This window comes from Vicia villosa, unplaced genomic scaffold, assembly GCF_029867415.1.
Source record: "Vicia villosa cultivar HV-30 ecotype Madison, WI unplaced genomic scaffold, Vvil1.0 ctg.000025F_1_1, whole genome shotgun sequence".
Classification (NCBI taxonomy): Eukaryota; Viridiplantae; Streptophyta; class Magnoliopsida; order Fabales; family Fabaceae; genus Vicia; species Vicia villosa.
The window spans coordinates 547625-619713 of record NW_026704957.1 but is presented as its reverse complement, the minus strand read 5'-3'; the positions used below and the strand labels follow the sequence as shown (position 1 = coordinate 619713).

At 32.4% G+C, this 72089-nt stretch overlaps 3 protein-coding genes across 4 annotated transcripts; 1 reads left to right on the top strand and 2 right to left on the bottom strand.

Moving 5' to 3' along the window:
* The first annotated feature begins 3558 nt into the window (after positions 1-3558).
* LOC131622150 (transcription factor bHLH106-like) lies at positions 3559-5446 on the top strand. Its single transcript, XM_058893182.1, has 2 exons — positions 3559-4120; positions 4774-5446. Exons 1-2 carry the CDS (start codon positions 3812-3814, stop codon positions 5206-5208), a joined length of 744 nt encoding a protein of 247 aa, XP_058749165.1. The 5' UTR covers positions 3559-3811; the 3' UTR covers positions 5209-5446.
* A 26759-nt stretch (positions 5447-32205) lies between these two features.
* On the bottom strand, positions 32206-37180 carry LOC131622206 (general transcription factor IIH subunit 2). Its single transcript, XM_058893234.1, has 5 exons — positions 36954-37180; positions 35524-35846; positions 34559-35020; positions 34019-34394; positions 32206-32782 (listed from the first exon to the last, which is right to left on the bottom strand). Exons 2-5 carry the CDS (start codon positions 35797-35799, stop codon positions 32637-32639), a joined length of 1260 nt encoding a protein of 419 aa, XP_058749217.1. The 5' UTR covers positions 35800-35846; positions 36954-37180; the 3' UTR covers positions 32206-32636.
* Positions 37181-40984: 3804 nt separating this feature from the next.
* On the bottom strand, positions 40985-45255 carry LOC131622205 (protein ARV 2-like). 2 transcript variants are annotated; one of them, XM_058893232.1, is made up of 10 exons: positions 45043-45255; positions 44721-44909; positions 44580-44627; positions 44403-44492; positions 44267-44312; positions 44076-44158; positions 43877-43971; positions 41654-41720; positions 41408-41483; positions 40985-41249 (listed from the first exon to the last, which is right to left on the bottom strand). In XM_058893232.1, exons 2-10 carry the CDS (start codon positions 44805-44807, stop codon positions 41086-41088), a joined length of 756 nt encoding a protein of 251 aa, XP_058749215.1. In that variant the 5' UTR covers positions 44808-44909; positions 45043-45255; the 3' UTR covers positions 40985-41085. The 2 variants fall into 2 exon arrangements, with proteins under 2 accessions (XP_058749215.1, XP_058749216.1); XM_058893233.1 differs by having other exon boundaries at positions 44721-44852.
* Between the last annotated feature and the right edge of the window lie 26834 nt (positions 45256-72089).

The window sequence follows — 72089 nt, the reverse complement described above, 5'->3', positions numbered from 1 at the left end:
TGTCCCTGTAGTATTTTTGGGTATCGCTTGGGAACTGCCTGTGGGTCCAGATCCTGTCGAAACCGGTATATCTTGTGCCTCTTGAGTAGAAATCGAAACGTGCGTGGAATTTGCCGCTACTAATCCTGACCCTTGTGGGGGATCTTGATCTCCCCTTCCACTGGCTGCATTGACCATTTTCTTGTTGTACCTTTGTTTAGGAATCAGTTGTGCACTGTTGGTTAATTTACCGTTCCTAAGATTCATACAAGGTCTTGATATTTATCTAGACAAAACAAAACAATCAATTAATAACAATCTGTTTGACACGGTCCCACTGGGCGTGCCAATTTCCGGTAAACAACCGCTAGTTCTCCAAACTATAAAATATACTTTGGTTACTCGCAGGATCGACTAGATTGATCCTAGGACATAGTCAAACAATTGTCTTTCGATATAATTTGATTCATGCTTGTTTGTTCTGACTTCAAGAAAACTTGTGTGTGACGTGATCGAATGAATATTCACTAAATCAAAACAACACTTGTTATACACGTAAGTATGACTTTCGACAAAGAAGTATAAATAAAGCGTATAAACTGCAGAAATGTAAAGTGTAAGAATGTAAAGTGAAAGAATGTTAAATGCAGGAATGTAAAATGTTTCGAGATAAAAGTTAAACGAAATAAAAGAAGTACAGGAATGTAAATAATAGAAAGTAAATGAAAGCAGTAATAATGAAAAGATACTTGAATAAGGAAAGATACAAATGTATTAAACTGGTGTTGGTGTCATACGTACATTTCTCAGCGAACTCGTTCTCTAAACACTTGATACTTGAGTGGTTTGTGAGTGATTTGTACAAAATGAACACACGGAATCCTAACATTAAGACCCTTATTTATACTAATTTCGACCCTAACGGTCCTACACTAATCTGATGCCACGTTACCCACGAGAATCCCTGGGATGCCATCTGTCCTTGTGCAGTTACACAAACTACTTCGAAATTCAAATCCTCCCGCCTGAATCCTCTTTCGACGCGTGGCAACATGATCTGAACCGAAAAGGCCACGAAAACACGTTAAGCTTCAGTACTTTACGTATTTCGCAAAAAACGTTTAAGTCTCAGAGATGATTCTCTTCGAACTAGCTCCATTCCTCACTATCTTCATTTCAACTTAAACAATCATTCTCGAAACATGGCCATCAGTAGCCATTTTTAAACTCAGAAATGGTCATCAGTAACCATAACTCAAAAATGGTCATCAGTAACCATCTTCCTTCGAATTCTAACTCTTCAAAGGATATTCTTTCTAAACAAAATCTTCAGCTAACAATGCCAAGTTATGTATTTTGGTGGAATATTTCCTAATTAAGTCCTAGTTATGTATAATGCTAGTGAACTTCAATATTTTGGTTATGTCCTTTGTTTATGGTACAATGATTATGTATTTTGGTACAATGTTGGTACAATGTTATGTATTTTGTCTGTTAAGTAATTTTATGGTACAATGGTTATGTGAATGCTAAATGTATTTTGTCCAAAAGGAGAATGTCCTGCTCAACTGATATGCTACATTATCAACCAAACTTTTCAACAAATTATAAGACTTTAATGAATCATACTAAATGACAGTAATTGAACAACAAAAACACATTACATTGCATATAACTTTACATTACATCTTTTGTCTCAAATATGAATTCATTACATATATGTATACCTTACACCAAACAAAAACTAAGACATCAACAATGCCACTTTCAGTTGGGAAATGCTTCTCTTCAAAACAGCCTACTTCAACTTGGTTTTTTCCAGAATTCCTTCCATCAACTTAACCTTCATATTTGCCAATTCACAGTCCTTGCATAAATGTTCCGAACGACTGATTTCATCATCCCAAATAAAAAACTCACAACTATTCTCCATCTGCAATTACAATACAGCAAACTTAATCCCAGCTTTCAGTAAACATATTTAACAAAAAATGAAATAACTAAAAACTTACTCCTGCATTCTTGCACTTCCAGAATTTCCGTCCGCGATTCTTGAACGTCTTAGCTACCCACATCTTCATAGGACGACTGCATCCACATGTAGGGACCTTCAAATTCACGTTGGAGATGTAGGAATTGCAGCTATCGATACTTTTACTGGATTCCATTTCCACGGGTGAGGTTATGAAAGAAGAAAGGGTGACGCAACTGAAAACACAAATAAGAGATTGTTTAACCCTAAAATTTGGGAATAAACCCACGTTGAAGGTGAAGAAATTGAAAGAGCAACAATGGATTTCAGATTGAATACCATCGTGAACCCTAAATCCCAAATTATATAAAGAGACCTTGCCACCGTGTCACACACATCCACATAAGCAAGAAGATTCATTACACGTAGGCAAGTCTGATGGAATCTCCCTCAATAAGGTTTCCCTTTGGAGAATCTTTTTTTGTTAAGGGACAAAGGCTAATTTTTTTTAATAAGGGGAGAAAACCGAAACTCGCTACTTTAGCTGGGGGTAAATGGTATTTAACCCTAAAAAATATGATACAAATAATATCTCATCAATTAATAAAATAAATAAGAGACAAAAATTATCTTTAATACATAAATAATGACATGACATATATGTTTTAGATAGTATAGAAAAATGAATTTTATACATATCGTTAACACATAAAAAGATATTTTATTTATATATACACAAATATTTATTAAAAAATATATCAAATTAAGTAGTTTTTTTTTGCTTTTTTCAATTTAATATCATAAAACTTATTTTAAAAATAGATTATCAAAAGTAATTTTGTTATTTAAAAAAAAACAGTTTTTAAAAATTATATTGTCAAACAAGTTTTCCTATTTTCTCTACTATAAAACAGTTTTCAAGAATTAGATTGCCAAACAATTTTTTTTCTATTTTTTTTTCAAAAATAATTTTTAAAAGAGAATTTTCAAAACTAAAAACTAAAAACTAAAACTAATTCAAACAGAATATTTTCGAAATCGTCTTATTGTTACGTTTATTAATGAATCTTCTTCTTTTGTCCTTGGATTCTTCTTCGTTCGTCCATTTGCATTCGTCACCTCGTTTATTTCCTGCACTTCGTTTGTTTATGGCTTTTAAGTCTCCTAATCCATTTATGAGTTTTGTTTTATTTAGTTTAGATTTAATTAATAAATTAACAATGTAAAAATGAGTTAATTAGATGCTTGAATAGACTAATTTGGAACTCAAATAAAAAATGAGACACAAACATATTTTTGCCTAAAAAACTAAGGACAATATGTCTAAGGGAAGTGTGAATGAAATAAGGACATAACGTAGTTAATTTGTCTACTCCTTTATCTCATTTTCTTCCCTACGTTTTCTCTCTCCACCGAAGGCTAAAGTCACCAAAAACATAAGTTTTTAAATTTTGTTTTTGAGTCAAAGATACTTACTTTATTCCATCATATATAGTAGAGACACCCCAATAAGTTTTCAATGTTAGAAAAACTAGATAGGTACTAATAATGAGAAAAATATTAGACCTATATTATTTTATGTCAATTAGTACTAGTTAAACTAAAAATGAAAATCTATCATTATATTTTAAAGGGCACCGAAAGGGAAATAATGTGGTTTAAAAAGTTGAAAAAATTCCACAAGGGCAGCATGAATAGTGAAACCCTTAAGTTTAGTCAAAAAGTGCAATCATAAGCATCATTTCTTTCTTCACGTTCATATCACACCACCACATGTCTACACTCAAAAACTCTACCACTCACTTTCTTCTTATTAGCTTTCTATTGTTATAGCTATCTACACCCCGTCTCTTTCACAATATGCTTCACCAAAATATTGCAATGGAAAACAACTCTGAACTCTTTCAATTCATTGTTGCTAACAACCCTTCATTCTTTGACTATTCAAGTACTCCTATGATGCAACAAAGTTTATGTAGCTCTTCTGATAACAACAACAATAGCTATTATCACCCTTTTGAAGTTTCTGAAATTACTGATACACCCTCCTCCCAACAAGATAGAGCTCTTGCTGCTTTGAAGAATCATAAGGAAGCTGAGAAGAGAAGGAGAGAGAGAATCAATTCTCACCTTGATCATCTTCGTACTCTTCTCCCTTGCAATTCAAAGGTTATTATTTTTATATATTATATTCTATAGTACATAATTTGGCTTGGAGAAATTGTGTTAAAGTATATTCTTTAGAATTTTCTTTTTGCTTCTTTAGGTCTCAAAGTTTGTACACTTTTTGACCAATAAAGGTAACTGTGTTTGTTTTAGTTGACTACATGATTATACTTTACTCACTTTAGGAATTAAATTTCCATGAAACGTGTAGCACTTTTTAATAATAGAGTGAAAATGAAAATATCAAATGAATTAGGTCTTTAATTAGTTTTTAGAAGACTCATAAAATCACAAGTTATTTACACCTATAATTATAAATAAAGATTTCATTTTCAATTTTGTCAAGTAACTTATGTATCTGGTCTAGGTTTTAAAAAACAGTCGTAATGTTGTTGTATCAATACTTTATTAATTTTGATTGGTGCAGATGTTGTAACACTTAATACGGTTGTTGCATTGTGAATTAACTGTAATTTAATCTCTAACATAAAAATGGTGAATGATAGTATCGCTATATCATCTGCACGGACCATTTTGTCGCGGCTGTTTTCGTGGACGTGGATATTTTTAAAACTTTAGGTCCAACTATAACTATATCAGATATACTAATTATTCAATAAATTTATAGTAACCCTACAATGTTTGGTTGATTTCAGACGGACAAAGCTTCACTTCTAGCAAAAGTTGTGGAGAGAGTGAAAGAGTTAAAGCAGCAAACATCTCAGATCACAGAACTCGAAACAGTTCCATCCGAAACCGACGAAATAACGGTAATCTCCGCAGGCGGCGACTTCACCGGAGACGGAAGACTAATATTCAAAGCATCATTATGCTGCGAGGATCGGTCAGACTTAATCCCGGAGCTAATAGAAATCCTGAAATCTCTGCGGCTAAAAACAGTGAAAGCTGAAATTTGCACACTGGGAGGAAGAACTCGGAACGTTCTTGTTGTTGCTGGTGATAAAGAAGATAGTAGCATTGAATCGATACATTTTCTTCAGAACTCGCTTAGGTCATTGTTGGATAGGTCAAGTAGTTGTAATGATAGGTCGAAACGGCGTCGTGGGATGGATAGAAGAATGATGCCTTAACCTAATGTAGTGTGATGATGATGATGATGACATGGTTTTCATTTCCTAGTATTTCTGTTTTTTTGTTTGTTTTTGTTGGTTTTGGTTTCTAGGACCTTGGAAAGAACAAGGTTATGATTAGTGTCATGTGATTTTCAAATACTAGCATGTTTCTTACACCAATACTTAGGTGAATTGTCTACTACTAATACTTAAAATTAGCTTATATTAAGATTTTAAGATATTTCCTAAGAGTGACATGTTGATAAATATTTTAATACTTTGTCAAACAAAAGAATATTATTTGAATTAATTAAAATTTTAAATTCTCTAAAATTTTACAATACCTAATCAAAACGCACCATGTATTATAAAAACGAGTTACCTAACATATAATATTTTTATTTTTGTAAACCCTTACAAATTCAAATAAAATTTGTTAAATTTTCAATTTTACAACTAGTTTACAAATTGATACTGATATAACCTTAAAAAGTAAAATTTGTACAATATTTTGAATATTTGGTTTAGTTATGTATTTTAATGATATTAGTTTTAAAATTTAAATTCACAAGTTTAATATTAATTTGAAGGACAGCTTTTATACTTCAATATGATTGTTATATTTTTGCAATTTCCTTTATTTAAGATTTGTATTTTTTTATTTTGCTTTTTTTTAAATAAATTTTTTATTTAATAAAACTTGCAACATTGTATTGATAATTTAAAGAAAGAATAGAGAAATGATAAAGAATAAAAAAAATGATAAATGTATCCTAAAAGTATTTTTTAAAAAACTTAAGTGATAAATATTTATGGAATTTTATGAATTCAAGATTGAAAATTAAAATGCTCTATTTTCTTAATTTTTTTATTTAAAACCCTTAAAATGTGTCATTAAAATGCTAGTTAATAAGATCCTAAAACATATTTATTCCTGTAAGAATTATTCTTGATATATAATTAATTATAGTGTAGTTATATATTCCCTCCTTCTCATATGACAAGCAAATTTCACTTTTTCAGATTTATTGAATGGTTAATGTATTTGGTCTATATATAAGTCAAATAAATTAATTATTCAACGAATCTAAAAAAGTCAAATTTGCTTAAAATATGAGACAGATAGAGAGTATCTAGGGTTTATGTGATGTTTGGAATTTTTAGTACTTAATCCAACATTTTTTTCGGGAACATGTATTAATCCAACTTTATCTTGCATGTAAAGTAGAAAAACAAGAGGTTAATTAATGAAAGAGATTAAGAATGTGTGTACTTGTACTAGTTTAATTAAACAACGTGATGGTGTGCAAGTTGTAATGACACTTATGATAGCGAAGGAAAGGAGTCTGTGTGTATCTGCAAAAGCAATGCTTCTGTGAGTTTCCAAGCTACAAAAAATGGCATATTCGTTTTCTCTTTCAAATCATAGCCTGTTGCATTTTAGTACTTTGTTTTATCTTTTTACTAAGTTTACACTGATTCTAAAGAAACAATTTGGGAGAGAAAATGATGGAAGGGTTGTTGGGAAGTGGAATTAGGGTTTGGATTCTAGCTCAGCTCAGGTTTGATGCTGTTATAATATACTGAAAGAATTTAGTTTCAGTTGTGTTGTGTTGGTGCTTTTGCTTATATGTTTGAATGTGACAGTGAAATGACAAAAAGGGTAATGGAAATTGGGAGTGAAAGAATGTGTTTGTGGAATGTGTTGCTTTTGGAGATTAAGAAAAAGAAAAAGTGTAATGACCAGTGAGAGAAAGAGAGTGCATTACAAGAATCTGAATGTTAAAGAGGTGGAGCATATCTCTGAGATTTGCATAAATGTTAAAGCCTTTTGAATCTGAATCCACAATATCTCTGATGAATTATGCTTGTGGATGATGACAAGAAAACAACAAATTTGTGCTAGGATAAGGAAGAAGCTTTGCTCATGGCTCCACATGTCAGCACAGATATATATAGGAATGTGAATTCAAGTCTCAAAATTAATTATTGTATTCTATACAACTCATTACCTAGTCTCTTATATCATTAATAAAAAAATGTTGAATTCATTCGTGTGTATCGATAAATTTTTGGAAATTAGAAAAAGACAACCATCTTAGGTTAAAGTATGAACAATCTCATTAGTTTGTCGTCACTAGTGCAGAAAGTACTTTTTACATCAGACAAAAGTACTTTTTACATCGGGTCTGGGTCCGATGTAAAGTCAGGCGATGTAATAAGTCAGAGACATTTTACATCGGGCCAAGGCCCGATGTCAAAAATTAACATACCACATCGGTTGAATTCAGACGTCTGATGTGAAAAATAATGCAATTTTTTAATAAAAAAATATATATGTCATATTTTACATCGGTTTTCCTGACCGCCTGATATAATAGACAGTTTTTATATCGGTTTTCCACTTTGCCCGATGTAATAGATAGGTTTTTACATCGGTTTTCAATTTTTCCCGATGTAATATGTTTTCTGATGTAATAGAGGCCTCTAACAAATTTAACATGTGTGTTCATAAAATGAAGTGCTAACAAGGATAATAGTATTTAAATTTGAGTAATTAGTTGTTGCTAATCGTTCATACTATCTGCTACTTATTCGAAATCGAGCTTAAAGTACACTTCATTGAGACCGACATTGTGTACCCATTTTACGGATGATAGAAGACCTAAGGTCTCCCTTGTATCAACATTGGCAATAGGATAAAACCACTTGATTCAAACTAATACAAATTGCCCTTCCTCGTCTCGGATAAAGGCTTCAATCCTACCTTATTATGAGCCGATGGAAAATATGCGTCAACATTACAATTGGAATATTTTGTAGAAGGTTATGTCCAAAATGTTTTGCGGTATTTAGGTAGAACATATTGTAGCGGTTGTGCCAACAAAAATCATAGTGTAGTGAGTAAAATTATCTAATTCTCAAGAAATGAGAAATATAATGTATTTGCAATGGTTACAATTCTAAGTATGATAAGGGTTTTTAAATTTTGAAAAAGTTCCTTGATTCATAAAAATAAAATAAAATATAGTAGTAGAAACAACACTAATCAGAGTGTTGGAGTTAGGATTTGCAATTATTATTGTAATTTCATGCATATAAAATAATCGATTATGTTCATTTTAACCTTTAATACATATTATCACTTATTGCTCAACAATGTCAACCATGGTTAAAATAACATCGTGAAATCATTCATAATGACAATCTGATATTCTAATACGAAAGCATTATACTTCAACAGTATATGTGAATAGCACGTCTATAGATCTATCTATAGACTCTAGCTCAAGATAGATGATTCCTTCGGTATAAGTCCAACAATATCTCTCGACATCATTTTGTAAGTATGGAATGCACCTAAGAGGGGGTGAATTAGGTACTATAAATTTTTTTGGTTCTTAGAGATAAGTGTTATTATTTTTCTGGTTTATGGTTAAGTTGTGAAAACATCTAGTCCTCTTACAACATGTAAGAGGTTTCAATAGTGTTAGAACCTTGTACAAGCCTAATCCTAGTAGTCTCTATACACAAGTCACTAACCAAATCACTAAGGCAAATCACCTTATGATTCAACCAAGTAGAAAAGAGAACAATTTTCTCCTTTTCCACTCTCTTGCTTCCAACAATTCTGGACAACAAGCTGTACAAACACAATTCTGGATTTTTTTACCAGAAGTTTGAATATATAAGATATATATCAATTTCTAGAATTGATTTTCCCTTTCAAATATCCAATACACAATATGGTATACAAGTACTCAGAAATCATAGTGATGAAACTTTCAGAGGTGCAATGAAAATGTATGCAGTAAGTTTCACACAAAGATTTTATGACATAGAACACTTTGTCCTTTTTCAGATGGATTATCTTTGTTGACTAAGGACATTGTCCAATCCAATTTGTATTTTTTTCATATCTTTCAAGAACTCTTTTCAATTGGACAATTTGAAAGGAAAGTTAATCACATTATTTGCATGTAAAATTTTGTTTTTCTTTGTTAACATAATGTTGTTTTTCAACTTCAAAATCTTTTTGCATGGTGTCAATCTTTTCTTCAAGAGATAAAATTTGTTTATTTTGTGTTGATACCATTTTATACAGAATTTTACATTCATTAAGTAATTCATATAGAACCTTGGGCATCATCTTTATAAGAAGATATTTCGTTATTAACATATTCTTCTTCATCATCGGAATAGTGTGATACCATCAATATAAGATTTACACATTCTTCGCTTTTTGAATCGGATGTTGAACTAACTTTATTGTCATCCCATGTAATATAGGCTCTTTTAGGCTTTGACTCATTTCTTCTTTTGAAACTGCTTTTCTTTGCAAGTTTTAGACAATATGTCTTTATGTGTCCTTGTTTCCCACTTTCATAGCAACTCACATTTTGTGTTGATGTGGAGGCTTCTTTCTTGTTAAAGAACTTCTTTTTAACAAAGTTATAATTATCATTATTACCAGAGAATTTACTTAACCTTTTTACAAGGAGCATGAAGTTCTCATCTTCTTCCGAAGAGTCTTCCTTTTCTAATTTTTTGAATCAACCTTCAAAGCAATACTTTTGGATTTCTTCTCTTAATTCTCATGTTTTTCTAGTATTCCAAGTTTCAATTCGCCTCAAATTCTTGAAGTTTTCTAAATAATATTGCGGAAGTCATTATGGATAAACTCTTGTTTTTAGATATCGCCATCACTTTTGGTTGTCATTCCCTAGTTAAAGATCAAAGCACTTTAAGATTAAGTTCATCTTTTTTCAAAGGCACGAATATTTTCTGTAAGTCAAAGATTGATTATCCGGGATGCATACTGAATAACTCGTACTCTGGACTCAAGGTATTTAATTTGGATCTTTTAACTTCAATTATTCCTTTATGATTTTACACCAAATGTATCTCATATTTTCTTTGTCTTTGTGCATGTTGAAATACGAAAGAAATCATCCATACTATGTGCTCCTTGAAGCAAGGTTATCACTTTCTTTTCATAGAAAACCTCTTTCTTACCGTCTTCATCCCATGAAATTTTATTTTTGGGTGCGCCTACACCATTTACAACACTTGTAGGAAAAAAATAGGCCTTTGACTACAACTTTCCATATTTCATCTTATTATGCCTCTAGATAGCATTCATTCGGATTTTCCAAAAATCAAAGTATTCACCACAGAACAAAGGAGGCTTGTTATTGTTGCCACCTCCTCTAAAAACTGAATTTGCATTTGTGGAAGCCAATCTGGATCTTTAGGAACAAGTTACCTATAACTGGCTCTAATGTCAATTGTAATTATGGAATGCACCTAAGAATGGGTGAATTAGGTACTTTAAAAATTTCTAGTTTAAGAGATAAGTGTTATTTTTTTATGATTAAGTTGTGAAAATGAAAAAGGCAAAAAAAATAAAGAACACAGAGGGACTATACTAGTTCCTCTCACAGTTTGAGAGTATGTCTAGTTCTCTTACAACATGTAAGAGATTTCAATAGTGTTAGAACCTTGTACATGCCTAATCCTAGTCTTTATGCACAAGTTACTAACCAAATCACTAAGGCAAACCACATTATGATTTAACCAAGTAGAAAAGAGAACAATCCTCTCCTTTTCCACTCTCTTGCTTCCAACAATTTTGGACAGTAAGGTGTACAAACACAATTCTAAATGTTTTACAAGAAGTTTTAGTATATAAGATGTATATCAATCTCTAGAATTGATCTTCCCTTTCAAGTATCCAATTCACAATATGGTATACACTTCTTAGAAATTATAGTGATGAAGCTTTCAGAGATGCAATGAAAATGTCTGTAGTAGGTTTAACACAAAGGTTTTATGACAAAGAATAAATGTTTGAGATTTTGAAATTAAATGATTATGAATTGGATTAAAATAGGTGAGTTTTTGAAATCTGAAACATATGGTATTTATTAGTGCATCATACCATTTTGAATGTGTTATATGATGATTTAATGCAATGATTGATGGTGAGAAAATAAAATATATTTGAATCAGATTCTTTATGAAAAAGTGTCATTGCTTCAGTGGTAACCGGTTAAAACATTATCGTAACCAGTTACAGCTGAAGCGTTTCCTGAATAATTCAAAATTGCATATGTGTAACTGGTTAACCAAAAGGTGTAATTGGTTACACCTGACCCAAATATAACTTTTTGCATACATGTGTTTGATTTTTCAGATATGTGTAACCGGTTACACCTAATATAAAAAAGAAAAACACTTAAAATACCAATTTGTATGTAAGGCCATGGTGTGTCAGCATAAGTTATGCATATGTATGCAATTGACTAAGTATTTCTGAGCACTTATAGTATAGCATAACTAGAATTGCAACTTGTACCTAAAAAATGAAGATCAAGCTCCAAGGAGGTCTAAGTTCATCTTTAACAATGTTGCTTATGATACAAGTCTTGATCCCATAACCTTTGCTTAGGATGCTTTTGCTCATCCTTTTGATATATGTACATGGTAGTTCTTTTCATCAAAACATAATGTTGGAAAGGCCTTTCTTTACAAATTTAAATCCACATATCATATTATAAACTATCATGGTCTTCAAGGCATAACCACGAGTTACCCTTAGTCTAGACCTATGAGACCCTCTTGGAACCTCATAGATCACAATCATATACAAATATAATAATGATCAAATATGTTTGAGAGATTGATCATGGCACAACGTCGTGATTAAATCTAGTACATAAAATGCATAATAATGTAAAAAATCTAAACCCCGACAAGAGATAACTTAGCTACACATGACGATGGGAGCTGAAAAAGAATTAGGAATATGAACTTCCCTTTCGGATATCTCTAGGTAAGTTCCTTCAATGGAACTTCAGTATTATAACAACTTTATCTCTCTATCTCTCTCTCTCTCACACACACATACCGAGCTTTTAATAAACTAAATGCTAACTATTATTATGTTAGAAAACTTAGACATCAAATGAACTGTTAAGTTCCCCTATTAATAGAATTTTTGGATCAGGTCTCATTCATTGGTCGAGCAATAAATTCGCCTAATGAATTCTTCTTTTTCCTTATTTAGCTCTGAAGTCTTCTTAACCATCGTTATTTTTTTGCCTTAAATTCACTATGCGGTCTCTAGTTTCACCCAACAAATTTGTTATTTTTACCCCCCTTGGTTATGTCTCAAATTCGTTGGTTGAGCCAAAATTCATCTGCAAATTTTGGTTTAGCTTTGCCTTCTAGGTGTTGGATCAGATGATCTTGTTTGGCTCGATAGTTGATCCTTTTTTCTTTGATTTTTCATTTTCCAACCTAAAAAGGTATAAAAAATATCAATGCTTATTTATTAGGAAAATTATCAATTAAGCATAAATTTAGGGTTTTCAGTATTACTTTGGGTCTAAGTCAGCTAATAAGTGTGATAAAACAATAGTGTCAAATAGGTAAATCACACACTTATCAAGGTCTTGTACTTTTGTAGCATGAGACGACCGAATGTGTTGTGCTCTTCCCCATTCCATCGAACATTATCCTCCTTTGCATTGACCTTTTTTTAGGGTTGTTGTCCCTGACTCTTTATAGTTGTTTAAGGGAGCTTTATTTGGTTGTTTTATTGGAAATCTTTCGAATATGTGTCTGACTAAGAGTTTTCTCTTCTTCCCTGTCCCCCAAGTGAAAACATGGATTGAAGTTGATGTGTAGTGAGTCATCGCTCTGTCCTTATAGTGGATAGCTACCAGAGGCCATGAGTCGTGTGCATCACCTACACGTCTGAGGTTTATGGTGCCTTTGTTCATGCATCACCTTCACATTTGAGGTTTGGTGTATTTGGATTTTCTTCTTACTAAGACATTTCTTTCGTGTTCGAGTATTAGTGTCACCATGAAGGGTTTAAGCTTCACCCTGTCATTCACACAATACAACAACAACAACAACAATAACTAAGTCTTATCCCACTAGGTGGGGTCGACTACATGGATCAAATTTCACTATAATGATCTATCAAGGACCATATTTATATCTAAATGATTTATCTCGAGATATTTCTTAATAACTTCTCTTATATTCTTCCTGGGTCTTCCTCTTCCTCAAATTGTGTTCTTTCTCTCCATCTGGTTTACTCTTCTTATTGCAGAATCTACATGTCTTCTCTCTACATGCAAAAACCACATAAGTTTATTTTCTACCATATTGTCTACTATAGGCGCTACCCTGAAACTCTCTCTAATATTTTTATTTCTAATTTTATCTTGTCGAGTCTTACCACATACCCACCACAACATACTCATCTCTGCTACACTTATTTTATTCTCGTGTTGATTCTTAAGATTGATGTTGATTGGTTCTTTGATGTTATAGCCATCCCTAAGAACAAGCAAGTTAAGATGGTGGCTATCAGGTTGAAAAGTATTGATGTTGTCTGGTGGGATAAACATGTTGTTCAGAGGCAGTGGTAAAATAAAGGGTCGGTCAAATCTTGGTGAAGATTGAAACAATTGATGCTGGTGCGATTTTTTTCAGAGGATTATGAGAAGATTCTTTATAAGATGTATATTGAATATGTTCAGGTAAAGATAATTGTAACATAATACACAATTGAGTTCCTGTATTTTTCTGAGCACAATGAATTGGGAGAGTTAGAAATCTAGAAAGTTGCTCAATACATTAGTGGCCGGGAGAAGATGGGTTTGTAGACTGGATAGACCTTAGTTGAGGCATCTAGTATAGCTTTGAAGGCATACTTAATGGAGAAATCCCCGCAAATTTTCTCACCTTTTAGGTATTCACCCCAAAATAACTTTGAATCAGCTGACGATAAGGAAAATATTGCAGCAACCAGATATTCCAACCTTTAGAGTACATGGAATAGCAGTCCTAGCGGTGTCCAGTAGGGTAGAGCACTTGTCCAAAGGCAGAATAATTCATATTTTAAACTCATGTCATCATTGTAATGAAAGAGGTCGCGGATTAAATATTTGTCCAACAATGAGAGTCGTTGTTATTGCAGAAAAAAGGGAAGATAGAGAGGAAAAAGTAGGACATACAATTGAGAATGATGAATATACATCGGTTGAGTTTGTAGAGGAAGAATATGATTAGAGGGTAAATTTTATGCTGCAGAGAATTTTACTAGCATCCCAAGATGAAGCACATCACAAGAATTTGCTTAAAACATAATGTTCTATCAAGAACAATGTGTGTAATCTGATTGTGGATAGTGGAAGCATGGAGAATCTGGTGTCGTGAAAATTGATAGATTATTTGAAGTTGTCCACAGAACTCCATGAGAAGCCATACACTCTCGGTTGGTAAGTAAGGGCTCCCAGGTTTGAGTAACACTAGCTTGCAGAGTTCATATCTCCATCGAAAAACATTATAGAGAATAGGTACTTTGTGATGTTCTTGATATGGATGTTTGTCATATTTTACTTAGTAGACCTTGGAAGTTTGATAATGATATCACTTATCGAGGACGAGATAACGTGATAATGTTGCACACATATATTTGTTATGGCTCCTATTTTGCACTTTGATAAGAATTCAGGAGGATAGAAGTATAGTTTCTTGATTATGACATGATCGGAAAAATAGCAAGTGTACTATTTTGCCTCTGTAGTAATAAAGGGAAAATTCCCCGAATATCGATCTCAAGGACTGCGTGAGATTATAGAGTTAGTCGCACTTCAATTAAACAAAAAGCCTTGGGGTTTTGGTTTTTGTGATTACAAATTAAATTGCAAATAAACTTAAAAAGGATGATTTAGCCAAATATGAGTAACATGCCAGGGTCGGTGTGTGTATTAACATATGTAACAACTCTGAATCCTTATTCCAATAACAAAATCCAACATATCAATTACCGGTTCTTAAGGGTACTTGCTCCTAAGTCCTTAGTGGGCAAACCTTTGAACATTCAATCCTAATCCCAAAGTCCTCTGAAATTATTGATGAAATCAAGTATTATAATTATCAAGAATAATCCGGTTACTATAGGGTATCCCTAGTCCTAGGTGATATCTACTATAGTATAATGGGATAAAAACCCTAACAATGGAGGTCAATCCTAATTGCCAGTCATAAATCAATCCAGTTGGTCCGACGAGGAAAGCAGTAAAAACATTATACCATTAAATTGAACATGAAAGGAAAATACGTTATTGAAATTCGGAATTCAAAATCATTACAAATGTTAATCAGGGACACCCCCCTAGCATTGGGGGGTTTAGCTACTCATATCATCCAAAGAAATTACAAAGATATTAAATAAAGACATTACAATAGGGATGATGAACTTTGATCTTCAATGGCTTCCGCTCATGAGAGTTCTCCGTTCTTCTCCAATTGCATAGGCTTCTTCTCTCAATCCTCAAAATCCTCGTGTGGCCAAAAAAAGATCCCTAATTCATCTTCAAAATCCTCCTAAATAGTGCAGACTCACTTAAGTTGGTTGGAAATTCCAAAAACACCCCTGCAGGCCATCCACTAAACTAAATAATAAAAATCAGCAAAATCAGCGTCATCACCCAACACGGGCCGTGTTGTGCAACACGGGCACCCGTGTTGGTCCCCTGGAATATTTATTTTTTTCACTTGGTCCCAGACTTAGCAACACGGGCCGTGTTGAGCAACACGGGTACCCGTGTTGCACCACTGTTTTCCTCTCTTCTCAAACTTTGCTCCTAGCGCTCTTCCTGACACGACCCGTGTTGAGCAACACGGCCACCCGTGTCAGGCCTCCTGTAGCATGTTTTTGAAATTCCTTCAAAACTTCCGAGTTTCGCACTGATTTACTCCGGTTTCTCCATATGAACCTGAAAACATTAAAACATACAACCAAAGCATAAAATGACGAATAAAGAAATAAAACACTTAATAACAAAACTTAAACATACTTAAAAACAACGATAAAAATATGTGTGAAAACCACTGATCAAACTCCCCCAAACTTAAACCGTTGCTTGACCTCAAGCGACAATTACAAAAGTTAATGGCCTTCAAAGCACACGGTGTTCATACGTGAGATATCTGTCTGTATTGATCAAGAAACAGTGATTTGGCATTCACATGACGCGACGAGTTTTGTTACCACATTAATCCTCAAGCTCCCGTTTCGGATACCTCTCCAACTATGCTTTGCACTTAAGTCTCTTTCCGATTTTCCTCCTCTTTCATTCGGACAATCATATTAAGGCACTGTATTTCTTAAAATAATCATCACCTGCATGAGACGGATCAAGGCTTCTTATCATTATTTTTTTTCCTGGCACCAAACTAGCAGCATTGGCTACTTTTTATTACCGATGAAATTTTCAAACTTTGCAGTTATATATTGTCCTTTTGGACGACGTTTGGGGATCAATCTCCTTTGGGCTGAATAACCGGGTGAGGGTTACCCAACTTAGCGAGCCGATTGCCTTTTACCGCCTTTTCATCATTTGGTGCCAATCTTTATATCTCTTTTTTTTTTTCAACCAGCCACCATGCAAGTGAATCCGAGTTATGCCAGACTGTATCAATAAACTACTCGAGAAGTACTTCTCAGGAGACAAGTACTATGGTGCAAATCTACACGTTAGACTCGTATCTCTTTCAGGGAACCAAGGGTGCTTAAACAAACCTCTTGTCACATTATTCCGCACTTCCTGTCCTCAAACAATCCTCGCTTCATCTCTATATACTATTCCCGATCGCTCTTTAGGATCAAAACTTCTTCAACAAAAATTTAAAATTTCGGTAAAAAGTTGGGCAGAATTCACTTTATGGTTTCACATCATACCAGTAACATAAAACTAAAATAAAATGCACAGAGAAGAGCCTCCCCCAAACTTGAACTAAACATTGACCTCAATGTTTCAGAACGAGTTCGAGAGAGGTGACTCACAGAGGGTAATGCACTCTCATGATCACTTCCAAGCTTTCACCAGAGACGTCCTCTTTTATTTCCTGAAAATAAAGTAAACAAACAAAGAAATTAATTATTAAAACCGTGGGTTGCCTCCCACGAAGCGCTTCGTTTAACGTCGCATGGCTCGACGGTCCATTACCCTTTATTATGGAGGGTATTTTCTTTTCCAAACCTTGTTGCTTGTCACTTTCGCAACCACTAACTCATGAAGACGAAAAGCATTCACCGCTTTTCTCCTTAATTTACTTCCCACATTCTTCTTCTTTCCTTGATCTTTCTCCTCCACCTTCTTCCTGACTTCCTTAGCTTTCTTAAGATTTTTGACAACTACATAAGATGGTTCCACCCGGGAGGCTATGCTTGACACTTTTTCTTGGAGCTGTTTAGACTTCTTGTTCTTTTCCTCACTTTCTGTCATACCATCAGAAGTTTGATCATTCACAACCGCCCTCTGTCTTTTGACTCCTAACATCTTCAACGTTACTTCTTCCTCAAAAGATTTCAGCGTCAGCGTTCCTTTTTCAATGTCGAGGTTGCAGCGGCCTGTCGACAAAAATGGCCTCCCAAGAAGGATAGGAGTTTCTTCGTCTTCCGGAATGTCCATGATGTGGAAGTCAACCGGGAATACAAATTTATCAACTTCCACTAGTACATCTTCAGCTACCCCATATGATTTCTTAACGGTGTGATCGGCAAACCTTAACTGGGTCTTACTTTCACTAATCTTTTCCAACTCAAGCTTTTTGAAAATGGACAAAGGCATTAAACTCACACTAGACCCAGAATCGAGGAGTACCTTTTTAAATGCTATATTCTTGATGGTGCATGGTATCGCCACCGCCCCAGGGTCTTTCCTCTTTATTGGGATCTTTCTTGCTGTCGAGACTATACCACACTTCTCGGTTGCAATTTTTGGCTCTCCTCCTAGTGATCTCTTTTTCGCCAACACCTCCTTCATAAATTTTTTATACAAGGGCATGTGTTCAAGTGCTTCAAAGAATGGTAGATTTACCTCTAACTTTTTGAACAATTTTGTAAACTTTTCAAAGTCTTTCTCTCTTGAAACCTTCTTTGTCACTCTGGAGGGGAAAGGTAGTTTTATCACCGGTTCAACGTCTTTCTTATTTTTTTCTTCAATTGGTTTAACCGGTGGTACCACAACTTCTGGCTCTTTTGGATTCTCTCTTATTTCCAGATCCACCTCTATTACCATGGGGTCATCTATTTCCTCTTTCTCTTTTTCTTTTTCAGATTCTGCTACTCTCCTACTTCTTGTAGTAACAGCATTAATCTTCTCCTGGTCTTTCGGATTTTTCACAGTTGAGCTCGGAAGGGTACCTTGTGCCTGTAGAGTGAGATGTTGTGCTATCTGCCCCACTTGAACTTCCAGATTTTTAATTGAAGCCGAAGTGTTTCTGTGGTTGTTTCTTGTTTCTTCTTGGAACTGAGAACACTGCCCAGCTAATCTTTCAATTGCCACTTCCCACTCTGCCTTCTGGGTACCTTGTTGTTGTTGATCTTTCCAAGCAAAATTTGGATGATTCTTCCACCCTGGATTATAGGTGTTAGAATACGGGTTGTTTTGCCTTAGGAATTTGATTTCTTCAATCTGCTTGGGAGTAGCGAAACAGTACACCGTTTGGTGTGGGCCATTACAGATTTCACAGCTGACAGGTTGAGCTTGTTGAACTTGAGCCACCTGTTGTTTACCTATATTCATAGCCTTCAATTTCTTTTCAACTTCTGCGGCTATCGCATCTTCAACCCGAGTTTTAGAAGTCTCCAGCTTGAGATCAATGATTCCTTCCGGTTTGCTAGCACACCTGTCATACAATTCCAAATGCTCATTTGCAGCTATTGCTTCAATGATTTTGATGATTCCTGAGGCTGTTGTGAAATTTGTCGAGCCTCCAGCTGCTGTATCAATTAACTGCTTTGTTTTGATTCTGAGCCCATTGACAAATACTTGCATCTGTTCAGTCTTGTCCATGTTGTGAGTGGGACATGCCACTAGAATTCTTTTGAATCTTTTGTAGGCATCTCCTAAGGGCTCACCCTCCTGCTGCTTGAAATTTAGAATGTCATACCTCTTCCTTATAAATACCGAAGCGGGAAAATACTCATTTAAGAAAGCTTTTTCCATCTCTTCCCATGATGTAATGCTGCCCGCTGGAAGGGAATAAAACCACTCTTCTGCTTCTTCTGCCAAGGTGAATGGAAACATTCTCAGCTTCTTGGCCTCTTCTGTATGACCTTCGATTTTTAAAGTTGTACTCATGGTCAGAAACCTCTGTAAGTGCTTGTTTGCATCTTCATTAACCTTTCCGGTGAAAGGCTTTCTTTCGAGCTGAGTGATGGTGCTTGGGTGCAATTGAAAATTAGGGACATTCACCGGTTGGTTGATAATTGTTTGTCTTCCCCCTGGTGTATTTGCAACTCCATAGTCTCCGAGGAGTCTCTCCGGTGGTGGTACCTCGCCCATGACTTCTTCTTCACTTTCAGAACCTGAATGAACTGTCACAACTTCTTCTTCGGATTCCAGTTTAGCTTGATGAGCTTGTCTGCGCCTGGCGTGAAAAGTCCTTTCAATTTCTGCGTCAAAAAGAAATTCTGCTGAGGCCTTGCCTCGCATAAACAGATTAGACAATTATTAGAATGAGGAAACAAATAATATAAAATTTTTTTATTTTTTTTTATATTTTTTTTTTTTTTTTTAAAAATAAAATTTTAGTCGCAGAGCAACAAAATTCTAATTGAAATAAAACTAAAACTCTACAATTTTCGGCAGTCCCCGGCAACGGCGCCAAAAACTTGATCGGAAAAATAGCAAGTGTACTATTTTGCCTCTGTAGTAATAAAGGGAAAATTCCCCGAATATCGATCTCAAGGACTGCGTGAGATTATAGAGTTAGTCGCACTTCAATTAAACAAAAAGCCTTGGGGTTTTGGTTTTTGTGATTACAAATTAAATTGCAAATAAACTTAAAAAGGATGATTTAGCCAAATATGAGTAACATGCCAGGGTCGGTGTGTGTATTAACATATGTAACAACTCTGAATCCTTATTCCAATAACAAAATCCAACTTATCAATTACCGGTTCTTAAGGGTACTTGCTCCTAAGTCCTTAGTGGGCAAACCTTTGAACATTCAATCCTAATCCCAAAGTCCTCTGAAATTATTGATGAAATCAAGTATTATAATTATCAAGAATAATCCGGTTACTATAGGGTATCCCTAGTCCTAGGTGATATCTACTATAGTATAATGGGATAAAAACCCTAACAATGGAGGTCAATCCTAATTGCCAGTCATAAATCAATCCAGTTGGTCCGACGAGGAAAGCAGTAAAAACATTATACCATTAAATTGAACATGAAAGGAAAATACGTTATTGAAATTCGGAATTCAAAATCATTACAAATGTTAATCAGGGACACCCCCCTAGCATTGGGGGGTTTAGCTACTCATATCATCCAAAGAAATTACAAAGATATTAAATAAAGACATTACAATAGGGATGATGAACTTTGATCTTCAATGGCTTCCGCTCATGAGAGTTCTCCGTTCTTCTCCAATTGCATAGGCTTCTTCTCTCAATCCTCAAAATCCTCGTGTGGCCAAAAAAAGATCCCTAATTCATCTTCAAAATCCTCCTAAATAGTGCAGACTCACTTAAGTTGGTTGGAAATTCCAAAAACACCCCTGCAGGCCATCCACTAAACTAAATAATAAAAATCAGCAAAATCAGCGTCATCACCCAACACGGGCCGTGTTGTGCAACACGGGCACCCGTGTTGGTCCCCTGGAATATTTATTTTTTTCACTTGGTCCCAGACTTAGCAACACGGGCCGTGTTGAGCAACACGGGTACCCGTGTTGCACCACTGTTTTCCTCTCTTCTCAAACTTTGCTCCTAGCGCTCTTCCTGACACGACCCGTGTTGAGCAACACGGCCACCCGTGTCAGGCCTCCTGTAGCATGTTTTTGAAATTCCTTCAAAACTTCCGAGTTTCGCACTGATTTACTCCGGTTTCTCCATATGAACCTGAAAACATTAAAACATACAACCAAAGCATAAAATGACGAATAAAGAAATAAAACACTTAATAACAAAACTTAAACATACTTAAAAACAACGATAAAAATATGTGTGAAAACCACTGATCATGACACAAAGTGAAAAGGAGCTTGATGAGCATGTTAAAAAAACTAGATTTTTCTGTCAAGTGGTGAGTAAAAGGTTGATGAGTGTTGTAAAGGAGGAAACATTAATTTGAGAAGAAATTTTAGAGATCATTGAGAATTTCATCAAGGAATTGACCGTAGATGAGCTACCAAATGATTTTCCTCTTATGTGAATTAAATGCCAGAAAGTTAAATCTATTAATATGGGAGACGGAAGCAGATGAGGCTCTTTATTAAGAAGAGAACTCGGGGTCGACTTCTTTAAAGGTGGAGGAGACTGGTGTGGGAAGGTTTTTTAAGTCATCCAACTCTGTTTCAGACTCAAATTCAACATTTTACTATTTTCACATTTTATTTTATTTGTTTTGTTTTGTTTTGAAATTAAAGTCTATTTGGGAAAAAATTATTTTATTTATGTTTTGGATTAAAAGACTATTAGGGTTTCTTTATTTTATGTATTTAAAGATCTTTGTCATGAGCATCATAATTATTTTTCATTATAATAAAATTTGGAGTAATAAAATTTGACAATTTTTTTATATACCTCCTTACCTTCTTAGGAACCCGCGGCGAAATTCCATAAATGCCCCTATATTTCGGAAGTGCATCTCCGAAGACATAAAAAAGGGTGATTTCGGATATGCATCTCCGAAATATTTTTTTTATTTAAAAAAAGGTGTTTTCGGAGATGCATCTCCGAAATCACTCTTTCGGAGATGCATCTCCGAAAACACCTGCGTTTTGCTGTTAATTCAAAACAGCCTCCATCTCTTTTCATTCTACCAAAAACACAAACTTTTCAACACAACACTCAATTCTTCCTACTACTACACAAATGAAACTTGCTCTACAACTCATTCCAACTATTGACAAGCATTCAAAGTCTCATTCAACATCAACTCCAATCATCAACAAATTGGAAGTTCTCTTATTTTGATTTCTAGGTTGTTTACGTTGTTAGGGCACTTATAAATTAGCAAAATGTTATAGGGTTAAGTTATTATATGTTAATGATTGTGTTTAGATAGGAAAAAATGGATTTTGAAGCATTTAGTGCAAGAAATGGGTTTCTGCAGAAATGGAGGATTGCAGGTGTTTTCAGAAGTGCATTTCCGAAATCAAGTCTGACCAGTTTCGGAAATGCACTTCCAAAATGGAGGTTGAATTATTATTTTTTTCTAAATTGTTTCAATGTCTTACCGGTTTCAATTTTTTCAGGAAAATGTCAAGAAACCAGACACTACTTAGACAGGGTAGGGAGACCCATACGGCATCAGCTCGACGCGAGCGGGCTTCACAGCTAGCAGCGACACGGGGATAGGTCCGAGTACGAGTACCCTTCCAAATGGATGAGGTGCCTGCAGGTTCCTCATCTGGATAGAGGGGTTGGCTAGCTCGGGCGTCTTCTTCCAGTGAGGATAAGATACATGAGGATGAGGAGGAGGTGGGAGTTGAGGAGGTGGAGGAGATACCCGATGTTCACCCTGAGTACACCGAGGATGATACGGGGGAGGAGGGCTACCCGGGAGAGCCTGTAGACACATTTGTGTTGATTTACTACCATGACCACGTTGCTCGACGTGTTTGGAAGGGAGAGGTAGTTTTTTTAATTACACTTTATAACCGTTTTTATTTAGGTTTTTATTCCACTTTTTTCTAACGGTCTAACTAACAATGTTTTTTGTTTTTGTTTTTGTTGTGACAGGAACGGGCGATCATATAATACGTGAACCATGCGCGGAAAATATTTGATATGTTTAAACCACGGGCTTTGTGGTTTAATGACGTTGTAGCTGGGAGCGGGCTTGGCGGGTTATGCATGACCGGATATAGTACCATCATCCACGACATGCAGGGGGCTTTGGTCGAACGGTGGCACAAGGAGACGTCTTCTTTCCACTTTCATGTTGGGGAGTTGACAATCACCCTACACAACGTGACTTGTCTGCTCCACCTGCCGATCAGAGGGAGTTACTGGACCATTCTAGGATACAGAGTGTTAAGGCCATAGAGTGGATGGTGTACTATCTGGGTATGGACCCAAACATGGCGGATTATGAGTGCAGAGCGACGAGTGGGGCGCATATCCGGTTCTCCAACTTGAAAGAGCTTTATGAGAACCACTTGGTGGCGGCAGCGGAGTCCGAGGTGACGGGTGACAGGCTTTTTGTTGAGTATCATCGCGGTTCCACTCTGTGGTGTTGGTTCATGTTCTTGGTAGGAACTGCACTCTTTGTGGACAAAAGTGCAACCTACATCGACAAGACTTATCTCTGGTATTTTATTGATCTGACTACAGTTCACTAGTGGAACTGGGGGCCGTCATTCTCGTATACCTATACCAGAAGTTGAATGAAGCCTCCAACAAGAGGACCAGACAGTTGACTAGCTCTTGCGCACTCCTTATGGTACGTTCATTTTTAATTATTTCACATTTAATTATAGTTCATATTATTTTAACATATTTTCGTATTTGTGTTTCAGGGCTGGATCATCTCATACTTCCACCGCATCCACGACTTCGACATTGATCCTGCGTAGGATGACGCCATGCCAAGGGCCGCACGATACATCCTCTAGGGGGGAATAACAAGGTGGGCCCATATCGCGTGTACCTCGACCGCACTGTACACGATGACATCCATTGGACACCCTTCACTGATTACGGCATTGTTGTCCCATTCGACAGCGTCGCATTATATTCTGGATGGTTGGCATGTGGGACCAACACCATGGTTAGGTATCTGCCGAAGCGGTGCATGAGGCAGTTTAGACGTGTGCAGATGATGCTGAGATCTCCGTTTTAGGCTGCTCTCGACACCGTTACCTGAGTGGGACTCACTGCTATATTTGAGGATTGGGGGCATCATTTGGTGCCTGAGGAGTATCGGCGTATGGTGACCACTTAAAACTAGCATTGTGTATATGGGTACGTGACATGGTTTTATCGGGTGTCACATTCTTTGATGACACCCGATGCTCCTGGAGATCCACCTAGGACAGCACATGAAAAAATCTTGGAGAACCAGCAGACCGAGGATGATCATGCCACTGATCTCATGCCGATATGTCAGCAGATACAGATGCTTGGCAGGATGCATTGGACAGAGGTATCATTCAGCAGGGCGGTCTAGAGGCAATTGCCATTGTGGAGAGGATAGTCTGTGACGCAGCCGGTGCGACGGCGTATTGGAGGCAGAGGAGGTCGCAGGGTGTTCGCATTAGGCATACTCAGTAGTAGTTGCCTATTTATGTTTTATTCATGACTTTTTTGTATTCGTGTTGTAATATTTTGACACTGGGCACTTACCCGTACAACTATTTTCGTATTTATAATATTGGTATTTTATGTTAATTTACGTGTTATATTTTGTCGATTCTGTTATATTTTGTCGATTAATGTAAAATATGGGATTAATCATTGTTTTGAAAAGAAAAAGAAAAACTCAAAGCATATTTCGGAGATGCATCTCCAAAACTGGACAAAGGTTGTTTTCGGAGATGCATCTCCGAAATAATTGAAAATGTGAAAATGGATGATTTCGAAAATGTATCTCCGAAATAAAAAGGTATTTTGGAGTTTTTCAGCGGGGGGTCCTCACTCCATAAAGATCTATAAAGAAATTGTCTAAAATTTAGAATTTTTTTATATGATGAATTTCAGAATTTATCCGACCAATTTTACACTTGCAATCATGTGTTTTTATTATAGACTTAGTGATTGCTATTCTCAGAGTTTTTGACTGCATTACATTCCACTCAATATGAAAAATAAATTATATAACAGATGGGAGAAAATGGAAGAAAATGCATAAAATGTACATGATTTCTCGTATTAATCAAACCCGATGAGTTCATGCAATTTATGTGTTTACAGTTTTTGAATTTTATAAATTCAATTGGTTTTTAATCGATTGGTACACGAGATTTCAATCAATTAATATTGTCTTTTAGATTAAAAATGGTTAGTGACTCATCCTCGAAAATAGTATATATTAGTATGAGTTGTTGCTCTATTGTTTACCGGGCCGTTTTTTAAGATGTAGAAAATAAATTGCAGTACAAGGTTTCAAATTTTCTACGATTAAATTGATCTAAATAGGAATTTATAATAAAATCAATACGCAATCTTTTTTTTTTTTTTGGTTTCTAGCGTGTTTGGAAACACGGCGGAAAGCCGGCAAAACGCACGTTTGGCCAGAAACTACACTTTATAGCTTCTTGAAATCACGGTGGGAGAGCTGCTAGACGTGCGTTTCTAATTTCAAACGTTAAACCAAACACACCATTCATCTTACAATTAAATTTTAATTTTAATTCTATATTACTCATGTGACATTCATTCCATAGCACAGAGCTAATTTCTCTTGCTATCATAATACTTACATAGAGGTGGCGTGCATAAAGGAGACTGACAAAAGGCAAACACTAGTAATGACAAATTGGAAGTTGAAAAACAGCAAAATCATGAAAAGAAAAGATGATAGCGAAACATATAAGGATTCATAAGAGAATATGATGAAGTAATGAATCTAACTTAGGATCCATTTGAATTAACCTATCGACATTTTATTCAGGATTTTGAGTTAGTATTTGAGTAAACTCTTTCGGTAATTGAATCATATTCTCACTTTGATTATAAAACAAAGTCATACATACACAAATGTTTATTATAAGCACAAGTCTAATCTATGTGTCAGTTTGGGGTTCATTTTAAATTGATTTCACTTGTGATAATGGTTTTAAGTTTAAAAGGAAAGTGTAACAAAAAAAAAGAGTATAGAGACAAAATGAGTTGTGCGTGGGATGATTTGTCGGAGACGTGCTTAAATTTGGGACATACTTTATGAATTATCCCTTTTTGTCTCCACTTTCATGGTTGGCGTGGCTTACTCTTGTTTCTCCGGAACAACTACCAAATGTGCATGTACCTCCTACTAAAGTGGATATACAGCTTTGTTCTTCCATATTCAAAATTAGGGGTGGCAAAACGGGCCGTGGCCCGCCGGGCCGGCTCGCCACCCGCTAAAAAATGGCGGGTTGGGTTGGGATTTTAGGCCCGCCGCTCGCCAAAGACCGCCCCGCCAAAACCCGCCACCCGCCATAGCCCGCCCCGCCAATGCCCGCCGCCCGCTAAAGCCCGCCGCTCCTCTAAAATTCTCTATTTTTTAGTTAATTCTAGTAATTTCAATTCTTGATGGTTTATTTTATATATTTATTCGTAAATATATGTAATATTTTTTAAGTCAAATTTGTTAACAATTTGTTTTTATAAAAAATTATTTTAAAAGATAAGTGAAAAATTTAATTAAAAGGTAAAAAAATCTATTAATCTATTAAAAAAATGAAAAAAAAAATATAAATAAAAATAGGCGGGCAAACCCGCCGCCCGCCAACCCGCCATCTTGGCGGGGCGGGCATGATTTTTGTGCCCATTTAACTTGGCGGGCATGCCCGCCCCGCTCGTTTTTTGGCGGGCTTTAGGCGGGGCGGGCGGCGGGCGGGGCGGGCGGCCCGTTTTGCCACCCCTATTCAAAATATGTATACTCCCTCCAGAACTATATATAGGTGGGACGGGACACCTGCCACGTTTTAGGTCTTTTCGATGTAATGAGATTTTACACCAAATGTGAATTGAATTCTCCAAACGCACGCTTAGAAGTTAGAAGTTTTCTTCTTTGTCAGCTTGTTAATTATAGACTTTTTTTTATAAATTATTAACGGACTGGAATAATTACTTCGCCCCGAGAAAGGATGGTCCATAAAGAGGTAACAAGAGTCAAATATATTGGCATCCAGCGTACGCGTCTAAAACGTCTAAAACAGGAAAATTATACCCCGTACCCCTACATTTATTCCAATACCCATACAATTTTAAAAAAATCTCAATTTTGTCCTTATTAAATTTTTAACTTTTCTTTTTTATTTTTTTTTCTAATTTTACTGAACCGGATATCTCAGGGATGGGTGTTCCGGTTCCTTTTTTTTTCAATTTTACTGAACCCGATATCCCAGGGGTGGGTGTTCCGGTTCCTTTGTTTGTGATACATTAAGTTTGTTGTTGCTTATTATATGATGGTCATGGTTTGTTTGTTGGGGATCCATCAACAAAGTGTGAGAATTTGTTTTGAGAAAGATTAACGTGAAGCTGAAAGTAGGGTAGCGAGATTAGCGTATGTCAATATTTTGGTACAATGTTAATTAAGAATTCCTGTCTGGTTTCAGTTACAATCTGAGTTTTTTTTTTTCTTTTCCTTTTTCAAGTTAACACATGAAACTTCTTTTTTCGAATAAGCAAAACCATAAGACACCAGAAAACCGAAACATTTCAAGGCGTCCGGCAACGTAGAACCATCGTTCGACGGCGGAGGAAGAGAATAGGATTGAGGAAACAAAAACTTGCAGTCTTGGCAATACAAGAGATTGTCCTTCCCAGGCCATCGCCAAACGGGAACGAAAAAGAGCTTCAAAACTTTGTCGTATTCAACAAGATCAGCGCGTGAACCGTAGTTGATGCACTTTCCGACACCGGATTTCACTACCTGTCGGACTTGTTGTTCTAACCCTCCTGCGAAAAAGAAAAACATCGTTAACGTTAATAAAATTGAAAAAAAAAGAACCGGAACACCCACCCCTAGGATATCCGGTTCAGTAAAATTGAAAAATAAAATAAAAAAGAAAAGTTAAAAATTTAATAAGGACAAAATTGGGATTTTTTTAAAATTGTAGGGGTATTGAGATAAATGTAGGGGTACGGGGTATAATTTTCCTAAAACAGGTTAGTAGGTCGGCCGAAATACCTTTGAAAATCATTTGAATTTGAGCCTTCCAAGCTAATATTCATGACCCATTTGTTTAAGGTATATGGGTAATGATGTGTCCGAAAAGTAACTAACCGAAAAGATCAATCGATAAAAAAAATTGTTTCATCCATAATTCAAGGGAGAACGAGTCTCCTCTATTCCACATTTCTGATGGTAGAGCTAGAGAAATAGCTCTCCGACTCTCTAATCCAAGTTGAATAAGTTTTTTATGTACCTCAATTCTAATGAGAAGCAATCACGAATTTTTAGTATTTCATACAATTCATAAATGAGGAGGTTCTCCGCAACTTCCACTTACCATAAACACACTAAAACCTTTTTAGAGTATGGTTATCATCTCTCACATGGTTCTATACGTTCTCTTGAGTTCTACTCGTGTACATTAAAACCTAAGATCTTCATCTACTTTTACACCTCTTCATTCAAGCTAAACATAAACAACTCTCAAATTTGATAAATTTCTCATATCCTTACTTTTTTGGTTTTTTTATTTGTGAAAAACGCAATATATTAATAAGTTAAAGTTATGTTGCATTATGTTCTTAAAAATATTTTATGTGAGTTGGATTCATTTCAGATAAGGGTACGTTCATGGCCGCATTTTGCTCTAGTTTGTTTTAGTTCGAGTTTTTCTGTTATTCATTTTGTTTTTTAATTTTGTTTGTGTTAGCTAGAGATTTCGACAAGATGGTTACGTTCTTCGAAGTCATATGTCTCGGAGAACGAGTGGCTTTAAAAAGCTATTTGTAGAAGTCTTTTTATGTCAGAATTATTTCCTAAAGTCGAGATAAGGCATGATTTGATTTATCTTCGAAATCGAAGAAATAAAAGACTTAGAATATTCTGATATATTTTGAAAACTTATGAAGACGCGTTGTTTCGCGTTGAAGAGTCTCAAGCGGGATTATTTGAATTTCAAAGTGATTCTTTTGAGTCAGAAGGACGCGTGGAAACTCCATGGATTCGAAGCGCATGCAAACAAACAACGTGGCATCTCATTAGAGTAAGACCGTTAGAGTCAAATTAGTATAAATAGAGATCTTAGTGGTAGGATTCAAAGGTGTTCAATTTGTACAAAGTTACTCAAAAAATACTCAAGTACCAAGCGAAAGTGAAAGAGTTTTTTCATTGAGAATGTACGTATGACATCAACATTGTGTTTAATTTCGTTTCATTTACTAATAAAGTTCCTTTAAAACATTCCTTTTCGAATTCATTTACATTTAGTAGAAGTACTTAGATTCATTTTCTTTAACATTGTCTTCATTACTTACATTCGAGTCATTGTTACTTTACAATCTATATGTGAAGTCTTTGTTACATATAGTCACAAGTCTTTATACAAACACCCAAGACAATTACTAAACAAAGCTATGGATTCAATCATCGATATGGAAAACTTTAGACACATGTCCTAGGATCAATCTAGTCAATCCTGTAAGTTACCAAATCATCAAGTTTGGAAGACCAGTGATTGTTTGTCAGAAATCACTGGTAAACAGTTTGTTGTTACATTATTTTTTTTAGTTTTATAAAAAATGGTGGACGAACAACAGAGATACAAACATGATCGAGTGGCCCAACATGCTTTAATAGCTAGACTCTTGCAGCTCGTAGTTGGATAATTGTCACATATTATTGAGGGATCGTGTTCCCTGAATCATGTATCTCCGGCTCATGATGAAACACCTAGTGCCCCTGTTCGTGTTGATGTACATGCACTTAATTCACTTCCTACAACCGAACCTAGTGATGTTGTACCTACTTATTTTTTGAGAGGCTTCGAAAACACTTCACTACTTCCTCTATATGCACACCATCTTGTAGTTCACGTCGGGAGAAGTAGTAAAAATATTTTATTATTCTTTTAAACAATTATTTTATACTAATTTAACTGTCTAACGTTGGTGTATTTATTTATGCAGTACCATAACACTTTGAAATGTGTAAACCATGCCAGAAAGATATCAAAGGTGACGCAGCTTGATGAACTGTGGTTCTAGAAAGTCTTAGAAATAAGGCCTTCGACCTAATGGTGACATAATCAAGGGTTGATCTCAATAAAACTCAAGAGGAGGTATAAGACATCAGGAGATGTCATGTTAGATTCTCATTCATATCAAAAAAAAATTATATTTACCACTTAAATGTCGTTGTGGATGTTGTTCGTGATAAGGCACGGGTTTCCTATCATAGAGTATGTGCATTGAGGACATATTTCTTAATCTTTCTTGGCATTGGAATTTTTGTGGACAAACGTGTGACATTTGTTAATGTTGTCCACATTAAATACTTCAAGAACTTAGAGAGAAATCGCAAGTAAAATTGAGGGCATCTTGTTTAATTTATCTCTACTCCAAATTAGTTGAAGATAGTCTATGCAAGACAAGACAGATGACATAAAGTAATTGTCTACTTTAGATACTTTATTTACACCCTTATTGAGATTAATTTCATAGTATGCTACACACTAATTGATATTTCATCTGAATCATTTTTAGACATGGATCTTCTAACATTTTTTAAGTATCACTGCTAAGAGTTTGTTGACAACTACTATAGAGATTTGCGACGTGTGTGCTCGAATATACCACTCAAGGGTAATCTGACAACTGAGTCATACATGCTTACTTTTGGCTAATAATATATATTTCACACCATAAAGTGAACACCATCAAACACATCTGTTGGAGGTGATATTCTAATACTCTAAGTGGTTGGTTTGTGGATCTCAATTTATGCACATGCATCTATCTAAGTAAGTACGGGGACAATTCAAATATTTGCAACATATATCCACGGACCCCATAGTTAATGTTACTGCCATTCCTCCACAAATATTTGCAACATATATCAACGGACTCCATAGTTGATGTTATTGTCATTCCTCCACAAAGATGTCGATGTGATACTTTCAAAATACAATGAATATTTGGTGTTAGAGAATGTATGTGGTGTGACAATTCGTCGTTGATGAAGTATTAGTTATGTTTAACTTATGTATATGATTTATTGTGTGAATAATGAATCCTCTTTCATGGGATAGAGTATTAGTTATGTTTAACTTATGTATATGACTTATTATGTGAGTCATGGATGCATTGTCAAATGATGTAAAAATGTCTTTCTATATACTCTCAAAGAGATTCATAATACTACATTGTTTAATAATGTCCGAATTTAAAGTCCGGATCCACCACATTATTCTAAAATAGACTCAATTAAATTCTAAATTAGACTCAAATAATGCATAAAATGTTGTCCAACATTGTGTCCAAATTTTGAACTCTAGATTCACTTATACGCTTAACGGCTTTAACACACACAAGCAACATAAATAGACACAATCCCGAAGATTAAAATCCAAATTATATTTTACTTGGATAAGGATGTCTTTCTAATGAAGAGAAATGTTTTATAATTGTTCATTCCAATTCAAAATTATAATTGTTCATTCAGATTTCAAAATTCAGACGATACAAGTTTTCATAAGATTAGTGATCACTTGCATGGAATGTATTGAACACTACCCTTACGTAAAACCACACATCATCATGTAATATATACTTTCAATTTTTTTTAGAAAACTTCTTACTTGGATCTGAAAATCCACAACCAACTAGAAAATAATTGTATTTTTCATGCACTTAAGTGCTTGTTGGGTGGTAAAAGTTGGTCGAAGTTTGTAAGAAGCAATCGGATAATGGAAGTCCTTCTGAAAGGTATTACTTTACACATCCAATGGAATGAAGGTGAACAAAATGAAAACCCAAATTTGCCCTTCCATATTTCAAATATGCATCTCCGGGCTCACCTAAAATACTCACTACACTTCATAAGATGCATCTTCAGAATTAGCTGTAAAATTTTAAGGAGATGAATCTCCCGATTATCCCTTAACAACACCTTGTGCATCTCCATAAACCTCATGGAGTAACTCAGTTTTCAAATAAGGATTATTACAAAGATGCATCTCCGTAAATATTTTTGAGCAAAATGGCATGCCTCATTCACTAAAAACATGAGAAAAACTGGGGTGGGTGGCTCATTCACTAAAAACATACACACCATTGATTGTATCACTCGTAACTCGTGTAAATATTGCACATATTTAGCAATGAAAATATAATGATAAAAATATTCTGCTAGCAAGAATGGCTAGTGTCAGCCCATTGATTAAAAACTGGCAAGGGTTGACATCCATGCTGGAAAGTAAGGTCGAATGAAACAAAGTATATTCTTACATGTGCTTTAACTTCCAGCAAAGAACAAAAGAAGGAAAAGGGTAAGAATTTGTTATGGTATAAATGAAAAAAGAAAAAATCTCACCATTGTGTATAAATAATATCATTTCTGTTTTCCAGCCTACAGAGCAATTACTGCTCGAGAGCTAGCATTTTGATCAGGTGATTGGATGGTTTGCATGAACCAGAACCTCTTCAATAGTCCAGCAAATGGATGCAACATCACAATGACAGGGAGGCAGTATAGAATATCATTTAAGATGGAAGTTAAATGTTAAGAGCAGATTATTGGCAATCATTGAGCAGTAGTTATTGACTTAGAATGCCGGAAACTCTCACAGCCTGGGCAGTTATGTAAGCTCTCATGAATGTAGATGTCACAATCAAAGCAGAATTGTTGCTTGCATTTTGGGCAATAGACAGAGAGTTCAGGCTTGTTTCCTGTTCCACAAACGGAGGGACTTTTAGCAAAATTAGCAAGAACATATTCTATATGCATTACTATTTCTAATAGAATATAAAACACAAGGAATTGCATATCATCAACTATACGACTGAAGATTCTCAGCGATGGGCTTATGTAGCAAAAAAACACTAATCACATAAAGCATATGTATTGTATCTTTAACAAAAAAAACTTGACTGCCATATAACTTGCAGTATTCAATTATTAGCGAAGTGTGATTAACATACTTAAGGCATACACACTGTTATTAGAATGTATCGTTGATCACATGTTAACTTAAGAAGCCGTGGTTTATTTTTCTTCTAAATTTGGGGTCCAACTTTACAAACAGTGGCTTTTAAGCCATAGATGCATCATCATGCTGACAAGCCAAGGCTTTTATGTCTCACAAAAATTATTCCCTATCACATGCACGTGATATCATGGTTGATAGAATTCAATGTCCTTGCAAGATACTAGCATTTTTTAGAGAGTAAAGGTACTATTATTAAGACACTATATCATGAGCATATTGTAGACCAAGCAGTTGGACTTGGATAGCCATTCAAAATACTTGAACCACAACAGTCTCCTTCACAGATGACTCATGATATGCTACACAAGGTGATTATTAAAAGGGAATAAGGATGTTTATCAAAAGACTCGTATATGCCCTTGTAAATTGAAAGACAAACCATCTCAATTGGAATGTTGCTAATGTCTTTTACAGTGGCCAGGCAGTGTTATCAAATATCGGCAATAGCGGCGCTATGGAGGATACCAATGACAGTTTTTGGGCTCGCCAAAATGTAATATTGGCTGATATTACAGGTTTTTCTGCCATGACCCGCTATGACAGCAGAGCAAAGCAGCCAGTATGGCGGGATTTTGGCTCTCCGCAATGGACCACCATCCGCCATACACAACAGTGAGGCCAGGTCATGATAGCACAAAATCTACTAAGAAATCAAGATGCATAAAAAGACAAATGAAACTACTCCCACTGACAATTTACTAATTTCAATAAAATATTTAAAACAAAATTACAGGGAATAACTTAAGAAATTATAGACCCATTTGTTATTTTTACATTATTCACCCTTAAAAAAGTATGATGAGTCTATATTTGACATAGCATATTAGGCAACACCATAACATTCTATATAAGCAAAAAATATAAATATATAAACTTATGCATATACTCAATCAACAACTGGTCTGCAGATGCTTACCCTGACTAAGGAGACTTTCTTCACAACCAAAACAAATGTTGGGAAACCTGAGGCTTGGATCATTTTGAGATGATGCAGAGATCTCCACAAACGGCACTATAGGGAAGAGATGGTGATATGACCTTGCCAAATGAGGTGAAGAAATAAGGGTCAATCCACAGATGCGGCATTCGGTAGGAAGCTCACAAACACGAACTTTGCATCTTGGACAAGTGTATCCCCCTTCTGTTTTAGCCTCTTCATGACATGTACAAATTGCAACAGAGCCCTCAGCTGCTCTTTGTGGGAAACCCATCTTAATCAAATTAGCCGTAGCATATTCTGCTATTGCTGGAGGTGGTGGACAATGCTCTAGAATTAACTCTTTAAAGTGGGACTGCATGAGATGTATACATGGATAAGAGAATGCACAAACACTTGAAAAATGCAAACAGAAAATGGTTGGATTATAAAAAATGAAAAACTCATAATTTTTTAAGAGGAGCATTAATTTGTAATTATACAACAGCTACACGGTTCAATCACAGCCAGCAAACTAACCTCATCCAGTGCAACGGCGTACGTTCCTCCAGTTTCTTGGCAAAGATGCTTGCATATAAACATTTCAGCAGCAAGACCAATGACAGAGCATCTCATTTTTCCCTTTTTGCATTTCTGGATAGTTTCCATGATATCACCGGGATCACAGGTACTCAGGGCCGAATATAAAATCAGAACTTCTCGATGGCCATATGATGGGATTTGATTTAGATTGCTATGAACAAGATCTAGGGCATTTTGTAGGGAGGCGTCACCTGAGCATTCTAGTTTACCCATCAAAGCTTTGATGTGGGACTCAGGACTGCCACCAAGATCTGTCAAGCAGCTAGCAACCCCATCTTTGGTAGTCACCAAACCAACGTGACTAAGTGGATTCTGATCAAAGAACTCTCTGATAAAAGTCTCAACCTGCTTTGCAATCACAGCCATTCTACTAGGTCGAAAGTCCCTCTCTGAAGCTGCCTTTACATGATGTAAGATGCAATTATATTACAAAGCAAGAAATTGAAAAGACATACATGACTAACATTAATATGAATATAATATTAATATTATTATTGAATAAGATACTTCTAAATTTTAACCGTATGACCATAAACAAGTTTGTAATATAATTTCCGGCATGAGAGGCTTCGCGTGAAACATCAGAGTGACTATGATGTGCCTACGAATAATCTAGTTGCTAGGAAAATTTTGAATTTCAGCTGTTAAGTGCTAGCTTATTGAACAAGTATAGATGACTTATAAAGAAAAAGATTTAAAAAAATTCAAAAAGCATATGTAAAATAAATTTTAGATAAGATATTAGAAGAAAACCTAGTAAATTTAACTGTGCTACTAATTCGTGAATTGTACCAACATACCCCTCCTCCAATTATACCCGAATTTTCAAGTAATCAATGCAATCGTCCATGACAAATGACTTAAAGACAAACACAGAAACTGTATTGTAATAAAAACAATACCTTGGACAGGTCGACAACAATGTATAAGTATCGTATCAAACCCTTTTGAATTCGTGCAGTAGCTGCATTTGAAGCAAGGGCGCGAAGGCGCCTACGATACTGAGCATGTTGAATGGCTGTAGTATCAATAGAACGTAGAAGCCCAGATTCATCCTCCTGCAAAGACTCCCATGATCTATCCTCTGTATAAGCTCTCTCCCATGCTTCAAGTCCATCCTCATTAACTTCATCTTCTTCATCGTCTTCATTAAGTGGTCTCCCAGCAATGTTATTCATGATTTCTAGCCCAAAAGATGCAGCAGTTAATCAACCCAGTAAAGAAGCTGCAACAGTAAATAAATTATTCATTTTATAAAGTTTCCTTCAATACAGATAATTTCATAACAATAAATGATATATGGTGAAACATCAGCATTTAAAAAAGAACCATAGTGTCATCATACACAAACCAAAAGAGATGGAAAAGATAAATATTGAATAAAAGTGTAAGATCATGAAAGCAAAATCTGCAATGATTTAAACAGAGTGGGTGATTAAAAAAGTGAATTTACTTATGCATAAGAAATGAAGGGAAAGTAAATAAATCAAAGTACCGAATGTAGAACCCCTAAATTTACTTTTTCTCACAAGTTAACTATGTTTATACTTTTTTATCCAACTCTAATGAAAAGAATCGTTGTTGCAGTAAAGAACGGTTGCAAATTTGGTAACTGCTTTAAGCTTGAATTATCCATAAAACCCTGACATTGAAGCTTTAGGACCAGTGTAGAAACCGTCAGTGTTATCAAATTGTGGCGCCATGGCCGCTATGGCGGATATACATGGCGGATTTGTGGCTCATCGCAATGGTAAATATTGGCCGCTATTGCGGGTTTTTCCGCCATAATCCGCTATTACGGCGCCAGAAAGCAGCCGCTATGGTAGGATTTTGGCTCTCTGCCATGGACTGCCATCCGCCATAGACAACACTGGAAATGTGGAAAAACACCGATACTGATGCTCTTGTGAGCATCATTCAAATTTACTAGATGAAGATGCAATTTGATATGGATAGGCAAATTGAACAGTCTAGTGTGAAACAGAATGTGATAATTATACATACAGCAGAGATTCTAACAATCAATTTCAAGATTCACCAAAAAAAATTCTAAAACAATCAGAGATTCTAATAATCTAATAATCAATTTCAAGATTCACCAAAAAAATTTCTAAAACTAGGGTTTATGACAAAGAGGGAAGGAATTCGAATTTGAAGTAGAATCTTAAAATTGATAACATCATAAAATACTAACAAAACTATCCAGTAGCTAAACTACACGTCAAGTTCAATGTTCATACATTGAACGAAAAAGATTGGGATCTTGTGAAGACTATGGGTTCCGTTTTCGACATACAAGTTAGCGAGAAGTGAGATGATGAAGAAAACTGACCGGGGTAGCGAAGAGATTGAGCAAGCGACGGAGAGCTGTCCGAGGCGGTGTTAGGTTCTCTACGACGGCGTTTTTGGCGGCCCGTAGGGAAGAGAAGGAGATGATTATAGGGTTTCTCTGTCTTTTGCGGCAGTTTGGAGAACGTGTAAAATGAGATGTAGTGAAGAGAGGAGTGACAATTTCATCCCGCTCTACTCTATTTCTTCTTTGTATTATGCTTTCTTCAAAAAAAAAAAAAAATGTTAATAGTCCATCAACTTTTTATTAGATCCATGTAGGAAGCAGGCCTTACATTTCTATTCATCCGGTCATTGTAAGTTTTTATATAGAGAGATTCTAATCCTATTAATTATATTCTAATACATCTTTTATTCTAATACATCCTTGTAGTCGAAACGGGCTGTTCGCGAAGGTTAAGAATATCACGAAAATTATCAAAAAGTTATAACGGAGGTCTTTTGGTGAAGATGTCTGCAATTTGGTAACATGAAGGGACGTGTAAGACTCGACTTGGTCGCGAGCAACTTTTTTACGCAGAAAATATATATTCATCTCGATGTATTAGGTGTGTTGATGTTGAATTGGGTTGTCGGATATATAGATGGCACTCACATTGTCACAATAAACTAAAGTGGCTATTGCGATTGGATAGTGTAGTTCCAATAGTAAATTTCTAATCCAACAAGATTCATATACTACATAAGAGACTTTGCGGTACTCGGCTTCTACACTGGACTGGGAGAGGGTGTGATGGCATTTAGCAAGTCATGAGATTAAATTGTCACCAAGATAAACACAGTAACCATTCATCTCAACTCAACCATTCATCTCAACTCCACCACATAACTTCAACTATCAAAACTGCAATAACAAACTTATTCATACACCTGATTTTCTTAACGTCTAACAACATTCACTTCTCCACAAACATATTTACGATCTCACAATTGAAACATCAAACTCACCACCGACATAACTAAAAAGCTTATTCATACTGGAAAAACAAATACCATTTTGACATAACAGAATGTATAGATTCTACAACTTAAATAATATCTTTGTTACATCAAACAGTACTTAACCTTCATCTTTTTTTGGAATTAACTTAGACCATCTCTAGTGGGAGATTTTTTGCTTGGTTCGCCAGCTTGAAATTACAAAACCCATGGTTCGCCACTAGAGGAGGAAAATAAGTGGCACTACTATTGCATCAAGAGCACATAATTTTACAATATTTCATAAGTAAATAATATATTTTATGATTTAGTTACCTATTTGTTCAATTATTGTAGGGTCTATTATGAGATTTTTCTAAGTTGCACCATTGGAGCAAATATTAGATGAGTTGTTTTAAAAAAGATGTGACACATTGGAACCCACAATTAGCAATTGGTGAGTAGCACATCAGAGGTGTTCTTATGCGAATGAGGTAGTTTTTCTCAGCCATTGTCCAACCCTTTCATCATCTCCCATCAATGTTCAAGAAGATCATTCATTATTAGGTCAGGGTCATTCACAAATAATACATCGACATTGTGCGACAACATTAAATTTTTTAGGCCAAATACCCTTTTTGATCCTTAAATTATACATTTGAGTTCAATTTGGTCCCTTAATTTTAAAAGTTGTCACATTGGTCCTTTAACATTTGAAATATCGTCATGTTTGTCCTTCCGTTTGTGGTTGTTAGTCAAAGTCAAAAAATAGCTTCCAGGTGACATGTAATGTGATGACGAGGATATAACACTAAAAATAGTTTCCATGTGGCACTGAATATAATTCACACTGCTTTAAATTCAAATCTAAACAACCCTAGAATAACAGAAGATGGCCAAAGCATGTAGGTTAGATTAATAATAATTTCATAATACATACTTTCAAATGATTTCTAGCCTCAGCTTAAAAAAATAAAATTATGAAATATACAAGTCCTAACTAACAACAAATCCAAAATCCAAAAAAAAAATCCTAAAAACCTCAAAACAAGTCCTTAAAATACATAATCAAAACCAAATTTAACCAATTCAAATTTCAATAACATGAAAAACAATTCAACTGATAACAGAATCAGTCAACCGAATGTAAATCTAAAGAAATTGCAAAAAAAATAGGAAGAACACAAACGAAATCGGATCTGAAATGCGGAGAAAGGGACCTGATTAACAAGTAGCATAACCACTGCCTTGAAGGACGGGAGAAGGCGGAACAGAGCTTCTTGGTGTGATACGAAAAACATAATTCGCTCTGATTTTTCTCTGGTATCTACGCTTCGTGGCGACTAAAAAACATAATGAATATGAGAATTGAAAGGCGTTACTTTATGCCACTGATATATGTGTTGTGCTACATGCGTTAGTCACCGTCTTTCTTTCATTTCTCGTCGTCAACTCCAACTATCATGCCAATTCCAATGTCCAACTATTGTGCTACGGTGCCCTAATTCAAAATTGTTCAAATCTGATTTTAAGATGCAGAACACGATGAAGCACAATGGTAATAAGGAAGATGAAGTACATTTGTCAACTCAGCTACCACGTATACTAACATAAACGGACATTTGAGAAAAAACAGACGAAAATGACTCATATGCCTCTATTTAAAAGTTAAAGGATCAATATAATAACTTTAAAAGTTAAGGGATCAAACTGAACCCAAAGGTATAGTTAAGAGAACAAAAAGAGTAATTTGCCATTTTTTTATAATTTATTGAAATACTAAAATTACAATAATAAATAGTATTTTATATTTTGCAATCATGTTTTTTAAATATTAAAAAAATTATTTTATAACATTTTTTATTTATAAATTAAATATTTATCATTAATTTTATATTAAAGTGAAATTTATAATTAAATTAAGCGATTTCAATAAGTTATTTTATTAATTAAAAATGTAAAAAAAAATTATGTTTCTATTATTTCAAATTACTAATTTTTTATATTTAATTAAGTTAATTAAATAATTTATTAATAATTACGTATTAATATAAATAAATTACTAATATTTATAAAACAAATTTAAAAATATATATTAAAAAAATGTCAAGATAGTCTTTTTGTATCTGAAGTAGTAGCATAGAAAGAAAACTAATTAGAAATTAAGTTTAGAATTAAAAAAAAAAAAAGTAAAAATGCTGCTCAACCTTACTTATATTTGTTACATTCTTTATTTGATTACATTTTTTATGTAGAGCATTTAATATAGATCTCAATCGTAAATTAGGTCGAGCATTTAATATACATCTCAATCGAATATGAAAACAAACTTAGGATTTGGTTGAGGGTTTGGAGAGTAGGCTATAAAAAAAAGAAAGAATTGAGTAGAAAAAATTAAAAAAAATTGAATGGAAGGATTTTGGAGGATTTGTTCTTATTCATAACATCCAAAAATTCGTAATTCAAAATTTGTATTGAATAAGAATTTTGGAAGACTAACATAAACTTTTCAAATATATTTTATGTTGTTATAATATTATGAAAAGTAAAAACATAATAATGATTAATACTTTGTTATCATTCTTTCAAAAAATGTCAAATATTTTCCTATATTTTTTAAAAAATTCATTTTTGAAAACCTTCCCTCCCTCCCAAAACCTAAAATTTTAAAATTTTGTATATATATCTTGAAATTGAGAATAGTTACTTCTTTATTAGTAGTGTATAAATGTTCTCAAGAAGACTCAAGAGTTGCTAAGTTGATCCTATATATATTTTTCTTTTCTTTCCCGTGTGGATTTGAGTTAATTGAAAGATAACAATATTTAGTCAACTCTTGCCATGTGGGACTTGGATCCTCTCCATCATTTTATTCTCTCCAGTCTGGTCTACATATGAGTTCATACTTCATATAAGCTTAAAGAGGAGAAAAATTTTCAGTGGCGCCATATGGGTGCAATTCTACAAATATTTGTGTAATCAACATCACTCTCTTGCAAAGTTATGAATCTCAATAATCCAAATCTATGATGATTCACCTTAAAGCATTCTCAAGCTAGCATACACATCACAAACATTAAATAACGAACCAGCTAATAAAAGTAAACACAAATTTAAGAAAAATAGTGAATGATATCACTCACAAACACAATACTCATTTGCCGTATAATTCTGCTACTAAAAGAAACAAACTAAAATTAAATAAATGTCGACTTTAAAGACAATGTGAATGGCATTTGACTCCAACCTTGCATGAAATTCCATAACAACATGAGTTCATGTGCCTGAATGAAAAAAAACTTGATAGCATATGCACTGAAGCAGGTCCATACACATCGACTCATACTTGACTCCGTCATCACTAGTTGATAAGAAATGTTCATCAGTGTTGAACAGTAAACATAGCGAGATCATAATTAAATTACAACAATCCATCCTAGACAAAACTTTTAACCAGAATGCCAAAATGTGCGAATGCAGGGGGGTGAATATAGAAAAATTAAAGGATGACTTACTAACCTTTCAATGCTACTGCATTGGATGATAAGCAAAATAATTCAATGATGAACATAACAGAAGATGGAAATTCCCAGACCTACAAGAAAGATACTTTGAACATTGAAAAGTTGTTGTTCATTTAACAGCAAAACATCATAGACAGGCACAGAGAGTAGTCAATAATAAAACTGAAAGAACCAACTTTTTTTTATCAAGATTAAATGTTGATGTATGAACCAACTTAGACTTCTGCATTGCAGACATTACCATCATTGCAATAAGAAAAATCTTGAAGTAACATGAAATCAAGAGACCAAGCAAAATGCCATTGCACCTGCATGGATGAATATATTTTAACTTAAGTGATTATGATGGTCATCAAACACCAAATTGATATGGATAGAATTATATAAAAAGAAAATCAATTCATTATGCTACCGCCAAGGTTAAAATTAGCACCACATCTATTTATATCAATATCAATATAATTACTAGATTTAAAAGCAGAACTTGAGAGTATCATTGAATCTCTTTATGCAAATTATTACGCCAACTTCTCTATCCTATACTCTCACTTGAGCATTTGAACTATATCTTTAGATCAAATTAAAACTCGCATCGTAGCCATAACTGCAGACCAATTAATTCACGATAAACCATCATTTTTCCTTTTCATTTAGGGAGACATGGTTGCATTCATTTGTGGTCTGAAGCATTGATACTTGTAAAACAATGAAGTACCGATACTGGGTACATACTCGGTATCAATATGCATACAGTACTTGTCAAGTACTTCATTATTTTGTTGCTAGAGAAATATGTGATTTTTTCATATATGTATTAATATAATAATATAATAATATAATATTATTGTGTATTTGAGTTTTATGTCGGTATAACCAAGCAGACTGATGTTTTTGTTGTGAATCAAACAATAAACAATTTAATTCTCGTGCTAAACTCATGTTTTTTTAACATGCATGTACCTTTTTTTTTTTTTAATATTGCATCTTATACTCGGTACCCTATCTACGCATCCTAGCATTTGTGATACTAATGCAAAAAAAAGACACATTACGAAGATAAATAGGTGTTTTGACTTGAGCATAAAGTTTAAAGAAGGAGAAGAATTGAAGTCTCGTATCAAACTAAACATTTTCAAGGGTAGCACCGGTGTACAAGTATTTCAGAAACATATATCAAGCAAGGCTCACCCAAACTAGGTCTTATTGGAAAGTTTAAAGAAAAAGACCTACAACTTATTATATGCAGCAGAACAGAGACCTGAATCAATCTCGACAACTTCGAAATTTCTACTACAAGTTGAAGATTGGATATTGTTCCAACACCGTGACTTTTGCTTAGTATTTTGGCAATATCTAGAGTTGAAGCCTTCCAGAATGGAAGAGAAAAGTATCATAAGAAAGCTAACATCCATAACGTCAACTTTAATGAAGATATCAAAGCCAAACTAGAATGAGAAGAATGTGAGCAGTTGTGAAAAATGAGCAAAACAGGTGTTAAGAAGCCTGTTGTGCTGAAATGGATGAAATAGGCTGAAGCAGAATATGTCATGTCTATTTACCAAAAACTAGGTGCACGGATGAGCGACACCGCATGGAGCTTATGCAGCCCAATTTTGTTTTATACTATTTTTTTACTTGGACCGCTTTTTAAAATACTAACTATACATAGAGATTCTACAAAGTTTTACATTGGTGGCCGTCTGCCTAACACAACCCTCTCCTTTTACCGGGCTTGGGACCGGCTAAGCATAGCAAAGTTAATATAGGCAGGATTTTTTATAATACTATGTAAGAATTTTAGGGTGTTTTTTAAGGGGGGTCAAACTATTTGGACGACACTTTTGTGAGTTGTAGTAGAATCTTCTACCTTAGAATTTCATGTTCATATTGCGAGAGGACTAGGAGACTAGACCAAATGAGCACGAGGACCGATCACATCCTTGTGTGTTGTCGAAGCAATCTCATGGGACACTCTTTCAACTTTTGTTCGTCATTTCTCTATGCTCTATCATATGGAATTTGGTATGAAGTTATGAGTTTTATTGAAAATGTGTGACTCCAAGTCCATGTCTGAGGATGGGGTGATTTTTGTTGGTTGAACCTTATACGGCTTTTGTTTTTTTTATTACTTTTCGATTAAGTTCAAAGTGAGCAAAGGACTGATGGTTTCCATAACTCATGTATTTGTAATGCACAAGCCTTGGGAGTTGAGAAGTAACTCTCCACATTGTATCATCTTCTTTACTTAAATAAAATTAAAACAAAAAATGAAGGTTTTCATCAATTCAATTTTGATAGATGGATTCGTGAGTTTCCTAATGATGGCCATTGTTGTTAATATTTCTTAAAATGCTAAAATAACAAACATTTTTTCTTCCAAGTTAAATGGGAAGTATGCTAACTAATTGTTCCTTTCTTTATTACAAGTATTATGGTGTGACAAAAAATATGTCAGAGGTATAACCTGGAGACACTGAGAGATATATGAAGAAACATCTTGACCATAGAGAAGAAGGTTAAAAGAAACATAAAGTTTCCAAAGAAGACATCCATCATCATCTGCCGATAAAAATCATAAAACATTAATCAAAGTTAGCATAAAATTCAGAACCAAGTAATTGAATAAAAGGTGATTTAAATCTTTAATGTTCAGTTAAATTAACCTTGCAACACGTTGACACTAGTGAGGAATAGCTCATCGATGAACTTGATTTACCTTTGCTGCTTTCCAAGATCAAATATCTGTCTTCAACAAATTGTAAGGCCCTCATATTTGGTTTCAAAAAACAACTGCTATAATTTAAGCCTTAAAGCATTAAAAAATAATAAAACTCAAGATGATAAGAATGGATACATGCATCAAAAAGAAGAAAAATGGCAGCCAATTTCCAAAGTAGTCCCTGCAAAATTATCAAAAAGAAGCACTTGTGAGATTAATTATACAGTATGACTGTGCACAACAAATCATGGAGAAATTTATATTCATATACCTGAAACTTCAAGGTTTCTTGATTAATGACATTGTAAAGGAGATGTCTATAGGCCTTGGGTTTGTGAAGTATTAAATCGATTATAATAATCTGCAAAAGAGAACAGGAAAATGATAAGATTTTTCAAAAGATTTCAACTTTGAAGTAAACCAGCGACACGAATAAAGAGCTACGCACCGTGATTTCACATTCTATGTATTCATCTGCCACAGCCTTGCAATTCTCCTATCATTACAAACATGTCTAAAAATCAATTCACTATTTAAAAATTCAAGACAAAAATGAAATGAAAAGAATAATATGATTGATAAGACTTACACATTTCATCAAACGAATGTTACCCGGAGAATACTGAAGATAAAGTGTTTTGATGGGAAAACCACATTGAATGCATCTATAACCCATTGGTGATGAGAAAATTACAATCCAAAAACACAGCTTCAATCAAAACTGTAGTTTCATAATTATAATAATCAGTAATTCGAAAATCTGATACAATGTTAGGTACTGCAAACAAAGGAAAAAGCAACATCAATTGTTGATTCTCGGTAAGTTGAAGTACGCATTGTAGAAACCCTAAATTCAATTACGATGATTAGAATAATGAAAAAAATAAAGGAATAATATGAATGAATCATACTCGTTCGACATGAAAATAACGGAATAATACTCGTAAGGAACAACACCGGCGGCTACGGGTGGACGGAATACCCAACGGCACCCCACCGGTTCAATAGAAGCTTGGAGAAACGAATCGGGTTTAGTTCGGGTAAGGTCAGAAGGCAGAAAACGGCTGAAGCGGGTCTGTGCAGTCGGATCTAGTTATTGATTTTGGGTCCGAATCCAACCAAATATAACAGAAAGAAAAATTTACCTAGCACCACCTATTTGCTCATGGCACCCCACATGTTTCAATAATTCATTGTTGTCAAAATTACCTATTCTATAACTTACCTCCTTCAAAAGGTTACACTTTGTGAAGAAAAAAAATTACTTGAAAAATCAATAAAACACGATATGGTAGTCTTATTAAAAATTATGATAGATGGGAGATTTTTTTCTATTTCAGAAAACAAAAACATGTAATTCTACCAAAATTTTAAAAATCTGATTTAAGTTTTTATCGGATTTTTAAGAATATCAAATACGTGGTTATGTTTTATCGAAAAAAATTCGGTATATTGAATATTTCTTCCACTCCTAAAAAATTTGATAGTAGTTTAAGCATGCTCTCCTTATATGCGCCTGAGATGGTGATTCTCCTATAGAGTTTATGTAGTTCTTCACCACTAACTTGATATGTTTTACTTAAATGTTTTGTATGAACTTTTGAAATTTTTGATCAAATTATGTTTTTTTATGAGTAATTCATTATATATTTTACTTGACTGGTATTTTCCTCTCCGATCAAGGTGTTATCGTGGACATATTCTATTAGGAGACAAATTGACTGTGGGTTATGAGAGGGGAGAAACGTATAAGAACCAGAAATCTTATCAAGTCACTTGTATAATAGTTAAATATCCATTTAAGTTGAGATTTGTGTCAATCGGTTGTGGTTGAAACATATCAATTAGATGTGGTATTCAAAATCATAATCTAACTAAGGATTTAAAAGGTCATGATATTAGGCTGAAAAACCAATGAAAAATAATTTTTGAATGACTTGACAAAATACCTCATGGCGATAAAGTTCATAGTGGTTGCATTGAAATATTGGATATTGATAATCTAACAACTAAGACGCAAGTGTATTAGGAAAGATTGACATATTGTTCTAGTATCATAGGTCCATACATGGAAATATAACATCTGTTGACACTATTTCACGATGAGAAATACATGCACTAGACAAGGAATATATAGGAATCAAATTCTATGGCTCATATATTTTAGACAAATTCTGGCTATCAAAAGTTGTTGAACATGTTTCATTTAATCTTGATCTTTGTCTGTACATAAAAAACCAACAGGTACCGACTCTCATTACTTGTTATCATTGGTGTTACGTAAACTGAATTGGCTTTCTTGGTTGGATTTGCCTACTTGTAATGAAAGAGAGGCAAGTTTCACATGTCCTTTGAAAAAGTTGAAGGAATTGTTCACATCCGAGAAGTTGCTTCCCAAAATCACGGTGACAGATCTGGAACATGCCCCGATAAATGTCATTAAAATTGTGTTCACATCCTCATTCCATCTTTTGTTGGTATTCCATATTTAAAAAATTGTTGGTTCCAAGTGTAAGGAGTATGTCAAGGCTAATAGGCAGGAGCGTGTGGTGGATCTATGGAACAGGGATATAAATTCAAATGAGACGTTTGAGTTTGAGCAACATTTGCAGGATTTTGAGATGGTATGTGTTGGCGTCCCTTCATTTGTCGATTATATGCACCAAACATGGTTGACACCCTATAGGGAAAATTTTGTTGCTGCATGGACTAACCAAGTCACTCATTTACAAAACAAGACAACAAACATGTACATTTTATGACCTTATGAGTTTAATATTATTAAACAAATATTTATCAATTTTTTCAATACATCTTTTTATAATATTGTTTTATAAGGTTGATTCATTTCATTGAAGACTCAAAAACATGTCGAATACTAGTATAGGAGATTTGTGTAGATGTAAGGATGCAGTCGACACCGTGTTAAAGCTGCAACTAGATGCAATTAGAGTCTCGTTTTAAAAAGTGATGTCAAAATTTAGCATCGATATAACACTTCATTTTATTCGAGATTGCACGGATTTGTCTCGATACAGTGTATACAATACATTACAAAGGAGTTAGAAAGGGTAAAAAGAGTTGGTGCTAACAAAGATGTGTCTGGATGATTCATTAGGACAACAAATGGGTTACTTAGTGTGTGTGAACTTATAGGTCTTCAAATACAAGGTTATTATGTTCCATTACAATCCATTCATGTGTTTTGGAGGAAATTATATATTGAAGAGTATGAAGTCATTAACGAAGGGAGTGGGACATAATTTGACTTAGACGATGAATGTGAAGAGTTGAAGAGGTATTTCAACACCTTGGATATTTTTGTCCAGAGGGTGATGAAGAATAAGATGTGTGAACTTATATATTCATGCATAACTTCTATGTGTCCACCGCCAAAGAAGTATAAGAAAATAAAAAAGAGTTAAGAAGAGTAAAAAGAGGCAAGAGAGTGACGTGCATCGTGATCCTTCACACTGGGAGTATGTTGATGCCTCAGAAGGAAGTCAAACATCCAAGAGATCATCTAGTAAATCTCCATCGATTCTATCATCTGCAAGTCTTCAAGACATCTTTACTTGTCTCAATTTCTTATTTTCTTACATGACTACATTAAATACATTATAAATATGGGGGTTGATAGAAATTGTGGTTTCCGTGCTATTGGAGATTTACTTGGATGGGGTGAAGAGTCATGGCCATTGGTTCAGATGGAACTAGATGATGAAGTTTATCAAAACAGTTATTTGTATTCCTAGGTGTTTTACGATACAATCTATGAAGTTAGGAGTTTATTGCAAATCTCATGCTTGGGTGTTCAAGATCATGATAAATGGATAACGATTTCTGACATGGGTTGCCCTACTTCTTTTATATAACAGTGTGGTACTGGTCTTGTTGTTCAATAACCTTAACATCATTTCCATATATTCTTATTCATTTTGCGATTTATATATCTATATATATTTAATGCCCGATTTTCTCAAAAGATCCCCACTAACAAGGTTCATATTCATGTCGGGAACATGAAGTACATTGGCAAGAGTAAATTTATTTATGGAAGTGAAGTTGAGTTCCACAGTTCCCATTCCAATGACCCTTGATTGTCCTTTATTTCCCATTTGAACCTCTTGTCCATCGACGACTTCATAATAGGTTTTGGATGTTATTTTGTCATAGGAAACATGGACAATAGCACATGTTTCATACCATCATCCTTGGACCTTGCCTTTGATTGCCATAATTTTGCTCACCATATCAATTATGTTGTCATCTACATGAACAAAATTTTCCTCGTTTTTGGACTTGTTATGCCTGCAATCTCGAGCATGGTTACCGATTTTATCGCATACATAACATGCGTCTTTGAGTCCTTTTTGTCCGCCAAAATTCTTGAACTTATTACGTTTCATTTTAGGTCCAAGATGGTTCTTCATACCATCATGTTTTTTATTTCCTTGTGTGATGACTACATTGGCTTTAGAATATCCACCGGACTCAAATTTTCCTTTTCTTATGATTCCTCCTCTATTGGGAGATTTTTTTGGATTTTCTCCAATGATAAGTCCTCGGAATTATGCATCAATCTCTTCCTATAGATTTTCCATGAAGAGGACAATTTTACAATAATTGCACCAACTTGGAAAGCTTCGAAATTTTTTATCTTTACAGCCTTTAGTTTATTTACGAGAACCTGTAACCCGTGTACTTGTGCAAGAGTGAATTTTAAACCCAACATTTTAAAATTAAAATATTTAGAAATTAAATACTTTAAGTACCTTCCTTTTCAGCCTTGAATTTGAACTCGAGAGATTCTTACATTTCCATTGCAGATTGGGTGTCTAGGTAGAGATCATAGAGACGATCAAATAACGTGTTTAGGATATGTCCACAAGATAACAATTCATACTCCTTTTGTTTCTTGCATTCTTTCTTAAGTTTATCAGAATCATTTTCATGCGGTTCTGGAATCAGTTCCAAGTTAGAATCCAAGACATAGTGAATCTTCAAGAAAATCAAAAGGAAGATCATCTTGTCTTGCCAGCGGGTGAAATTTGTTCCATTAAAATGATCCAACTTGACAAGGTCTTGGTTTATCATTTTGATACTTAAAATTGAATCATTGGTGGCCATTATTTGAGATATTGTTGGATCGTTAGATAATGTTTCTAAGTTGAATGAATCCAGGCTTGAATCGTAAACGTAACCACTTTCTTAATAGTATTTCAAGCACTCTTAAATGTCTTCGAGTTTATATGCAGGAATGTCCATGATAATTCAACCTACTTCGAGTTTGCACAAAACAGATGAAAACTCGAACGTATGGAATACGAAATCTAGAATTTAGAGATAAGAGGATGTACTTTTGTTATATGATTTTTTAAATCCGGAATGGCCTTTTATAGGTGAAGTGGTGTTATTTCACAAGGTTGCGACCCTTGATGAAACACACTCTTCCAACAACACTTCGCACCAAGTGTTGCAATTTTCACCTTTTACCAACTATCGCAACAATTCACAAAGTGTTGCTATTTTCAAATTCAAAATAACAAATTGGAGCAATGATTATTAAAATAAGAGCAACGGCCACAACCACGACTGGCAGCTTGCCACCACGAATCGACCAAATGAGCGCCCCAGGCGTATGCGGCGTATGCGTCTTGCCTAAGTGCTCAAGTGCTACCACTAGCGCCTCTACACTCACACCCTCGGATCCGGAGTTAGGAGAAGTATGGAAGAGACAAGTGACATAAAACTTGAGACCACTACATTTGTCCACATGACATTTTATCTTTTTTAACTATTTTTTTTATTAGTGAAAGTAAGTCTTTATAAGAGTTATTAGAGTAAGTAAAACTTTCATTGTAAGACTATTTTTCATACATTGATATATATTTTATCAGTGGCATGTTTTCTTATCATTTTAAAACTCATTCATGATTATTAATTATTATTATTATTAATTAATATTAATGATTTTATTTATGCCAACTCGTTTTCACACATATAATCCATTTTGAACTTAATTTTATTTTGATGAAAACTCCGATATCATTGAGTTTAGTTGGATACTAGTACCCTTATTCAATGTCACGTCATTTTTTGCAATTATTTTATTTTAAAATTTTAAAATAAATTTAAAATCTAAACCAATTTTTTGTCAGCAACAATGAAGTTTTAACCATTACTTTGTCTTTTAGAGTAGTGTTGATCAATTTAATTTTTCATAAGTTAAACCACTCCATTTGTATTATAAATTTATAATCAGTCACAAACGAATAACTAAACACAAACACAGAAGCTAAGCTAAGAATCGTTATATGGGCCACATTATGTAGAACAAGACAAGTAAAAAATAAATTAAATAAGTACTCAAAAGAGAACATCAAAGTTACACTTTGAGAAGGGAATAATGGCAGAGATTGTCTAATCCCTAACGAATTTCTGCAAAAGCACAATTTTTTACAAATTGTCAGAAATTCCACCCATTGATTGTGATAAATGATTACTCTATCTTGATTAAAATTATTAGGTTCTTTTACTGTGCATGATAAGAAAAAAAATACTCCCTACGATTCTAAATATAAGAAAAAATTTATAGTATAATCAATATATTTAGACTATTATAAATTAAATATATTGATTACTATTTAATAAATAAAAAAGGCATTTTATATAATAAAAATTAAAAAAATACTATATATCATATCTTATTTAATTTAGTATTTGATGATGCAATAAAATATGATAAATTAATCTTATCATATCATATCATATCTCTAGTGTCAAATTAAATTTTAAATTTGGATTAGGCTATAAAACAAAGAAAATAAATTTGGAGGTAGACATTCTTCACTTGTTGGACAAGATTGAAACTATTGAGGTTTCGTATGCCCTAAAAGAAACGAATGGTTGTGCGCATGAACTTGCTAGAGATGGTAGGACTAAACAGCATGGTCTCTAGATTTTTCAAGAGATTCCAGAATTTTTACATAAGCAATTGAAGCTTGATCTTGACGGTCTATCTGTGTCGGGTGTTGGTGTTGGGTAGTTGTTCTTCTAAATGAAACCAAAAAATTGAACATTAAAAAGAAAATTAAAAAAAGTTTATTTAATAGAAATACTTAGAAATAAAACTATAATTTAAAATGTCAAAATGCTAATATTAATTATAAATTTAAAACTAAATGTAATTTTCTTGCAACAATAATTTTTTCATTTAAATATAACATGTACTATTATTTTATGAGAAAAAGGGATATGCACTAACAGTGTAAAATATTTTACACTGTCAACCAATCACAACCATGTATCTAATTAAAACACAATTTTAATTTAAAAAAACTAATATGAATGACAAGTATAATGATTTTGATTGATTATATGTTTAAAATTAGTTTACACTGTCAGTGCACTACCTTTAAACTCTTATTTTATATAACATGTCTAACATATATAATACAATTACTTATTTATTCATAATTATTTTAAAAAAAATTAAATTGGTTATTAGCAATGCCAATTATTTTTATAAATTTACCTAAATATATTTTTTTATTTTAATGTTTATTTATTAAGATAAGGTAGAATGTGATATGAGTTCTTTTACACATTAGTGTTTAAAAATTTCCATACAGTGGGTCACCTATTTACCATATATGATTATGAAGATAAAGTGGGCCAAGCCTACTAAAATGATTTGTCATTGAAAAACTCTTTGTGGTATTTAAGTTTCAAAAGGTAATAATAAAAGTAAATTTGAAGCTTAAAGTCTCAACATCAAAATATATGCTACTATATGTACAATGATGGTACACTCCAAAAAGTAAATTGCCCCATTAGCATAAATAATTTATATCATACTCCACTTAAGTAACACTCCAAGATTGCATACCCCAAAACAAACCAAAATTGTGTCTTGAAAATGGTATGAAAGTATGCAACTTTTCACAACTTGTTTAACAGTTTGCTAGCCAGCTACTACTAGCTTAGAGTTTTAGAATAGGACAAAGTTTATATTAACTACTAGTAGTATAGTACTAATTAAACATGAAATGGGGCTTAATTAATTAATATCATCTCCCGAGGCATTCTTTGTTCTCCTTCCAACAACTTCAAATGAAAAAGTTTGACAACACTCCTTTGTTTGCCAACTTAGATAGAGATCATTACTATATCACTATCACATATCGTGATTAGCGCTAAACACTATTGGATTCTTAAATATGTTAATATGAGTACTATAATTTAATCTTTGTCATTATTTGAACCGAGGTTTCTAACTATTTTAATCTTTAGCTTGATTAATTTAAATAAGTTAAAAATACTTATGTCACTGTAAACTGACATTAGGGAAGAGATCTTCTCCCATGATTTTTTTTAACCAAAAAAGAAGGATAACATTAAAAAGAAAGAAAGGTTACAAAGAGAAACAAAAGACAGGTTACTTAATTACAGTCTAATTTTAGAGGTGTCGTTTTTATCCAACAAAAATTCTCTAACCAAATCACAATGTAAAGAAATAAGTAAATCAAGTGAAATTCTTGGTTTGCAAACTAAGGTTTGCCAAAAAATCGGCACAAAAATTAGTTTCGCGGTAGATGTGTGTTATAATGAAATTCATATCCAAAGTGTGCGCACAACACTTGAGTCAACGAGACTTGATTTTTCACGGTACAAGGTTAGAGTTAGTAAAATGCATTAACGACAAGAACACAAACCGTTTCAATCCACAACTTCTTCCAGTTGAATTCTAAAGCTTTCTTAATAGCCAAAATGACAGCCCAAAGCTCAGCAGTAACCGAACTCCCCTCATCAAGATAATCACAAAAGCTTCCCACATGACTCGCTTTGTCGTTTCGGAATATGCCACCACAGGAACTCATCATGGGGAAACCTTTGGCCACACCATCAATGTTACACTTAATCCAACCCACCAAAGAACATCTAAGGTGCACGAAGGCTTGCTAGGATGAGTGCCAATATCAAACGTCTTTAAAATGGAGAATCTTTTCAAATCAGAGTTAGAACATTTGGACGTGCTATTTCCCACCAATCTAACATGAGAAACAATGATAGTGCGGCAACTCTCCCAAGTTAACACCTGGTTATCAAATCTAACAAGGTTCCTAGCTTTCCAAATTTGATGAAACATGCTAGTAAGACAAGCCAAAATAACCACCTTAGCTTGATCAGACCAGTTCTGATGAAGCACCAGAAGGCAAGCATTCAAATCCAAAATTTTATAACATTGGAGCTTACTTGCCATCCAAGTCCACAACTTGTTTGCAAAACTACAATAAAAAAAGATATGATGAGCACTTTCCTGAGATGCTTTGCATAAAGAGCACATAGAGGGGAACGAAAATCCACGGATCCTTAAGTTTTCATCTGAGGGCATTTTGTTGTGAATGTGTCTCCATACAAGCATTGAATGAGATGGATGTATACTGCTGTTCCAGGGGAAAAGACTCCAAGCAGTTGTCGAGTGAGGTTTCAATATGAAGTCATAATCCCGTTTAACCGATAAAATCCCATCACCACCCGCAGACCAAACAAGGGTGTCTTCTGAATTACTAGAAGGCACGGACTTGGAAATTGTACTGGAAGATTAGGAAAGGCCAGCAGAACATTACAAGGGATCTCCCAACTACCATTCACAAACCAGTCACCAACCTTCACCATGAGTGTTTTATGGAACACTTGAGAAATTTTAAATACATGAAGAATTATTTCAATAAAATCTAAACTAGTGATTTTTACTGCCGTATATTAACTAAGGAGATTGCCACTAGACTTCTTTCCATGAAAACTTTACTGCAGATGATCCACATCTATCGTATTTTAGATAAATTTATATACTTGAAACATAATTTAGATGAAAATGATTCAAGTCTTTTAGTACAATAACAGTCGAGCCTTATCATGCTAAATAGAATCGAGCACATGAATTAATTTTTGATATAATATTTTATTTAACATCATATTTTTACTTAGATTGTTAATTTTAAAAATTTTCGTTATAATTTTTTTATAGTTTTCTTAGATCTTTATTCATTTTTAGTTATTTGACTTCTTTTCATCTGATCTATTATTTTTATCAAAAAATTTACATGTTTTCTCTCAACATGTTCAAATCATCTAAGTCTATTTTTCACTGTCGTTTTTATTCTACCCACTCTAATGTTATCATTTCTAATGTTATTATGTCTAGTACTATAACATATCTAACACAACATTTTCATCTTTGTTACACTTGCTTTATTTTTGTATTGATTTGTAATTGCTCAACATTTTGTCATGTACAACATCGTAGGTCTTACTAGAGTCTCATAAAAAAATTCTTCAACTTGAGTGATACCTTTGTATCACATAAAACTCCTAAAACTCTTCTTCATTTCAGCCACCCAGATAAAATTTGATGATTTATATCACTTTCTATTTCTTGATTGTTTGTATTATAGACTAATATATTTAAACCGTGTGACTTGTGAAATGATATAATCTCTAACTTTTTTTTCTAAGTTAAAAACAGTTCCTCTTTTGCTGAAGTTACATTTCATATATTCAATATTATTGTTGCTTAGACGAAAGCCGTGGGTTTCAAATGTCCGTCTCTAAGTCTCTAACCTCTCATTTAAATCCTCGTTCGACTATTCAAGTAAGACTATATCATTTGCAAAAATCATACTTCTCGGTGCTAGCTAAATAAATCGAAAATTAAAATATCAGACAAAAATTATTTTTAAAAAACCATTATATATGTTATACTGTTCATACCTTTTATTGAGTAAGTCTACTATTTTATCTACGATTAAAAAAAAGTGTTTTACTTATATATACTATATTTTTTAAAATAGTATTCCAATATGGGTCTTAGGTAAGTCATCTTTCCACTAGTGTTTAAGGAAATATCCTTGTCTTTGCGTAATACATGTAAGTAGTTCGTGTTCTTGTATGTCTCCACTTTATTTATTTTTTTTCTTTTTAAAAATATCTCTAACAGAAAGTTTTTAATATTTGCAAACGAATAATCAATTAGTTGGTTTTGGGACTGATTTTTTTTTAAATAAAATAAATTATTGAATACTAATAATTAACATACTCCTTTTACTCTTTGTTGAATAGCTTAACCATATGAAACTAAGAATATGTCCCCACTCAAAAGATTAATTTTAGACTAAAAAGCAATTTTAAACGTTTTTCTCAATATAATCAAGATTCGCAATTATCAACACACCAATTTACCTCGAATAGTTTCAAACAACTCAAAACATTTTTCTATGTATATGTGTGATATATAGAAATGTGAGTATTTATTGTGTGACACTAACTTTTATTATTATTCTGTTCCCCAATTCTACAAACCACCTTTATTCTATTACATGAAAGGAAAAAAAAAAAATTAAAGGTGTGGATGTAGAGCAAAGTTGAAGGCATCAAAGAATACGAATTTCTTTTTTATTCATTCTTTGGTTAAAAATATTCCACTAACATAAAGGATCCTTATTGGAATACTATTTCATCTTTTCCTAATGTTTTGAGCATATATATCTCGATAATGGCTTGAAAAGAGTTTACTCGATAATGGCTTGAAAAGAGTTTACTAAAGGTAATATATTTATATTCTCATGCATGTTCCCGTAGAATATTTTGCTTTTAAATTAAGGTAAAGGCCTCAACTCAACACACAAATATTTGATTAGGTAAGTTCATGCATACAAGAAATTTTTCTATTGAATATGATGTGGTGATACGAGCTAATGTGTCTTTTACCACCTTCGCTTGTCCCAAAAGAAAAGGAGTCAAACTTAATAGTACTAATTGAGAAACACAACAAAAAGAAGTTTTTCATCATTGTTAGTATTTCCATAAGAGAGAAAAGAATCAATCACTACTAGTCAATCATGTAATCCTAGATTATGATGCAATCGAGAATGATTTTGAGATTAACAAAATATTCAATAAAAAATGTCATAAATACGAGTGGTAAAACAGGCCAGGCCTGTCGACAGTACTGTTTGATTCATTATTTTTTTCGGACTGCGTTGAAGTTTTTGGTTCGGTATCTTAAATTGATCTGTCCCGCCTAACCTGTTTAAAAAAGCGGACCAAGGAGGAACGAGACAGTTTTGTCCATAGATTTTTTGTTAAAAATTTTTAAAATAATTTTAATTATAAAAACAACACCCTTCTATGTTAATTAAATTACATTCTAAATTATTATACAGACTCTTTTATTTCAAATTTTTATGTCTGTCCCGCCTAATCTGTTTAAAAAAGCTGACCAAGGAGGAACGAGACAGTTTTGCCCCTAGATTTTTTGTTAAAATTTTATTTTATTTTTATTTAAAATTAAAATAACTTTAACTATAAAAACAACACTCTTCTATGTTAATTAAGTTACATTCTAAATTATTATACAGACTCTTTTATTTCAAATTTTTATGTCTGTCCCGCCTAACCTGTTTAAAAAAGCGGACCAAGGAGGAACGAGACAGGTTTGCCCATAGATTTTTTGTTAAAATTTAATTTAATTTTTATTTAAAATTAAAATAACTTTAACTATAAAAATAACACTCTTCTATGTTAATTAAATTACATTCTAAATTATTATACATACTCTTTTATTTCAAATTTTTATGTCTGTCCCGCCTAACCTGTTTAAAAAAGCGGACCAAGGAGGAACGAGACAGGTTTGCCCATAGATTTTTTGTTAAAATTTTATTTTATTTTTGTTTAAAATTAAAATAACTTTAACTATAAAAACAACACTCTTCTGTGTTAATTAAATTACATTATAAATTATTATACAGACTCTTTTATTTCAAATTTTTATGTCTGTCCCGCCTAACCTGTTTAAAAAAGCGGACCAAGGAGGAACGAGACAGGTTTGCCCATAGAATTTTTGTTAAAATTTTATTTTATTTTTATTTAAAATTAAAATAACTTTAACTATAAAAACAACACTCTTCTGTGTTAATTAAATTACATTATAAATTATTATACAGACTCTTTTATTTCAAATTTTTATGAATTGTAATTGTTATTATTGTTTGTCTTATGCAAATTATTAATTATTATTTTTAATTAATTTTTAAATAGAATTGTGATGGTATGTGTTGTTTTTTATTTATTTATTTTGATACGTTTTTTTATCGCGTTTGAGTCTATTTCGTTATGTTTTCACCGTTATTGGTCTTTATTTATTTTTTGAACTGTTTGGACTTAAGACATGTTGATATTTTATTATGCGTCGTTAAAAAACATCTTTTGTTGGCCTCTTTGATAATGATTACACATTAGTAAATTATATAATAAATTAAATTATAAAATTTAAAAAATTGGGCAGATCGGCCCCCCAACTCATTAGTAAACGGAATAGGTTTGACTATTGAACTTGAACGCCTAAATTGACTCATCCCATCGCATTCCTCTTTTGAATGTACTTAAATAAGACTGACCTAAATGAGACGGATAGTCGGCTTTGGCACCCCCTGCTAACAAATAGTTCCATAATACATATTATATACATTCTACATCTAAGTTACTCTTAGTGAAATCTTAAAATCTAATAAAATATATATTGTACAACACTATCTATCTATTTATAATATATTAAATCAGATACACATATTTTTACATTAGCATGTTAATTCTATAACTTTGATAAATATTACTTTTTTTATAAAATTTAATAAATAATAAATAAAAACTAGTTAACAATCGTGTATCACATTTGTCACTCTAGTTTCTAATTATAGAAAATTCATTTTTTACTTTATTTAAAAATATTATCTTTTGTCTCGTGAGTGCAACCGATTAATATAGTTTTTATAAAATTAAAGACTGAGCCATTTGAAATTAAAATAAAATAGACGAAAATAAAACGAGAGGAACTAAAACTCGTAAAGTTAACTGAACCAAATATGAAAGATTTACCTTATTTAATTTGGAACTTAGCTGACTTAAATGATAGGAGGAAAATTAATTCATTGGACATTAGAGAGAACTAGTAACAAACCCGTGCGTACGCACGAGTTCTGTTTGATTACGCAAATTTGAATACATAATTTATTTTAAATAAAAATGTTAAAAAAGAAAAAAAAGTAGATAAATAATTGATTATTTCGTATATAAAAATATTTAAATCAATAATAGCCTTTTTCCTGTATACCATTTTTAGATTAAAAATATTTAATCATAAATACCATTTCTCGTATATAAAAATATTTAGATCAATAATAGATTTTTTTTCGTATACAGACTTCTAGGGGTGTAAGCGGATCAAAAAAATCCAATTAAACCGACAATCCAAACCAAACCAAACCTAAATTAAATCGATTATTATTGGTTTGGTTCAAAAACCGAACCAAACCAATAAAAACCGATGTGTTTTGGTTCGGTTTTCGGTTTTAATTTTTAGGAACCGCCAATTCGATGAACCGAACCAATGAAAATAATGGCGCTCAAAATATTTTACTCTCTCCATCATTAAACTCAAATTTTTTATCGGTCCAACTATTATCTATCTTTGTTTACACTTCCTTCCTTTAAGCAAAACACGCATCTAGAACCAAACTCTAAAGCATTGAAAGTAAAAACCACAAGTCACAAAAAATATGCTTTCACATAACTGCTCCTCTTGCTGCCCAAAACTATTGTTCCTTTCACTACCGTCATTCTGATATGTTATGGTCGTCTTCTTCGTGTTCAAGTACTCTTTATTAATTTTCATATATTTTTGTACCTTTTTTTCTTCTTTTTCTTCAACAAAATTCATTCAGGTCTTGTTACAAAATAGTTTTGATGCGTGTTTGAGGTGTGAAACATGTTAATGTGCGTTTTGTTATATTCTATATGTTAAGCTTTGAAATCCCTTTCCAACTTTCTGATGCTAAGTGTTAACTTTTATATTTGATAGTGAACTTATTTCATGATGCAATGGAAATCATGTCACTATTTCGTATGAAATAAGAGCAACTTGTAATTTGTTTGAACAAATATAGCATGAAATAAATAACATGAAATGTATTATTTTAAAAAATAATAGTATAAAATACACCAAAACACACGATAATGGAGAATATGCGGATGAATATAATGTTTTAAAAAATAATAGTATAAAATACACCAAAAAACACGATAATGGAGAATATACATATGAATATAATGTTTTCAAAAATAAACATTGTAAACCGATCAACCAAACCAAACCAAACTGAACCAAACCAGTTAGTTTGGTTCGGTTCCATTTTTGAAAAATGTTGAAAACCGAACCAAACCAAACCAATAGAAATATCATTGGTTCGGACATTTTTTAACCAAAAATCGGTCCAGACCGATCCGATTACACCCCTACAGACTTCATTTTTGTTTAGGTATCACTTACAAAAATATTTGAATCAATAGTAAATTTCGTATATAAAAATATTTAGATCAATAATAAAGTTTTTCCCGTATACCATTTTTGAATAAAATATATTTGGGTCATAAATACCATTTTTCGTAAATAATAGATTTTTTTCCGTATACAAATATTATTTTTGTTTAGGTATCATTTACAAAAATATTTAGATCAATATTAAATTTCCGTATATTAAAATATTTAGATCAATATATATTTTTTCCGTATACCATTTTTGGATCAAAAATATTTGATCATAAATACCATTTCTCGTATAAAAAAATATTTAGGTCAATAATAGATTTTTTTTCGTATGCAGACTTCATTTTGATTTATGTATCATTTACAAAACTATTTGGATCAATAGTAAATCTATTATCTATTATAAATACATAAAAACTAAAGTATCTAGTAATTACATAATAAGCCATCTGATTAAAAGCCTAATCTAATCTAATTATAAGGGTAAAATTGACTATTTGAAAGTTACTTGATTTATATTGACTTGGTATTTAATAGGGCTGATGTGGCATAGCCAGAATTATTGTTGCTTTTTATTATTCTCAGCATTTATAATACACCTATTTGCAATTGGGAAATAAAAAGGCAGCCGTTTTTTTAGTCAAACGATATTTCACTCCACCCACCCTTTCCAAGATTCACGATATTTCCCCCTTTTCAAGAATCACGATTTTCCACTCCACTCATCCTTCCAAGATTCATTGAATTGATATTTCACTACTGCCTTTTCATTTATAATTAATGGATAATTTTAATTTTTTATAATGAATGATTTTGTTTGATTCAAAGGTCTGTTTTTATAATGGATGATTTTGTTGTATTTCTTTTTTGCAACTTCAAGGGATTGTTCCAACCTTTTTTATAATATGATTGATTTTGTCGTATTTCTTTTTTTGCATCTTGATATTGATATGATTCAAGGGATTGTTCCAACCTTTTTGATTTCAAAGTTCAGTCAGAAGCTGTAAGCTCTTACATCATACAAAATTTCAAAGTTTCACATTTCTAATTGATATGAGTCAAGGGATTGTATTTGTTATGCTAACGTATTCCTAATTGCATACAATGCACTCTTAACATCGCACTCTTAACATCAAAATCTATAGTCAGTATCGCACTCTTAACATCAAACTCTATGGTCAGTAGTATGTGTATATGTGCAGGTCATACAACCAATATTAATAATTAATTAAAAAAATCAGAAGGTAATAATTGAATGAAAGTAGAAAAATATTTAATATAATATATTTTTATTTCAAATTTAATAAATAACAAAAAATATTTATTTATTATTTACATCAAATTATATTAATTATTAAAATGATTGAGATATATTTGTTTTAACAAACAATATTAAACAATTATGATAAATGTTGCTATAAATATTTGTTTTAATACAAAATATAAATCACTATTATTTTTGTTATGCATATAAATGTAGCTATATCTAACATTATATTTTTAAAAATATAAAGAATCATTATTATTGACTTTAGAATTATTATAAATAATTATACATTATTTAGAAATCATAATACTACTTGCAACGTTTTAATTAAAACAGGTTTTAGTTTTTAACGTGATTTAGTGTATAATTAAAAACAAATTAATATTTATGATGTATTTTAATTAATAATAAAAATATGTAAATTAAAATTATATATATAATATATATATATTTTTTAATTATAAATTTTTATAAAATTGTCTTACTAAGAAAACACGAGACAATTATGACAGGTGAATATATAATTTTCTTATGAAACACACTAATTTGTGATATTTTTTAAATTTTTGTCATATTTTTAAAATTTAAAACATCATTATAATTTTAAGTAATATATAGAAACTTAAACCCTAATATTAATAGAAAAAAATTATACCTCACTCAATTTAAAAAAGGAGTCTTAAGATAGTATTTTTAAAAATTTATATTTTATGAATAATTGTAAAATATCTCATATTAAAAATTTTACATTAATTTTGTTTTATACATCACTTAATCTTATGATATTTATGACTAAAATACAACTTAATATTTATGATATATTTTAATTTGGTATAAGGAATATGTACGTTGAAATTAGACACAATTATTTACCTATGTAAATTATAATTTTTTAATGATAAAATAATAATATTTATACTAAAAATTGCTGTAAATATTTATTTTAATAAAAAACATGAGACATTTAATATATATGAGAAAAAAAACACAACTTTCTAATGAAAAACACACATTTGTCATTCTTTTTATTCAATTTATTTTATTATGTATTAAATATTTAAAATAAATATGGATAAATTATTTAATTTATTATTAAATTTGCAAATAGGTAGGTTATACAATTTTAATATTTTTTTCTATTTTATTATATGATTAATAAATTAATTTATTTTGACAAACTCCTAATATTTATATCTTCACCTATTTTTGTTTTTTTGTTAAAATATTTTTAATTATTATTATTCATATTACTCGACCATATGAGTCTATTAGGAGACTAAAATTGATATACAATATTTTTCTTTTATTCTAATTATAATACATCACATACTAACATAGAAAGATACAATGTACTTCTAATTGTATTTCTTTAGCCAAAGTTACAACCATAATAGAAAGATATGATGATATACTTCTTTGCTCATAAACTTCACATAAAAATTTAGAAAACAAAAACGACAATTCCTTTTGTGTTTAATAATAGATATATCAGTTTTGATGGACAATTACATAGAAACAACAACCATTTTCACACTCCATTTTTCATGTAATATGTGTTACCCTTCAAATGTGTTTTCATCTTTAACTTAGGTTTTTTTCTCAATTTTGTAAGCTAATCAATTTCTTACTTCATTTGCTCTCCTTTTTATACCAAAAAAAAACACATATTTAAGTATAATTTTAAGAGTGAGAATATGTTGATTTTCAAGAATATCTCAGAGAAGTTATTATAAACAATTAATTTAATTTTTAATTATTATCATTATATATTAATCTCAAGCATACTAAATTTTATATAAATTTAAAATTATTGTTATTTACATTTTTTAAAAAATTTATTATATTTTTATTTAAATTTCAATGAAATATAAAATAATTTAAAATTTTTAAAATTTTGTATAGTTAAACTTCTATTATGAAATTCTCCTAGACAAAAAGATAGAGAAAATATTTATTTAGAATTGAAATTTCAAGATATCATTGAGCGTAGATATTCATTTGGAATTGAAATTTGACGGCGGAGAGTTGTTGTAGGTTTGTAAAAATTAAAAATATAATATAATAAAAAGAATTTAAAATTAATATTTAACGGGAAACTGGTATAAATTTTAGGTTTAGAAAAACTGATTAATATCTAAAAAAAATAATGTTATTTGAATTGGAAAAATAATTTTATTCAAATTTGTAGTTTTAAAATTAACTCATTTGGATTCAACTGAGTTTTATTAACTCATATAGATTCACGGGTAGATGTAAACGTATCTATGAGATATCAGCTATAGACTATTCATTTTAATGTCCATCTTTTAAATATTTCTCTTGCAGTCAATGCTTAAAAGTTAGTGCGTATTATTAGCATATATTTGTAACTATGTCAATGTTAAACAATTGAAGAATGAATTCAAACTTTACAAATGATGGTTTGATAGACATATGATGTGAATCTAGACGGGACCCGTGCGATAGCACGAGTTTCTTACTACTTTGTATATAAAAATATTTACATCAATAGTAGATTCTTTCCCCTATACCATTTTTGAATAAAAAATATTAAGATCATAAATAACATTTTTCGTAAATAATAATACAAATATAATTTTTATTTAGGTATCATTTACAAATATATTTGGATCAATATTAAATTTTCGTAAAAAAAAATATTTAGATCAATAATAGATTTTTTCCCGTATACCATTTTTGGATAAAAAATATTTGATTGTAAATACCATTTCTTGTATATAAAAATATTTAGATCAATAATAGATTTTTTTCCCGTATACAGACCTCATTTTTGTTTAGGTATCATTAACAAAAATATTTGGATCAATATTAAATTTCGTATATAAAAATATTTAGATCAATAGTGGATTATTTTCCCGTATACCATTTTGGAATAAAAATATTTGATAATGATTAAACATTAGTAAATTATATAATAAATTAAATTATAAAATTAAAAAAATTGGGCAGGTCGCCCCCCCAACTCATTAGTAAACGGGATAAGCTTGACTTTTGAGCTTGAACGCCTAAGTTGACCCGTCCCATCGCATTCCTCTTTTGAATGTACTTAAATAAGACTAACCTAAATGAGACGGATAGTCGGCTTTGGCACCCTGTGCTAACAAGTAGTTCCATAATACATCTTATATACATTCTACATCTAAGCTACTCTTACTCTTAGTGAATCTTAAAATCTATAATATATATATATATATATATATATATATATATATATATATATATATATATATATATATATATATATATATATATATATATATATATATATATATATATATATATATATATATATATTACAACACTATCAATCTATTTATAATATATTAAATCAGATACACATATTTTTACATTAGCATGTTAATTCTATATATATATATTATAAATAGATTGATAGTGTTGTAATATATATATATATATATATATATATATATATATATATATATATATATATATATATATATATATATATATATATATATATATATATATATTAATAGTGGCGGAGCCAGGAATTTTAGGCAGCCTGGGCAAAAACTTTACACTATTGATTATTTATCTGTTTTAATTTTTACACCCTATTTTTACTAATTTTACCCCTAATTTTGCTCCTGATTTTATCTAAAAATCGACTATTAAATTAGAGGGAGTATAAAGAAAATAGGGGTTGAGCCCGGACGCCTGCCCGGGCTAGCTAGGCCTTGGCTCCGCCCCTATATATATATATATATATATATATATATATATATATATATATATATATATATATATATATATATATATATATATATATATTATATTACAACACTATCTATCTATTTATAATATATTAAATCAGATACACATATTTTTACATTAGCATGTTAATTCTATAACTTTGATAAATACTATTTTTTTATATTTTTATTTATAATATATTATTTATTATTGTCTTGGGATAATTAAAATTCAATAAATAATAAATAAAAACTAGTTAACAATCGTGTATCACATTTGTCACTCTAGTTTCATAGAACATTCATTTTTTACTTTATTTAAAAATATTATCTTTTGTCTTGCGAGTGCAACCGATTAATATAGTTTTTATAAAATTAAAGACTGAGCCATTTGAAACTAAAATAAAATAGACTGAAATAAAACGAGAGGAACTAAAACTCTTGAGAAAGCTAACTGAACCGAATATGAAAGATTTACCGTATTTAATTTCGAACGTAGCTGACTCAAATGATAGGAGGAAAATTATTTCATTGGACATTAGAGAGAATGTCTAAATATATTGGAGTCAACTTATCAAGACAATAATTTTATTATTTAAATATATGTCTAAATATGATATTTTTGATGTCTTTGAATTCTTATGTAAAGAAATTTAAGACGATGGAAATGATAAGGTTATTAAAGTCATAAGTTATAATGACAACGAGTTTAAGAATGCAAAGTTCTATGAGTTGTGTGCTTCAAAAGGAATTCGTCTTGAGTTCTCTTCATAACGAAATGGAATAATTAAGAAAAAGACTAGGTCATTACAAGAATCAACAAAAATTATGCTTCATGCTAAACAAACTGCCTCAAGAATTTTGGGCTGAAGCCATGAATATTGCATGCTACATCAATAACAGGGTAAACTTAAGAGGAGAAATTTCACTCACTCCTTATGAGTTATGGAAAGGAAAGAAGCCTACAGTCAGACATTTTCATGTCTTTGCAAATAAATGTTATATTCTTACCAACAAAGAGTCAATAAGATATGAAGGAATATTTATGGGTTATGCTACATGAAATAGAGTTTATTGAGTCTTTTACTCCAAGCATAAATTTGCAGGAGAATTTCTAAGTGTAGTCCTTGATGACTCAGTCTTTGAAGAGAAGACAAATGTTACAAATAATGTTGGAACATCTCATGTGCAGACTAATGGAGAAGTAAGAAATAAAATTTGCGATCTCACAACCACTGAATCAACATATTCACAACTCAACAAATATAACTTTACTGAAGAGCAACCAGAACAAGCCAAAAAACTGACTCCGATTCATCCTAATAAATGGGACATCACTGAGTTTAATGAGCAAGTATTTAATACTGATGGATGTTTTGCTTAAAAAATAGTTTGTTCTTATGGACCAAGAAGAAGCAAGCATGTACTTCTTGGTTGAATACCGCAGCTGGTTTTAGAGAAAAAAGAGGCTTCTCTAAACTGATAAAACAGATGTTAAGAATGTCAACCGTAATGTCTTAACATTTCATTGTGCTGATCTGAATATTATCAAATATCTAATTCAACATGGTAAGAATGTCAACCGTAATGTCTTAACATTTCATTGTGCTGATCTGAATATTATCAAATATCTGATATCAGATAACTAATCAAGGATTTTGTTGAAGGAAAGATTGTTACTCTGGAACATACTAATAACAAGGAACAACTTACTGTAGTGTTTAAAACAAAGTAGAACATAAGCAATGGAGTTGGAACTTGCACTGTTGAAAAGTTATAGCAATTAGAGACATGGGTGAATGCAACTATAACCGTGTCTTTCCTCTATTTTTTTAGGCTGATAGAGTCTAATCCAATTTTTATGGACAAGGGATGAAACATAAGGACTCTGCAAGACTGTCATAAGGAATGCAGAAGGCTCTTTGATAGGGGCAGGAGATGGAAGACCACCTAAAGGTGATCAGCTTGTGTGTTTCCAACTGCCTTGTGTATTTTCAACTGCTATCTGTGCTTCCATCTGTGCTAATTGTGTTGATTGCTTGCAACATTTTTTGTGTGCTTCCACTTAGTTTACATTTCCTCTATTTTTGCCAATTTTTGGCTAAAAATGGGGAGTAAAGTGTTAGTGTGTTTGATTATCCTGATGTTACAACATGTTGGTTGGTATACATCTTGATTGTGCTACTGCTATGAAGATTTGTAATTATGCTTTCCTAGTGCAACTATTTAGGGGAAGTATGATAATCTATCATGCTACTTGATTGTCCTGATATGGCCTGAAGACTGGAGATTGAAGAATGTGTGCAAGATGTTATGACATCCTGCTAATTGTGAGGCTGTTTAAATAAATCTTCTGTTGCATATGCCTATGATGTGTGAACTTGAGTAGTTCATATTCTGGTATCCCTTTAAGGGGGAGTACTAGTTTTGTAAGACAGAGGGAGTAATGAACCTGTCTGTTCTACAAGCTCCAAAGAGCTTATGTGTAACTATTGTGCAATCTCTGATATATCTTTGCAGTTTGTGTTTAAATTTGCATGCTATCATGTAATGTGTGTTATCTCCAGGATTTAATTATGCTTTGGTTGTTTTAGCCAAAATTTGCCAAAAGGGGAGATTGTTAGTTCCATGATTTTTGTATTGGAATAATTTTGTTAAAACATGGTTCTTAAATGATATTGAACAAGATGTTGTAACATCCTATTTTATTGTCTTAACAGGTTTTGCGGTTATGGATGCGGACAGGTGTTGTGACATTCTACACCAGAACATCCTGACAGTTCAGACTGTTTTTAAACCTTGAAATATTTGATTGAAAAATATGAGAATCATCAATATTCAGATAATCATTACATGCCCAGTCAATCAAGGGATGATTAGGACGAATACTGATTAGTCAGATTAGTATCTATTTTTAGAAAAAGAATTTTTGAGATTTCTTTTGGAAAACTAATATTTGATATTATTTTTATTTGTTCCTAGTTTGTAAAAAGATTTTGCAACTGTTTCAGAAAAGAGAAGATTGGATTCAAATTGAAGTCCAAGTCTGTTCTGCAAGTATCTATAAAAAGAAAACTTGGAAAACCTAGTTGATCATGACTTCTTGTAAGGAAAACCGTGGGAGCAATAAGAGTTGTTGTTTTGGGAGTTCTTAAAGTTCTTCGTGTTTTCTGCTGATTTGTGTAACTCATGTAACTTCTGATACATTGAGGTGGACATGTGTTCTCACTCTTGAAGCTTTTAAGCAAGAGAGTTGAGTGTTGTTCTTGATCAAAGCTTTTAAGCAAGATCAAGTATTATTTTTAGTTAGGGTGCTTAACGAGGTGTGTGACTGTTTTATCACTGTGATGATTGGAAGTGGGATGGAGATTTCTCAAGTCTTGATGTTGATTCCTAGGCAGAAGTAGCACTGGTTAGTGATTAGGCGAGAAGTTGTAAACGGGGGGTTTAACTTTGAACTAATATTGTTGATAGTGTACTTCCTTCATAACTTGGTAACCCCCGGATTAGGTGTTGTTTGCACTGAACTAGGTTAATAATTCATTGTATTATTTATGATTTTGTCATTTACTTTCAGTTTTGATAAGTGTGATGTAAGTCAGCAGATGTTATAACACATGTCTTGACATTGTGTGTTATTAGGACATCTGTCATGACATCTGTTGTCAGTGCTAGAATTTCAGCCACCATCAATGATCTTATATTTCTTTGGAAAGAATTAGGAAAAATGGAACCTCTATATTGACTATAATCAAATTTACTATCATAACTCCAAACATTCCTAATTCATCTAGGTAATAAACTGGTCCATTCAGCCGTCGCACATTCCTAACATAATGTTTCGCCATTTCCACAATTTTTTCACGAGTAAAAGGTTCAATGATGTTGTTATTTTCATCAAATTCCCTAATAATCGCCATCCCCAAAAAAATAGAAGATAAATGAGATGGAAAAGTTTAGTACTTGAGTGTTTAGGTTAGTGATTATGGTGGGTTGATGATGGAAGAGCCAATTTTGAAAAAGAAGCGTTTCTGAGAAGAACGTAGAAAGCGTGTGAAGAAAAAAAAGATAATTGCGATCAAGAATCAAGCATTTATGAGGCCAAATGCATTGATCGTGTAGGATATCATTACCAGGTAGTAGGTTTGCGCCTTCTAGTGGTTGATAGAGCATCTACAACGCATGTTTTGTCAAATCAACTTAATCAAAGGCTTTTAACATACGTTCCTTCTCTAGAGAAACTCATCATAACAAAATAATAAATGCCTCGTGTGCTTATCATGTTTGAGGGACCCACCCTATAATCCTTGCTTGAGGGACTTGCCCTAATCACACTCGCAGGAATCTCCCCCAAGCTATGCTAATGGGACTTGCCCCAATGACACTTGAGGGTATCACCCTAAGCTTTGTTTGAGAGAAACTTCCCTCAGTCCTTATCGAAGATACTCGCTTATCCAATTCTCGCCCAACAAGAGATTGTTTTCTAGCTAACTTAAATCACTTTGCCATTCTCATACCTCGTGCATGAGGGACTATGAACTATTATAACTTTAATTAAGTCATGGAATAGACCAACCATAACCCAATCGACCCAAAAATAATGTAAAGGGTCAGTGGATAAGTCGTGTGGGCGTGACGTGGTGAGCCATGAGATTTCCCGACCCGATCAAACCCATTTAGGTAGGGGTGCTTGACCCAAACCAAAGTTATTGATCGGTAATGTTAGGAGTACATGGCAGAATAGGTATCTCTGTGAAATGGTTGTTATTGTCATTTCTCCGAGGAAGAAACTATTCCTCAAATCAATGAAAGTACAAATATTCTTATTCCTATACCCTAGTCAAACATTTTGGATGAAACTAATTCTTCACCCACAACATGCCCCCCTGGATCTTGACTATAAATATCTCAACCTTTAGAGTTTAGAGGATTCATTCTCTATTTAGATATTCAACAAACCTAACCCCTCCCCCCTTCTTGCACTCTTGGTGCGAGAAAGGTTCACCTCTTTGTAATATCGCAATTACATGTGCTTAGAGAGTAAACGTTTGTTTAGATTAATTTATTCACATTCATTAATTTTGTGAAATTATTTAGAAGAACATGATATGAAAGTAATTTATAATATTATTTATAAGTTATTTTTAGTTTATTTTATTAAAATCCGATAAAATCAATTTATAGTTCATACAAAAATATTTTAAATTTATTTTGTCTTTGGTATAAAAATAACTTATACATAATTATTTGTTATAATAAATATTTATATTTTAAAGCAATTAAGTTTTTATCCTTTGATCTAATTTTTTACATGATTTTTCACTTGAATTGATCTTCTAATCATATCATATCATCATACTAAATTATAATCCTATAACTTCTTCCCTCCAAAACTCCTTATAACTTCTTCCCTCCAAAACTCCCACCAAAATTAATTCACTTATTAATTAATTAATAATTAAAATAAAATTAATAATAATAATAATTATCTTAAATTAATATTAATAATAATAAAATTCATTTACCCACTAACTATTAACCAAAATAATCCATTACCCACTTCCTAATTTTAAAATTTCTTAAATTTATTAAAAAAAATTAATAATAATAATAATAATAATAACAACAACAATGATGTTAAATTAAAATTAATGATAATAATAAAAATCTTAAATTAATAATAATAATAATAATAATAATAATAATAAAATTCATTTACCCACTACCTATCAACCATAATAACCCACTTTCCACTTTTTAATTTTAAAATACTAAATTATTATATCATACTAAATTATAATCCTACAACTTCTCTCACCAAATATTCTCGCCAAAAATTTATAATAATTAAATAAAAAACTCACTAAATTTTCCCACCAAAAATTTATAATAATTAAATAATTAAATAAAAAACCAATAATAATATTTTATTTCATATTAAAAAAATCTTATATCTTCCCATTTATAAGATGAAAGAATTTTGGTGGCTACAATTATCTATGGAAGTTGTATATATAGTTGAAACTTAGTGGAGTTAGTGAATTAGATAAGAATAAGAAAACGTGTAATTAGCAGTTTTATATATAGTTGTGAGTTAGTGGGGTTAAAAAAACCACCTTTAAAACAAATAAATTATAAAATCACATATTAGTGGGTGAGTGAGTTTTTTTAATTAATTAATTTTTTATTTATTTAATTTATTATTATGTATTAATTAATTTATTTATTTTATTTTATTTTATTTTATTTTATTTTTATTTATTATAGATTTTTTGGCGGGAAGTTTTGGTGGGAAGAACTTCTAGGATTATAATTTAGTATGATTCCACTAACTCCACTAAGTTTCAACTATATATACAACTTCCATAGATAATTGTAGCCACCAAAATTCTTTCATCTTATAAATTCTCTCCATTCTCATTGCTTAATTATTTAATGTATAGCCACCAAAATTCTCTCATCTTATTAATTCATTTCATTCTCATTACTTAATTACTTAAGGGCAATTGAAATTTGAAGATTTGGAACAATTGAAATTTGAAGGAACAGTCCTTTATGGCAATCGGTTACGAAGAGTACACACCAAAACCTATTTTTCTCTCCTGCCTCTCCCAACCTATATTCTATTTGCTAGGTTTATTTTGTATTGTAAAATACATTTTTGATGAATTTGATTTCACTATTATGTTTCTCACTTTATGTATAGTTTAATTGCTTGTGAATTATCACTATTATATTTCTCACTTTATGTATAATTTAATTGCTTTTAAATTATGGCTGTGTTTATTCAATTTCAACGAAATTATTTAATTATATAGTGGGTTTGTTCATGATATATTATTTACAATATAGTTTATGTTAGTTTATGTTTGTTAATTATATGTTTTCTATGGCAAGATAGAGAATTGTTAGATGAATGTTATAAAATTATTTATTAATTTTTTTAATTTCAATGTTATAATATATTATGTTATTTTAATTTTATTGATTTTTTTTATATTTTTTTAGTACCTATTGCTTTTGAAGTTCTTTTATTTTATTGATGTTTATTAATTTAAATATTTTTTTTCTAAATTTAAAATATTTTATTGATGATATAAAAAAACACAATCAATTTAAAAATTTTAAATTATTTTTTAAAATATAATTATTTTTAAAATTAAATAACATTTACCGTGCATCGCACGGGTAGACGGCTAGTAAATTTTGAAACGGAGCTAGTTTGTCTTTATAAAGAAACGATTGAAAGATTTGTTATTTTAAAATGTTCCAAAAAAGAAAAGATGTGAGTAAAAGCTTTGTGTGTGTGCTCAAGGAATAAATACTATTCTCTCAACTTTACGAAGATGTTGATAACATAGCAAGAAATGGCGAACATGGAATTTAAATGCCATCAATGCTTGGGGGCCATTTTCATAACTCTTTATACTCTACCACCAGAAAAATAAAGTACATTTTTTCCTTTAAGAAAATAAAATAAAATTGAAGTACATATGATGCTTGATATATTCTTTTTTTCCCCCTCTTAATCTTCTAATTTCTATAATAGGAAAAATACTCTTTCATAATATA

What these genes read in the sequence shown, in the direction of transcription:
- LOC131622205 (XM_058893232.1), bottom strand. Translation starts at nt 44,807, where the DNA reads ATGGGTTATAGATGCATTCAATGTGGTTTTCCCATCAAAACACTTTAT. An exon ending in TTTTTCTTATTGCAATGATG is followed by an intron (nt 41,484 to 41,653) that starts GTAATGTCTGCA and finishes TCTTTCTTGTAG; the next exon opens with GTCTGGGAATTTCCATCTTC. An exon ending in CAATGCAGTAGCATTGAAAG is followed by an intron (nt 41,250 to 41,407) that starts GTTAGTAAGTCA and finishes CTTATCAACTAG; the next exon opens with TGATGACGGAGTCAAGTATG.
- LOC131622150 (XM_058893182.1), top strand. Translation starts at nt 3,812, where the DNA reads ATGCTTCACCAAAATATTGCAATGGAAAACAACTCTGAACTCTTTCAA. An exon ending in TTCTCCCTTGCAATTCAAAG is followed by an intron (nt 4,121 to 4,773) that starts GTTATTATTTTT and finishes GGTTGATTTCAG; the next exon opens with ACGGACAAAGCTTCACTTCT.
- LOC131622206 (XM_058893234.1), bottom strand. Translation starts at nt 35,799, where the DNA reads ATGAATAACATTGCTGGGAGACCACTTAATGAAGACGATGAAGAAGAT. An exon ending in TTGTTGTCGACCTGTCCAAG is followed by an intron (nt 35,021 to 35,523) that starts GTATTGTTTTTA and finishes CATCATGTAAAG; the next exon opens with GCAGCTTCAGAGAGGGACTT. An exon ending in AGAAAGTCTCCTTAGTCAGG is followed by an intron (nt 32,783 to 34,018) that starts GTAAGCATCTGC and finishes TTTGTGGAACAG; the next exon opens with GAAACAAGCCTGAACTCTCT.